The sequence below is a fragment of the Acomys minous genome, assembly GCF_964271855.1.
Source record: "Acomys minous genome assembly, contig: scaffold_26, whole genome shotgun sequence".
Lineage (NCBI taxonomy): Eukaryota > Metazoa > Chordata > Mammalia > Rodentia > Muridae > Acomys > Acomys minous.
In genome coordinates, this window is record NW_028182179.1 from 3,029,706 (window position 1) to 3,101,504 (window position 71,799).

Genomic DNA, 71,799 nt, shown 5'->3' on the forward strand with positions numbered 1-71,799 from the left:
GTTCAGCAAATACATGTGTTGAAGCACAGTGCTAGCAGAAACGAACGTTTCTCGACGTTTTCTAACTCAGGGAACAAGTTGCACACTTCTGTGATGCATTTGGGCAACTTTGTCAGAAATGAGTTTTTTGCCTACAGAGTACATGCCTATTTGCGCAGTAGTACAGATTCTGAGTATGTAACTGGGCTTGATGAAATCAGCATTTCTCTTGATTCCCTGTGCGTAGGGAAGCCCAGTTTTAGTCACAGTAGCTCCCACAAGTGTCTCCTCAGTGTGTTCCCATTTCCTTAGAAACAGTGTATTTGCTGGGAGAAAAGTGCATTACTGTGCGCTTTCACCGTTCAACAAATACATGTGTAGAAGAACAGCGTTAGAAGATATGACCGTTTCTCGACGTTTTCTAACTCAGGGAACAAGTTGCACACTTCTGAGATGCATTTGGGCAACTTTGTCAGAAATTAGTTTTTTGCCTACAGAGACATGCCTATTTGCGCAGTAGTACAGATTCTGAGTATGTAACTGGGCTTGATGAAATCAGCATTTCTCTTGCTTCCCTGTGCGTAGGGAAGCTCAGTTTTAGTCACGGTAGCTCCCACAAGTGTCTCCTCAGTGTGTTCCCATTTCCTTAGAAACAGTGTATTTGCTGGGAGAAAAGTGCATTACTGTCCGCTTTCACCGTTCAGCAAATACATGTGTAGAAGCACAGCGCTAGCAGAAACGAACGTTTCTCGACGTTTTCTAACTCAGGGAACAAGTTGCACACTTCTGAGATGCATTTTGGCAACTTTCTCAGAAATGAGTTTTTTGCCTACAGATTCATGCCTATTTGCGCAGTAGTACAGATTCTGAGTATGTAACTGGGCTTGATGAAATCAGCATTTGTCTTGCTTCCTTGTGCGTAGGGAAGCTCAGTTTTAGTCACAGTAGCTCCCACAAGTGTCTCCTCAGTGTGTTCCCATTTCCTTAGAAACAGTGTATTTGCTGGGAGAAAAGTGCATTACGGTGCGCTTTCACCGTTCAGCAAAGACATGTGTAGAAGCACAGCGCTAGCAGAAACGAACGTTTCTCGACGTTTTCTAATTCAGGGAACAAGTTGCACACTTCTGAGATGCATTTGGGTAACTTTTTCAAAAATGAGTTTTTTGCCTACAGAGACTGCCTATTTGCGCAGTAGTACAGATTCTGAGTATGTAACTGGGCTTGATGAAATCAGCATTTCTCTTGCTTCCCTGTGCGTAGGGAAGCCCAGTTTTAGTCAAAGTAGCTCCCACAAGTGTCTCCTCAGTGTGTTCCCATTTCCTTAGAAACAGTGTATTTGCTGGGAGAAAAGTGCATTACTGTGCGCTTTCACCGTTCAGCAAATTCATGTGTAGAAGCACAGCGCTAGCAGAAACGAACGTTTCTCGACGTTTTCTAACTCAGGGAACAAGTTGCACACTTCTGAGATGCATTTGGGCAACTTTGTCAGAAATGAGTTTTTTGCCTACAGAGTACATGCCTATTTGCGCAGTAGTACAGATTCTGAGTATGTAACTGGGCTTGATGAAATCAGCATTTCTCTTGATTCCCTGTGCGTAGGGAAGCCCAGTTTTAGTCACAGTAGCTCCCACAAGTGTCTCCTCAGTGTGTTCCCATTTCCTTAGAAACAGTGTATTTGCTGGGAGAAAAGTGCATTACTGTGCGCTTTCACCGTTCAGCAAATACATGTGTAGAAGAACAGCGTTAGCAGATATGACCCTTTCTCGACGTTTTCTAACTCAGGGAACAAGTTGCACACTTCTGAGATGCATTTGGGCAACTTTGTCAGAAATGAGTTTTTTGCCTACAGAGACATGCCTATTTGCGCAGTAGTACAGATTCTGAGTATGTAACTGGGCTTGATGAAATCAGCATTTCTCTTGCTTCCCTGTGCGTAGGGAAGCTCAGTTTTAGTCACGGTAGCTCCCACAAGTGTCTCCTCAGTGTGTTCCCATTTCCTTAGAAACAGTGTATTTGCTGGGAGAAAAGTGCATTACTGTGGCTTTCACCGTTCAGCAAATACATGTGTAGAAGCACAGCGCTAGCAGAAACGAACGTTTCTCGACGTTTTCTAACTCAGGGAACAAGTTGCACACTTCTGAGATGCATTTGGGCAACTTTGTCAGAAATGAGTTTTTTGCCTACAGATTCATGCCTATTTGCGCAGTAGTACAGATGCTGAGTATGTAACTGGGCTTGATGAAATCAGCATTTCTCTTGCTTCCTTGTGCGTAGGGAAGCTCAGTTTTAGTCACAGTAGCTCCCACAAGTGTCTCCTCAGTGTGTTCCCATTTCCTTAGAAACAGTGTATTTGCTGGGAGAAAAGTGCATTACTGTGCGCTTTCACCGTTCAGCAAATACATGTGTAGAAGCACAGCGCTAGCAGAAACGAATGTTTCTCGACGTTTTCTAACTCAGGGAACAAGTTGCACACTTCTGAGATGCATTTGGGCAACTTTGTCAGAAATGAGTTTTTTGCCTACAGAGACATGCCTATTTGCGCAGTAGTACAGATTCTAAGTATGTAACTGGGCTTGATGAAATCAGCATTTCTCTTGCTTCCCTGTGCGTAGGGAAGCCCAGTTTTAGTCACAGTAGCTCCCACAAGTGTCTCCTCAGTGTGTTCCCATTTCCTTAGAAACAGTGTATTTGCTGGGAGAAAAGTGCATTACTGTGCGCTTTCACCGTTCAGCAAATACATGTGTAGAAGCACAGCGTTAGCAGACATGACGGTTTCTCGACGTTTTCTAACACAGGGAACAAGTTCCACACTTCTGAGATGCATTTGGGCAACTTTATCAGAAATGAGTTTTTTGCCTACAGAGACATGCCTATTTGCGCAGTAGTACAGATTCTGAGTATGTAACTGGGCTGGATGAAATCAGCATTTCTCTTGCTTCCCTGTGCGTAGGGAAGCTCAGTTTTAGTCACAGTAGCTCCCACAAGTGTCTCCTCAGTGTGTTCCCATTTCCTTAGAAACTGTATTTGCTGGGAGAGAAGTGCATTACTGTCCGCTTTCACCGTTCAGCAAATACATGTTTAGAAGCACAGCGCTAGCAGAAACGAACGTTTCTCGACATTTTCTAACTCAGGGAACAAGTTGCACACTTCTGAGATGCATTTGGGCAACTTTGTTGGAAATGAGTTTTTTGCCTACAGAGACATGCCTATTTGCGCAACAGGACAGATTCTGAGTATGTAACTGGGAGTGATGAAATCAGCATTTCTCTTGCTTCTCTGTGCGTAGCGAAGCTCAGTTTTAGTCACGGTAGCTCCCACAAGTGTCTCCTCAGTGTGTTCCCATTTCCTTAGAAACAGTGTATTTGCTGGGAGAAAATTGCATTACTGTGCGCTTTCACCGTTTAGCAAATACATGTGTAGAAGCACAGCGCTAGCAGAAACGAACGTTTCTCGACGTTTTCTAACTCAGGGAACAAGTTACACACTTCTGAGATGCATTTGGGCAACTTTGTCAGAAATGAGTTTTTTGCCTACAGATTCATGCCTATTTGCGCAGTAGTACAGATTCTGAGTATGTAACTGGGCTTGATGAAATCAGCATTTCTCTTGCTTCCTTGTGCGTAGGGAAGCTCAGTTTTAGTCACAGTAGCTCCCACAAGTGTCTCCTCAGTGTGTTCCCATTTCCTTAGAAACAGTGTATTTGCTGGGAGAAAAGTGCATTACTGTGCGCTTTCACCGTTCAGCAAGTACATGTGCAGAAGCACAGCGCTAGCAGAAACGAACGTTTCTCGACGTTTTCTAACTCAGGGAACAAGTTGCACACTTCTGAGATGCATTTGGGCAACTTTGTCAGAAATGAGTTTTTTGCCTAAAGAGACATGCCTATTTGCGCAGTAGTACAGATTCTGAGTATGTAACTGGGCTTGATGAAATCAGCATTTCTCTTGCTTCCCTGTGCGTAGGGAAGCCCAGTTTTAGTCACAGTAGCTCCCACAAGTGTCTCCTCAGTGTGTTCCCATTTCCTTAGAAACAGTGTATTTGCTGGGAGAAAAGTGCATTAATGTGCGCTTTCACCGTTCAGCAAATACATGTGTAGAAGCACAGCATTAGCAGATATGACCGTTTCTCGACATTTTCTAACTCAGGGAACAAGTTGCACACTTCTGAGAAGCATTTGGGCAACTTTGTCGGAAATGAGTTTTCTGCCTACAGATTCATGCCTATTTGCGCAACAGGACAGATTCTGAGTATGTAACTGGGCTGGATGAAATCAGCATTTCTCTTGCTTCCCTGTGCGTAGCGAAGCTCAGTTTTAGTCACAATAGCTCCCACAAGTGTCTCCTCAGTGTGTTCCCATTTCCTTAGAAACAGTGTATTTGCTGGGAGAAAAGTGCATTACTGTGCGCTTTCACCGTTCAGCAAATACATGTGTAGAAGCACAGCGTTAGCAGATATAACCGTTTCTCGACGTTTTCTAACTCAGGGAACAAGTTGCACACTTCTGAGATGCATTTGGGCAACTTTGTCAGAAATGAGTTTTTTGCCTACAGAGACATGCCTATTTGCGCAGTAGTACAGATTCTGAGTATGTAACTGGGCTTGATGAAATCAGCATTTCTCTTGCTTCCCTGTGCGTAGGGAAGCTCAGTTTTAGTCACAGTAGCTCCCACAAGTGTCTCCTCAGTGTGTTCCCATTTCCTTAGACACAGTGTATTTGCTGGGAGAAAAGTGCATTACTGTGCGCTTTCACCATTCAGCAAATACATGTGTAGAAGCACAGCGCTAGCAGAAACGAACGTTTCTCGACGTTTTCTAATTCAGGGATAAAGTTGCACACTTCTGAGATGCATTTGGGCAACTTTGTCAGAAATGTGTTTTTTGCCTACAGAGACATGCCTATTTGCGCAGTAGTACAGATTCTGAGTATGTAACTGGGCTGGATGAAATCAGCATTTCTCTTGCTTCCCTGTGCGTAGGGAAGCTCAGTTTTAGTCACGGTAGCTCCCACAAGTGTCTCCTCAGTGTGTTCCCATTTCCTTAGACACAGTGTATTTGCTGGGAGAAAAGTGCATTACTGTGCGTTTTCACCGTTCAGCAAATACATGTGTAGAAGCACAGCGCTAGCAGAAACGACCGTTTCTCAACGTTTTCTAACTCAGGGAACAAGTTGCACACTTCTGAGATGCATTTGGGCAACTTTGTCGGAAATGAGTTTTTTGCCTACAGATTCATGCCTATTTACGCAACAGGACAGATTCTGAGTATGTAACTGGGCTTGATGAAATCAGCATTTCTCTTGCTTCCCTGTTCGTAGGGAAGCTCAGTTTTAGTCACGGTAGCTCCCACAAGTGTCTCCTCAGTGTGTTCCCATTTCCTTAGAAACAGTGTATTTGCTGGGAGAAAAGTGCATTACTGTGCGCTTTCACCGTTCAGCAAATACATGTGTAGAAGCACAGCGCTAGCAGAAACGACCGTTACTCGACGTTTTCTAACTCAGGGAACAAGTTGCACACTTCTGAGATGCATTTGGGCAACTTTGTCAGAAATGAGTTTTTTGCCTACAGAGACATGCCTATTTGCGCAGTAGTACAGATTCTGAGTATGTAACTGGGCTTGATGAAATCAGCATTTCTCTTGCTTCCCTGTGCGTAGGGAAGCTCAGTTTTAGTCACTGTAGCTCCACAAGTGTCTCCTCAGTGTGTTCCCAATTCCTTAGAAACAGTGTATTTGCTGGGAGAAAAGTGCATTACTGTGCGCTTTCACCGTTCAGCAAATACATGTGTAGAAGCACAGCGCTAGCAGAAACGAACGTTTCTCGACGTTTTCTAACTCAGGGAACAAGTTGCACACTTCCGAGATGCATTTGGTCAACTTTGTCAGAAATGAGTTTTTTGCCTACAGAGAAATGCCTATTTGCGCAGTAGTACAGATTCTGAGTATGTAACTGGGCTTGATGAAATCAGCATTTCTCTTGCTTCCCTGTGCGTAGGGAAGCTCAGTTTTAGTCACAGTAGCTCCCACAAGTGTCTCCTCAGTGTGTTCCCATTTCCTTAGAAACAGTGTATTTGCTGGGAGAAAAGTGCATTACTGTGCGCTTTCACCGTTCAGCAAATACATGTGTAGAAGCACAGCGCTAGCAGAAACGACCGTTTCTCGACGTTTTCTAACTCAGGGAACAAGTTGCACACTTCTGAGATGCATTTGGGCAACTTTGTCAGAAATGAGTTTTTTGCCTACAGAGACATGCCTATTTGCGCAGTAGTACAGATTCTGAGTATGTAACTGGGCTTGATGAAATCAGCATTTCTCTTGCTTCCCTGTGCGTAGGGAAGCTCAGTTTTAGTCACAGTAGCTTCCACAAGTGTCTCCTCAGTGTGTTCCCATTTCCTTAGAAACAGTGTATTTGCTGGGAGAAAAGTGCATTACTGTGCGCTTTCACCGTTCAGCAAATACATGTGTAGAAGCACAGTGCTAGCAGAAACGAACGTTTCTCGACGTTTTCTAACTCAGGGAACAAGTTGCACACTTCTGAGATGCATTTGGGCATCTTTGTCAGAAATGAGTTTTTTGCCTACAGATTCATGCCTATTTGCGCAGTAGTACAGATTCTGAGTATGTAACTGGGCTTGATGAAATCAGCATTTCTCTTGCTTCCCTGTTCGTAGGGAAGCTCAGTTTTAGTCACAGTAGCTCCCACAAGTGTCTCCTCAGTGTGTTCCCATTTCCTTAGAAACAGTGTATTTGCTGGGAGAAAAGTGCATTACTGTGCGCTTTCACCGTTCAGCAAATACATGTGTAGAAGCACAGCGTTAGCAGATATGACCGTTTCTCGACGTTTTCTAACTCAGGGAACAAGTTGCACACTTCTGAGATGCATTTGGGCAACTTTGTCAGAAATGAGTTTTTTGCCTTCAGAGACATGCCTATTTGCGCAGTAGTACAGATTCTGAGTATGTAACTCGGCTTGATGAAATCAGCATTTCTCTTGCTTCCCTGTGCGTAGAGAAGCTCAGTTTTAGTCACAGTAGCTCCCACAAGTGTCTCCTCTGTGTGTTCCCATTTCCTTAGAAACAGTGTATTTGCTGGGAGAAAAGTGCATTACTGTGTGCTTTCACCGTTCAGCAAGTACATGTGTAGAAGCACAGCGCTAGCAGAAACGAACGTTTCTCGACGTTTTCTAACTCAGGGAACAAGTTGCACACTTCTGAGATGCATTTGGGCAACTTTGTCAGAAATGAGTTTTTTGCCTAAAGAGACATGCCTATTTGTGCAGTAGTACAGATTCTGAGTATGTAATTGTGCTTGATGAAATCAGCATTTCTCTTGCTTCCCTGTGCGTAGGGAAGCTCAGTTTTAGTCACAGTAGCTCCCACAAGTGTCTCCTCAGTGTGTTCCCATTTCCTTAGAAACAGTGTATTTGCTGGGAGAAAAGTGCATTACTGTGCGCTTTCACCGTTCAGCAAATACATATGTAGAAGCACAGCGCTAGCAGAAACGACCGTTTCTCGACGTTTTCTAACTCAGGGAACAAGTTGCACACTTCTGAGAGGCATTTGGGCAACTTTGTCAAAAATTTGTTTTTTGCCTACAGAGACATGCCTATTTGCGCAGTAGTACAGATTCTGAGTATGTAACTGGGCTGGATGAAATCAGCATTTCTCTTGCTTCCCTGTGCGTAGGGAAGCTCAGTTTTAGTCACAGTAGCTCCCACAAGTGTCTCCTCAGTGTGTTCCCATTTCCTTAGAAACAGTGTATTTGCTGGGAGAAAAGTGCATTACTGTGCGCTTTCACCGTTCAGCAAATACATGTGTAGAAGCACAGCGCTAGCAGAAACGACTGTTTCTCGACGTTTTCTAACTCAGGGAACAAGTTGCACACTTCTGAGATGCATTTGGGCAACTTTGTCAGAAATGAGTTTTTTGCCTACAGAGACATGCCTATTTGCGCAGTAGTACAGATTCTGATTATGTAACTGGGCTTGATGAAATCAGCATTTCTCTTGCTTCCCTGTGCGTAGGGAAGCTCAGTTTTAGTCATAGTAGCTCCCACAAGTATCTCCTCAGTGTGTTCCCATTTCCTTAGAAACAGTGTATTTGCTGGGAGAAAAGTGCATTACTGTGCGCTTTCACCGTTCAGCTAATACATGTGTAGAAGCACAGCGTTAGCAGATATGACCGTTACTCGACGTTTTCTAACTCAGGGAACAAGTTGCACACTTCTGAGATGCATTTGGGCAACTTTGTCAGAAATGAGTTTTTTGCCTACAGAGACATGCCTATTTGCGCAGTAGTACAGATTCTGAGTATGTAACTTGGCTTGATGAAATCAGCATTTCTCTTGCTACCCTGTGCGTAGGGAAGCTCAGTTTTAGTCACAGTAGCTCCCACAAGTGTCTCCTCAGTGTGTTCCCAGTTCCTTAGAAACAGTGTATTTGCTGGGAGAAAGGTGCATTACTGTGCGCTTTCACCGTTCAGCAAATACATGTGTAGAAGCACAGCGCTAGCAGAAACGAACGTTTCTCGACGTTTTCTAACTCAGGGAACAAGTTGCACACTTCTGAGATGCATTTGGGCAACTTTGTCAGAAATGAGTTTTTTGCCTACAGAGATATGCCTATTTGCGCAGTAGTACAGATTCTGAGTATGTAACTGGGCTTGATGAAATCAGCATTTCTCTTGCTTCCCTGTGCGTAGGGAAGCCCAGTTTTAGTCACAGTAGCTCCCACAAGTGTCTCCTCAGTGTGTTCCCATTTCCTTAGAAACAGTGTATTTGCTGGGAGAAAAGTGCATTACTGTGCGCTTTCACCGTTCAGCAAATACATGTGTAGAAGCACAGCGTTAGCAGACATGACCGTTTCTCGACGTTTTCTAACACAGGGAACAAGTTGCACACTTCTGAGATGCATTTGGGCAACTTTATCAGAAATGAATTTTTTGCCTACAGAGTACATGCCTATTTGCGCAGTAGTACAGATTCTGAGTATGTAACTGGGCTTGATGAAATCAGCATTTCTCTTGCTTCCCTGTGCGTAGGGAAGCCCAGTTTTAGTCACAGTAGCTCCCACAAGTGTCTCCTCAGTGTGTTCCCATTTCCTTAGAAACAGTGTATTTGCTGGGAGAAAAGTGCATTACTGTGCGCTTTCCCCGTTCAGCAAATACATGTGTAGAAGAACAGCGTTAGCAGATATGACCGTTTCTCGACGTTTTCTAACTCAGGGAACAAGTTGCACACTTCTGAGATGCATTTGGGCAACTTTGTCAGAAATGAGTTTTTTGCCTACAGAGACATGCCTATTTGCGCAGTAGTACAGATTCTGAGTATGTAACTGGGCTTGATGAAATCAGCATTTCTCTTGCTTCCCTGTGCGTAGGGAAGCTCAGTTTTAGTCACGGTAGCCCCCACAAGTGTCTCCTCAGTGTGTTCCCATTTCCTTAGAAACAGTGTATTTGCTGGGAGAAAAGTGCATTACTGTGGCTTTCACCGTTCAGCAAATACATGTGTAGAAGCACAGCGCTAGCAGAAACGAACGTTTCTCGACGTTTTCTAACTCAGGGAACAAGTTGCACACTTCTGAGATGCATTTGGGCAACTTTGTCAGAAATGAGTTTTTTGCCTACAGGGACATGCCTATTTGCGCAGTAGTACAGATTCTGAGTATGTAACTGGGCTTGATGAAATCAGCATTTCTCTTGCTTCCCTGTGCGTAGGGAAGCTCAGTTTTAGTCACAGTAGCTCCCACAAGTGTCTCCTCAGTGTGTTCCCATTTCCTTAGAAACAGTGTATTTGCGGGGAGAAAAGTGCATTACTGTGCGCTTTCACCGTTCAGCAAATACATGTGTAGAAGCACAGCGCTAGCAGAAACGAACGTTTCTCGACGTTTTCTAACTCAGGGAACAAGTTGCACACTTCTGAGATGCATTTGTGCAACTTTGTCAGAAATGAGTTTTTTGCCTACAGAGACATGCCTATTTGCCAGTAGTACAGATTCTGAGTATGTAACTGGGCTGGATGAAATCAGCATTTCTCTTGCTTCCCTGTGCGTAGGGAAGCTCAGTTTTAGTCACAGTAGCTCCCACAAGTGTCTCCTCAGTGTGTTCCCATTTCCTTAGAAACTGTATTTGCTGGGAGAAAAGTGCATTACTGTGCGCTTTCACCGTTCAGCAAATACATGTGTAGAAGCACAGCGCTAGCAGAAACGAACGTTTCTCGACATTTTCTAACTCAGGGAACAAGTTGCACACTTCTGAGATGCATTTGGGCAACTTTGTTGGAAATGAGTTTTTTGCCTACAGAGACATGCCTATTTGCGCAACAGGACAGATTCTGAGTATGTAACTGGGAGTGATGAAATCAGCATTTCTCTTGCTTCTCTGTGCGTAGCGAAGCTCAGTTTTAGTCACGGTAGCTCCCACAAGTGTCTCCTCAGTGTGTTCCCATTTCCTTAGAAACAGTGTATTTGCTGACAGAAAATTGCATTACTGTGCGCTTTCACCGTTCAGCAAATACATGTGTAGAAGCACAGCGCTAGCAGAAACGAACGTTTCTCGACGTTTTCTAACTCAGGGAACAAGTTACACACTTCTGAGATGCATTTGGGCAACTTTGTCAGAAATGAGTTTTTTGCCTACAGATTCATGCCTATTTGCGCAGTAGTACAGATTCTGAGTATGTAACTGGGCTGGATGAAATCAGCATTTCTCTTGCTTCCCTGTGCGTAGGGAAGCTCAGTTTTAGTCACAGTAGCTCCCACAAGTGTCTCCTCAGTGTGTTCCCATTTCCTTAGAAACTGTATTTGCTGGGAGAAAAGTGCATTACTGTGCGCTTTCACCGTTCAGCAAATACATGTGTAGAAGCACAGCGCTAGCAGAAACGAACGTTTCTCGACATTTTCTAACTCAGGGAACAAGTTGCACACTTCTGAGATGCATTTGGGCAACTTTGTTGGAAATGAGTTTTTTGCCTACAGAGACATGCCTATTTGCGCAACAGGACAGATTCTGAGTATGTAACTGGGAGTGATGAAATCAGCATTTCTCTTGCTTCTCTGTGCGTAGCGAAGCTCAGTTTTAGTCACGGTAGCTCCCACAAGTGTCTCCACAGTGTGTTCCCATTTCCTTAGAAACAGTGTATTTGCTGACAGAAAATTGCATTACTGTGCGCTTTCACCGTTCAGCAAATACATGTGTAGAAGCACAGCGCTAGCAGAAACGAACGTTTCTCGACGTTTTCTAACTCAGGGAACAAGTTACACACTTCTGAGATGCATTTGGGCAACTTTGTCAGAAATGAGTTTTTTGCCTACAGATTCATGCCTATTTGCGCAGTAGTACAGATTCTGAGTATGTAACTGGGCTTGATGAAATCAGCATTTCTCTTGCTTCCTTGTGCGTAGGGAAGCTCAGTTTTAGTCACAGTAGCTCCCACAAGTGTCTCCTCAGTGTGTTCCCATTTCCTTAGAAACAGTGTATTTGCTGGGAGAAAAGTGCATTACTGTGCGCTTTCACCGTTCAGCAAATACATGTGTAGAAGCACAGCGCTAGCAGAAACGACCGTTTCTCGACGTTTTCTAACTCAGGGAACAAGTTGCACACTTCTGAGATGCATTTGGGCAACTTTGTCAGAAATGAGTTTTTTGCCTAAAGAGACATGCCTATTTGCGCAGTAGTACAGATTCTGAGTATGTAACTGGGCTTGATGAAATCAGCATTTCTCTTGCTTCCCTGTGCGTAGGGAAGCCCAGTTTTAGTCACAGTAGCTCCCACAAGTGTCTCCTCAGTGTGTTCCCATTTCCTTAGAAACAGTGTATTTGCTGGGAGAAAAGTGCATTAATGTGCGCTTTCACCGTTCAGCAAATACATGTGTAGAAGCACAGCATTAGTAGATATGACCGTTTCTCGACATTTTCTAACTCAGGGAACAAGTGGCACACTTCTGAGATGCATTTGGGCAACTTTATCAGAAATGAGTTTTTTGCCTACAGAGACATGCCTATTTGCGCAGTAGTACAGATTCTGAGTATGTAACTGGGCTTGATGAAATCAGCATTTCTCTTGCTTCCCTGTGCGTAGGGAAGCTCAGTTTTAGTCACAGTAGCTCCCACAAGTGTCTCCTCAGTGTGTTCCCAGTTCCTTAGAAACAGTGTATTTGCTGGGAGAAAAGTGCATTACTGTGCGCTTTCACCGTTCAGCAAAGACATGTGTAGAAGCACAGCGCTAGCAGAAACGAACGTTTCTCGACGTTTTCTAATTCAGGGATAAAGTTGCACACTTCTGAGATGCATTTGGGCAACTTTGTCAGAAATGTGTTTTTTGCCTACAGAGACATGCCTATTTGCGCAGTAGTACAGATTCTGAGTATGTAACTGGGCTGGATGAAATCAGCATTTCTCTTGCTTCCCTGTGCGTAGGGAAGCTCAGTTTTAGTCACGGTAGCCCCCGCAAGTGTCTCCTCAGTGTGTTCCCATTTCCTTAGAAACAGTGTATTTGCTGGGAGAAAAGTGCATTACTGTGGCTTTCACCGTTCAGCAAATACATGTGTAGAAGCACAGCGCTAGCAGAAACGAACGTTTCTCGACGTTTTCTAACTCAGGGAACAAGTTGCACACTTCTGAGATGCATTTGGGCAACTTTGTCAGAAATGAGTTTTTTGCCTACAGGGACATGCCTATTTGCGCAGTAGTACAGATTCTGAGTATGTAACTGGGCTTGATGAAATCAGCATTTCTCTTGCTTCCCTGTGCGTAGGGAAGCTCAGTTTTAGTCACAGTAGCTCCCACAAGTGTCTCCTCAGTGTGTTCCCATTTCCTTAGAAACAGTGTATTTGCGGGGAGAAAAGTGCATTACTGTGCGCTTTCACCGTTCAGCAAATACATGTGTAGAAGCACAGCGCTAGCAGAAACGAACGTTTCTCGACGTTTTCTAACTCAGGGAACAAGTTGCACACTTCTGAGATGCATTTGTGCAACTTTGTCAGAAATGAGTTTTTTGCCTACAGAGACATGCCTATTTGCCAGTAGTACAGATTCTGAGTATGTAACTGGGCTGGATGAAATCAGCATTTCTCTTGCTTCCCTGTGCGTAGGGAAGCTCAGTTTTAGTCACAGTAGCTCCCACAAGTGTCTCCTCAGTGTGTTCCCATTTCCTTAGAAACTGTATTTGCTGGGAGAAAAGTGCATTACTGTGCGCTTTCACCGTTCAGCAAATACATGTGTAGAAGCACAGCGCTAGCAGAAACGAACGTTTCTCGACATTTTCTAACTCAGGGAACAAGTTGCACACTTCTGAGATGCATTTGGGCAACTTTGTTGGAAATGAGTTTTTTGCCTACAGAGACATGCCTATTTGCGCAACAGGACAGATTCTGAGTATGTAACTGGGAGTGATGAAATCAGCATTTCTCTTGCTTCTCTGTGCGTAGCGAAGCTCAGTTTTAGTCACGGTAGCTCCCACAAGTGTCTCCTCAGTGTGTTCCCATTTCCTTAGAAACAGTGTATTTGCTGACAGAAAATTGCATTACTGTGCGCTTTCACCGTTCAGCAAATACATGTGTAGAAGCACAGCGCTAGCAGAAACGAACGTTTCTCGACGTTTTCTAACTCAGGGAACAAGTTACACACTTCTGAGATGCATTTGGGCAACTTTGTCAGAAATGAGTTTTTTGCCTACAGATTCATGCCTATTTGCGCAGTAGTACAGATTCTGAGTATGTAACTGGGCTGGATGAAATCAGCATTTCTCTTGCTTCCCTGTGCGTAGGGAAGCTCAGTTTTAGTCACAGTAGCTCCCACAAGTGTCTCCTCAGTGTGTTCCCATTTCCTTAGAAACTGTATTTGCTGGGAGAAAAGTGCATTACTGTGCGCTTTCACCGTTCAGCAAATACATGTGTAGAAGCACAGCGCTAGCAGAAACGAACGTTTCTCGACATTTTCTAACTCAGGGAACAAGTTGCACACTTCTGAGATGCATTTGGGCAACTTTGTTGGAAATGAGTTTTTTGCCTACAGAGACATGCCTATTTGCGCAACAGGACAGATTCTGAGTATGTAACTGGGAGTGATGAAATCAGCATTTCTCTTGCTTCTCTGTGCGTAGCGAAGCTCAGTTTTAGTCACGGTAGCTCCCACAAGTGTCTCCACAGTGTGTTCCCATTTCCTTAGAAACAGTGTATTTGCTGACAGAAAATTGCATTACTGTGCGCTTTCACCGTTCAGCAAATACATGTGTAGAAGCACAGCGCTAGCAGAAACGAACGTTTCTCGACGTTTTCTAACTCAGGGAACAAGTTACACACTTCTGAGATGCATTTGGGCAACTTTGTCAGAAATGAGTTTTTTGCCTACAGATTCATGCCTATTTGCGCAGTAGTACAGATTCTGAGTATGTAACTGGGCTTGATGAAATCAGCATTTCTCTTGCTTCCTTGTGCGTAGGGAAGCTCAGTTTTAGTCACAGTAGCTCCCACAAGTGTCTCCTCAGTGTGTTCCCATTTCCTTAGAAACAGTGTATTTGCTGGGAGAAAAGTGCATTACTGTGCGCTTTCACCGTTCAGCAAATACATGTGTAGAAGCACAGCGCTAGCAGAAACGACCGTTTCTCGACGTTTTCTAACTCAGGGAACAAGTTGCACACTTCTGAGATGCATTTGGGCAACTTTGTCAGAAATGAGTTTTTTGCCTAAAGAGACATGCCTATTTGCGCAGTAGTACAGATTCTGAGTATGTAACTGGGCTTGATGAAATCAGCATTTCTCTTGCTTCCCTGTGCGTAGGGAAGCCCAGTTTTAGTCACAGTAGCTCCCACAAGTGTCTCCTCAGTGTGTTCCCATTTCCTTAGAAACAGTGTATTTGCTGGGAGAAAAGTGCATTAATGTGCGCTTTCACCGTTCAGCAAATACATGTGTAGAAGCACAGCATTAGTAGATATGACCGTTTCTCGACATTTTCTAACTCAGGGAACAAGTGGCACACTTCTGAGATGCATTTGGGCAACTTTATCAGAAATGAGTTTTTTGCCTACAGAGACATGCCTATTTGCGCAGTAGTACAGATTCTGAGTATGTAACTGGGCTTGATGAAATCAGCATTTCTCTTGCTTCCCTGTGCGTAGGGAAGCTCAGTTTTAGTCACAGTAGCTCCCACAAGTGTCTCCTCAGTGTGTTCCCAGTTCCTTAGAAACAGTGTATTTGCTGGGAGAAAAGTGCATTACTGTGCGCTTTCACCGTTCAGCAAAGACATGTGTAGAAGCACAGCGCTAGCAGAAACGAACGTTTCTCGACGTTTTCTAATTCAGGGATAAAGTTGCACACTTCTGAGATGCATTTGGGCAACTTTGTCAGAAATGTGTTTTTTGCCTACAGAGACATGCCTATTTGCGCAGTAGTACAGATTCTGAGTATGTAACTGGGCTGGATGAAATCAGCATTTCTCTTGCTTCCCTGTGCGTAGGGAAGCTCAGTTTTAGTCACGGTAGCCCCCGCAAGTGTCTCCTCAGTGTGTTCCCATTTCCTTAGAAACAGTGTATTTGCTGGGAGAAAAGTGCATTACTGTGGCTTTCACCGTTCAGCAAATACATGTGTAGAAGCACAGCGCTAGCAGAAACGAACGTTTCTCGACGTTTTCTAACTCAGGGAACAAGTTGCACACTTCTGAGATGCATTTGGGCAACTTTGTCAGAAATGAGTTTTTTGCCTACAGGGACATGCCTATTTGCGCAGTAGTACAGATTCTGAGTATGTAACTGGGCTTGATGAAATCAGCATTTCTCTTGCTTCCCTGTGCGTAGGGAAGCTCAGTTTTAGTCACAGTAGCTCCCACAAGTGTCTCCTCAGTGTGTTCCCATTTCCTTAGAAACAGTGTATTTGCGGGGAGAAAAGTGCATTACTGTGCGCTTTCACCGTTCAGCAAATACATGTGTAGAAGCACAGCGCTAGCAGAAACGAACGTTTCTCGACGTTTTCTAACTCAGGGAACAAGTTGCACACTTCTGAGATGCATTTGTGCAACTTTGTCAGAAATGAGTTTTTTGCCTACAGAGACATGCCTATTTGCCAGTAGTACAGATTCTGAGTATGTAACTGGGCTGGATGAAATCAGCATTTCTCTTGCTTCCCTGTGCGTAGGGAAGCTCAGTTTTAGTCACAGTAGCTCCCACAAGTGTCTCCTCAGTGTGTTCCCATTTCCTTAGAAACTGTATTTGCTGGGAGAAAAGTGCATTACTGTGCGCTTTCACCGTTCAGCAAATACATGTGTAGAAGCACAGCGCTAGCAGAAACGAACGTTTCTCGACATTTTCTAACTCAGGGAACAAGTTGCACACTTCTGAGATGCATTTGGGCAACTTTGTTGGAAATGAGTTTTTTGCCTACAGAGACATGCCTATTTGCGCAACAGGACAGATTCTGAGTATGTAACTGGGAGTGATGAAATCAGCATTTCTCTTGCTTCTCTGTGCGTAGCGAAGCTCAGTTTTAGTCACGGTAGCTCCCACAAGTGTCTCCTCAGTGTGTTCCCATTTCCTTAGAAACAGTGTATTTGCTGACAGAAAATTGCATTACTGTGCGCTTTCACCGTTCAGCAAATACATGTGTAGAAGCACAGCGCTAGCAGAAACGAACGTTTCTCGACGTTTTCTAACTCAGGGAACAAGTTACACACTTCTGAGATGCATTTGGGCAACTTTGTCAGAAATGAGTTTTTTGCCTACAGATTCATGCCTATTTGCGCAGTAGTACAGATTCTGAGTATGTAACTGGGCTTGATGAAATCAGCATTTCTCTTGCTTCCTTGTGCGTAGGGAAGCTCAGTTTTAGTCACAGTAGCTCCCACAAGTGTCTCCTCAGTGTGTTCCCATTTCCTTAGAAACAGTGTATTTGCTGGGAGAAAAGTGCATTACTGTGCGCTTTCACCGTTCAGCAAATACATGTGTAGAAGCACAGCGCTAGCAGAAACGACCGTTTCTCGACGTTTTCTAACTCAGGGAACAAGTTGCACACTTCTGAGATGCATTTGGGCAACTTTGTCAGAAATGAGTTTTTTGCCTAAAGAGACATGCCTATTTGCGCAGTAGTACAGATTCTGAGTATGTAACTGGGCTTGATGAAATCAGCATTTCTCTTGCTTCCCTGTGCATAGGGAAGCCCAGTTTTAGTCACAGTAGCTCCCACAAGTGTCTCCTCAGTGTGTTCCCATTTCCTTAGAAACAGTGTATTTGCTGGGAGAAAAGTGCATTAATGTGCGCTTTCACCGTTCAGCAAATACATGTGTAGAAGCACAGCATTAGCAGATATGACCGTTTCTCGACATTTTCTAACTCAGGGAACAAGTGGCACACTTCTGAGATGCATTTGGGCAACTTTATCAGAAATGAGTTTTTTGCCTACAGAGACATGCCTATTTGCGCAGTAGTACAGATTCTGAGTATGTAACTGGGCTTGATGAAATCAGCATTTCTCTTGCTTCCCTGTGCGTAGGGAAGCTCAGTTTTAGTCACAGTAGCTCCCACAAGTGTCTCCTCAGTGTGTTCCCATTTCCTTAGAAACAGTGTATTTGCTGACAGAAAATTGCATTACTGTGCGCTTTCACCGTTCAGCAAATACATGTGTAGAAGCACAGCGCTAGCAGAAACGAACGTTTCTCGACGTTTTCTAACTCAGGGAACAAGTTACACACTTCTGAGATGCATTTGGGCAACTTTGTCAGAAATGAGTTTTTTGCCTACAGATTCATGCCTATTTGCGCAGTAGTACAGATTCTGAGTATGTAACTGGGCTGGATGAAATCAGCATTTCTCTTGCTTCCCTGTGCGTAGGGAAGCTCAGTTTTAGTCACGGTAGCCCCCGCAAGTGTCTCCTCAGTGTGTTCCCATTTCCTTAGAAACAGTGTATTTGCTGGGAGAAAAGTGCATTACTGTGGCTTTCACCGTTCAGCAAATACATGTGTAGAAGCACAGCGCTAGCAGAAACGAACGTTTCTCGACGTTTTCTAACTCAGGGAACAAGTTGCACACTTCTGAGATGCATTTGGGCAACTTTGTCAGAAATGAGTTTTTTGCCTACAGGGACATGCCTATTTGCGCAGTAGTACAGATTCTGAGTATGTAACTGGGCTTGATGAAATCAGCATTTCTCTTGCTTCCCTGTGCGTAGGGAAGCTCAGTTTTAGTCACAGTAGCTCCCACAAGTGTCTCCTCAGTGTGTTCCCATTTCCTTAGAAACAGTGTATTTGCGGGGAGAAAAGTGCATTACTGTGCGCTTTCACCGTTCAGCAAATACATGTGTAGAAGCACAGCGCTAGCAGAAACGAACGTTTCTCGACGTTTTCTAACTCAGGGAACAAGTTGCACACTTCTGAGATGCATTTGTGCAACTTTGTCAGAAATGAGTTTTTTGCCTACAGAGACATGCCTATTTGCCAGTAGTACAGATTCTGAGTATGTAACTGGGCTGGATGAAATCAGCATTTCTCTTGCTTCCCTGTGCGTAGGGAAGCTCAGTTTTAGTCACAGTAGCTCCCACAAGTGTCTCCTCAGTGTGTTCCCATTTCCTTAGAAACTGTATTTGCTGGGAGAAAAGTGCATTACTGTGCGCTTTCACCGTTCAGCAAATACATGTGTAGAAGCACAGCGCTAGCAGAAACGAACGTTTCTCGACATTTTCTAACTCAGGGAACAAGTTGCACACTTCTGAGATGCATTTGGGCAACTTTGTTGGAAATGAGTTTTTTGCCTACAGAGACATGCCTATTTGCGCAACAGGACAGATTCTGAGTATGTAACTGGGAGTGATGAAATCAGCATTTCTCTTGCTTCTCTGTGCGTAGCGAAGCTCAGTTTTAGTCACGGTAGCTCCCACAAGTGTCTCCTCAGTGTGTTCCCATTTCCTTAGAAACAGTGTATTTGCTGACAGAAAATTGCATTACTGTGCGCTTTCACCGTTCAGCAAATACATGTGTAGAAGCACAGCGCTAGCAGAAACGAACGTTTCTCGACGTTTTCTAACTCAGGGAACAAGTTACACACTTCTGAGATGCATTTGGGCAACTTTGTCAGAAATGAGTTTTTTGCCTACAGATTCATGCCTATTTGCGCAGTAGTACAGATTCTGAGTATGTAACTGGGCTTGATGAAATCAGCATTTCTCTTGCTTCCTTGTGCGTAGGGAAGCTCAGTTTTAGTCACAGTAGCTCCCACAAGTGTCTCCTCAGTGTGTTCCCATTTCCTTAGAAACAGTGTATTTGCTGGGAGAAAAGTGCATTACTGTGCGCTTTCACCGTTCAGCAAATACATGTGTAGAAGCACAGCGCTAGCAGAAACGACCGTTTCTCGACGTTTTCTAACTCAGGGAACAAGTTGCACACTTCTGAGATGCATTTGGGCAACTTTGTCAGAAATGAGTTTTTTGCCTAAAGAGACATGCCTATTTGCGCAGTAGTACAGATTCTGAGTATGTAACTGGGCTTGATGAAATCAGCATTTCTCTTGCTTCCCTGTGCATAGGGAAGCCCAGTTTTAGTCACAGTAGCTCCCACAAGTGTCTCCTCAGTGTGTTCCCATTTCCTTAGAAACAGTGTATTTGCTGGGAGAAAAGTGCATTAATGTGCGCTTTCACCGTTCAGCAAATACATGTGTAGAAGCACAGCATTAGCAGATATGACCGTTTCTCGACATTTTCTAACTCAGGGAACAAGTGGCACACTTCTGAGATGCATTTGGGCAACTTTATCAGAAATGAGTTTTTTGCCTACAGAGACATGCCTATTTGCGCAGTAGTACAGATTCTGAGTATGTAACTGGGCTTGATGAAATCAGCATTTCTCTTGCTTCCCTGTGCGTAGGGAAGCTCAGTTTTAGTCACAGTAGCTCCCACAAGTGTCTCCTCAGTGTGTTCCCATTTCCTTAGAAACAGTGTATTTGCTGACAGAAAATTGCATTACTGTGCGCTTTCACCGTTCAGCAAATACATGTGTAGAAGCACAGCGCTAGCAGAAACGAACGTTTCTCGACGTTTTCTAACTCAGGGAACAAGTTACACACTTCTGAGATGCATTTGGGCAACTTTGTCAGAAATGAGTTTTTTGCCTACAGATTCATGCCTATTTGCGCAGTAGTACAGATTCTGAGTATGTAACTGGGCTTGATGAAATCAGCATTTCTCTTGCTTCCTTGTGCGTAGGGAAGCTCAGTTTTAGTCACAGTAGCTCCCACAAGTGTCTCCTCAGTGTGTTCCCATTTCCTTAGAAACAGTGTATTTGCTGGGAGAAAAGTGCATTACTGTGCGCTTTCACCGTTCAGCAAATACATGTGTAGAAGCACAGCGCTAGCAGAAACGACCGTTTCTCGACGTTTTCTAACTCAGGGAACAAGTTGCACACTTCTGAGATGCATTTGGGCAACTTTGTCAGAAATGAGTTTTTTGCCTAAAGAGACATGCCTATTTGCGCAGTAGTACAGATTCTGAGTATGTAACTGGGCTTGATGAAATCAGCATTTCTCTTGCTTCCCTGTGCATAGGGAAGCCCAGTTTTAGTCACAGTAGCTCCCACAAGTGTCTCCTCAGTGTGTTCCCATTTCCTTAGAAACAGTGTATTTGCTGGGAGAAAAGTGCATTAATGTGCGCTTTCACCGTTCAGCAAATACATGTGTAGAAGCACAGCATTAGCAGATATGACCGTTTCTCGACATTTTCTAACTCAGGGAACAAGTGGCACACTTCTGAGATGCATTTGGGCAACTTTATCAGAAATGAGTTTTTTGCCTACAGAGACATGCCTATTTGCGCAGTAGTACAGATTCTGAGTATGTAACTGGGCTTGATGAAATCAGCATTTCTCTTGCTTCCCTGTGCGTAGGGAAGCTCAGTTTTAGTCACAGTAGCTCCCACAAGTGTCTCCTCAGTGTGTTCCCATTTCCTTAGAAAGAGTGTATTTGCTGGGAGAAAAGTGCATTACTGTGCGCTTTCACCGTTCAGCAAAGACATGTGTAGAAGCACAGCGTTAGCAGAAACGAACGTTTCTCGACGTTTTCTAACTCAGGGAACAAGTTGCACACTTCTGAGATGCATTTGGGTAACTTTTTCAGAAATGAGTTTTTTGCCTACAGAGACATGCCTATTTGCGCAGTAGTACAGATTCTGAGTATGTAACTGGGCTTGATGAAATCAGCATTTCTCTTGCTTCCCTGTGCGTAGGGAAGCTCAGTTTTAGTCACAGTAGCTCCCACAAGTGTCTCCTCAGTGTGTTCCCATTTCCTTAGAAACAGTGTATTTGCTGGGAGAAAAGTGCATTACTGTGCGCTTTCACCGTTCAGCAAATACATGTGTAGAAGCACAGCGCTAGCAGAAACGAACGTTTTTCGACGTTTTCTAACTCAGGGAACAAGTTGCACACTTCTGAGATGCATTTGGGCAACTTTGTCAGAAATGAGTTTTTTGCCTACAGAGACATGCCTATTTGCGCAGTAGTACAGATTCTGAGTATGTAACTGGGCTTGATGAAATCAGCATTTCTCTTGCTTCCCTGTGCGTAGGGAAGCTCAGTTTTAGTCACAGTAGCTCCCACAAGTGTCTCCTCAGTGTGTTCCCATTTCCTTAGAAACAGTGTATTTGCTGGGAGAAAAGTGCATTACTGTGCGCTTTCACCGTTCAGCAAATACATGTGTAGAAGCACAGCGCTAGCAGAAACGAACGTTTCTCGACGTTTTCTAACGCAGGGAAAAAGTTGCACACTTCTGAGATGCATTTGGGCAACTTTGTCAGAAATGAGTTTTTTGCCTACAGAGACATGCCTATTTGCCAGTAGTACAGATTCTGAGTATGTAACTGGGCTGGATGAAATCAGCATTTCTCTTGCTTCCCTGTGCGTAGGGAAGCTCAGTTTTAGTCACAGTAGCTCCCACAAGTGTCTCCTCAGTGTGTTCCCATTTCCTTAGAAACAGTGTATTTGCTGGGAGAAAAGTGCATTACTGTGCGCTTTCACCGTTCAGCAAATACATGTGTAGAAGCACAGCGCTAGCAGAAACGACCGTTTCTCGACGTTTTCTAACTCAGGGAACAAGTTGCACACTTCTGAGATGCATTTGGGCAACTTTGTCAGAAATGAGTTTTTTGCCTACAGAGACATGCCTATTTGCGCAGTAGTACAGATTCTGAGTATGTAACTGGGCTTGATGAAATCAGCATTTCTCTTGCTTCCCTGTGCGTAGGGAAGCTCAGTTTTAGTCACAGTAGCTCCCACAAGTGTCTCCTCAGTGTGTTCCCAGTTCCTTAGAAACAGTGTATTTGCTGGGAGAAAAGTGCATTACTGTGCGCTTTCACCGTTCAGCAAAGACATGTGTAGAAGCACAGCGTTAGCAGAAACGAACGTTTCTCGACGTTTTCTAACTCAGGGAACAAATTGCACACTTCTGAGATGCATTTGGGTAACTTTTTCAAAAATGAGTTTTTTGCCTACAGAGACATGCCTATTTGCGCAGTAGTACAGATTATGAGTATGTAACTGGGCTTGATGAAATCAGCATTTCTCTTGCTTCCCTGTGCGTAGGGAAGCTCAGTTTTAGTCACAGTAGCTCCCACAAGTGTCTCCTCAGTGTGTTCCCATTTTCTTAGAAAGAGTGTATTTGCTGGGAGAAAAGTGCATTACTGTGCGCTTTCACCGTTCAGCAAATACATGTGTAGAAGCACAGCGCTAGCAGAAACGAACGTTTCTCGACGTTTTCTAACTCAGGGAACAAGTTGCACACTTCTGAGATGCATTTGGGCAACTTTGTCAGAAATGAGTTTTTTGCCTACAGAGACATGCCTATTTGCGCAGTAGTACAGATTCTGAGTATGTAACTGGGCTTGATGAAATCAGCATTTCTCTTGCTTCCCTGTGCGTAGGGAAGCTCAGTTTTAGTCACAGTAGCTCCCACAAGTGTCTCCTCAGTGTGTTCCCATTTCCTTAGAAACAGTGTATTTGCTGGGAGAAAAGTGCATTACTGTGCGCTTTCACCGTTCAGCAAATACATGTGTAGAAGCACAGCGCTAGCAGAAACGAACGTTTCTCGACGTTTTCTAACGCAGGGAAAAAGTTGCACACTTCTGAGATGCATTTGGGCAACTTTGTCAGAAATGAGTTTTTTGCCTACAGAGACATGCCTATTTGCCAGTAGTACAGATTCTGAGTATGTAACTGGGCTGGATGAAATCAGCATTTCTCTTGCTTCCCTGTGCGTAGGGAAGCTCAGTTTTAGTCACAGTAGCTCCCACAAGTGTCTCCTCAGTGTGTTCCCATTTCCTTAGAAACTGTATTTGCTGGGAGAAAAGTGCATTACTGTGCGCTTTCACCGTTCAGCAAATACATGTGTAGAAGCACAGCGCTAGCAGAAACGAACGTTTCTCGACGTTTTCTAACTCAGGGAACAAGTTGCACACTTCTGAGATGCATTTGGGCAACTTTGTCAGAAATGAGTTTTTTGCCTACAGAGACATGCCTATTTGCGCAGTAGTACAGATTCTGAGTATGTAACTGGGCTTGATGAAATCAGCATTTCTCTTGCTTCCCTGTGCGTAGGGAAGCTCAGTTTTAGTCACAGTAGCTCCCACAAGTGTCTCCTCAGTGTGTTCCCATTTCCTTAGAAACAGTGTATTTGCTGGGAGAAAAGTGCATTACTGTGCGCTTTCACCGTTCAGCAAATACATGTGTAGAAGCACAGCGCTAGCAGAAACGAACGTTTCTCGACGTTTTCTAACGCAGGGAAAAAGTTGCACACTTCTGAGATGCATTTGGGCAACTTTGTCAGAAATGAGTTTTTTGCCTACAGAGACATGCCTATTTGCCAGTAGTACAGATTCTGAGTATGTAACTGGGCTGGATGAAATCAGCATTTCTCTTGCTTCCCTGTGCGTAGGGAAGCTCAGTTTTAGTCACAGTAGCTCCCACAAGTGTCTCCTCAGTGTGTTCCCATTTCCTTAGAAACAGTGTATTTGCTGGGAGAAAAGTGCATTACTGTGCGCTTTCACCGTTCAGCAAATACATGTGTAGAAGCACAGCGCTAGCAGAAACCACCGTTTCTCGACGTTTTCTAACTCAGGGAACAAGTTGCACACTTCTGAGATGCATTTGGGCAACTTTGTCAGAAATGAGTTTTTTGCCTACAGAGACATGCCTATTTGCGCAGTAGTACAGATTCTGAGTATGTAACTGGGCTTGATGAAATCAGCATTTCTCTTGCTTCCCTGTGCGTAGGGAAGCTCAGTTTTAGTCACAGTAGCTCCCACAAGTGTCTCCTCAGTGTGTTCCCAGTTCCTTAGAAACAGTGTATTTGCTGGGAGAAAAGTGCATTACTGTGCGCTTTCACCGTTCAGCAAAGACATGTGTAGAAGCACAGCGTTAGCAGAAACGAACGTTTCTCGACGTTTTCTAACTCAGGGAACAAATTGCACACTTCTGAGATGCATTTGGGTAACTTTTTCAAAAATGAGTTTTTTGCCTACAGAGACATGCCTATTTGCGCAGTAGTACAGATTATGAGTATGTAACTGGGCTTGATGAAATCAGCATTTCTCTTGCTTCCCTGTGCGTAGGGAAGCTCAGTTTTAGTCACAGTAGCTCCCACAAGTGTCTCCTCAGTGTGTTCCCATTTTCTTAGAAAGAGTGTATTTGCTGGGAGAAAAGTGCATTACTGTGCGCTTTCACCGTTCAGCAAATACATGTGTAGAAGCACAGCGCTAGCAGAAACGAACGTTTCTCGACGTTTTCTAACTCAGGGAACAAGTTGCACACTTCTGAGATGCATTTGGGCAACTTTGTCAGAAATGAGTTTTTTGCCTACAGAGACATGCCTATTTGCGCAGTAGTACAGATTCTGAGTATGTAACTGGGCTTGATGAAATCAGCATTTCTCTTGCTTCCCTGTGCGTAGGGAAGCTCAGTTTTAGTCACAGTAGCTCCCACAAGTGTCTCCTCAGTGTGTTCCCATTTCCTTAGAAACAGTGTATTTGCTGGGAGAAAAGTGCATTACTGTGCGCTTTCACCGTTCAGCAAATACATGTGTAGAAGCACAGCGCTAGCAGAAACGAACGTTTCTCGACGTTTTCTAACGCAGGGAAAAAGTTGCACACTTCTGAGATGCATTTGGGCAACTTTGTCAGAAATGAGTTTTTTGCCTACAGAGACATGCCTATTTGCCAGTAGTACAGATTCTGAGTATGTAACTGGGCTGGATGAAATCAGCATTTCTCTTGCTTCCCTGTGCGTAGGGAAGCTCAGTTTTAGTCACAGTAGCTCCCACAAGTGTCTCCTCAGTGTGTTCCCATTTCCTTAGAAACTGTATTTGCTGGGAGAAAAGTGCATTACTGTCCGCTTTCACCGTTCAGCAAATACATGTGTAGAAGCACAGCGCTAGCAGAAACGAACGTTTCTCGGCGTTTTCTAACTCAGGGAACAAGTTGCACACTTCTGAGATGCATTTGGGCAACTTTGTCGGAAATGAGTTTTCTGCCTACAGATTCATGCCTATTTGCGCAACAGGACAGATTCTGAGTATGTAACTGGGCTTGATGAAATCAGCATTTCTCTTGCTTCCCTGTGCGTAGCGAAGCTCAGTTTTAGTCACAGTAGCTCCCACAAGTGTCTCCTCAGTGTGTTCCCATTTCCTTAGAAACAGTGTATTTGCTGGGAGAAAAGTGCATTACTGTGCGCTTTCACCGTTCAGCAAATACATGTGTAGAAGCACAGCGTTAGCAGATATAACCGTTTCTCGACGTTTTCTAACTCAGGGAACAAGTTGCACACTTCTGAGATGCATTTGGGCAACTTTGTCAGAAATGAGTTTTTTGCCTACAGAGACATGCCTATTTGCGCAGTAGTACAGATTCTGAGTATGTAACTGGGCTTGATGAAATCAGCATTTCTCTTGCTTCCCTGTGCGTAGGGAAGCTCAGTTTTAGTCACAGTAGCTCCCACAAGTGTATCCTCAGTGTGTTCCCATTTCCTTAGAAACAGTGTATTTGCTGGGAGAAAAGTGCATTACTGTGCGCTTTCACCATTCAGCAAATACATGTGTAGAAGCACAGCGCTAGCAGAAACGAACGTTTCTCGACGTTTTCTAATTCAGGGATAAAGTTGCACACTTCTGAGATGCATTTGGGCAACTTTGTCAGAAATGTGTTTTTTGCCTACAGAGACATGCCTATTTGCGCAGTAGTACAGATTCTGAGTATGTAACTGGGCTGGATGAAATCAGCATTTCTCTTGCTTCCCTGTGCGTAGGGAAGCTCAGTTTTAGTCACGGTAGCTCCCACAAGTGTCTCCTCAGTGTGTTCCCATTTCCTTAGAAAGAGTGTATTTGCTGGGAGAAAAGTGCATTACTGTGCGCTTTCACCGTTCAGCAAATACATGTGTAGAAGCACAGCGCTAGCAGAAATGACCGTTTCTCGACGTTTTCTAACTCAGGGAACAAGTTGCACACTTCTGAGATGCATTTGGGCAACTTTGTCAGAAATGAGTTTTTTGCCTAGAGAGACATGCCTATTTGCGCAGTAGTACAGATTCTGAGTGTGTAACTGGGCTTGATGAAATCAGCATTTCTCTTGCTTCCCTGTGCGTAGGGAAGCTCAGTTTTAGTCACAGTAGCTCCCACAAGTGTCTCCTCAGTGTGTTCCCATTTCCTTAGAAACAGTGTATTTGCTGGGAGAAAAGTGCATTACTGTGCGCTTTCACCGTTCAGCAAATACATGTGTAGAAGCACAGCGCTAGCAGAAACGAACGTTTCTCGACGTTTTCTAACTCAGGGAACAAGTTGCACACTTCTGAGATGCATTTGGGCAACTTTGTCAGAAATGAGTTTTTTGCCTAAAGAGACATGCCTATTTGCCAGTAGTACAGATTCTGAGTATGTAACTGGGCTGGATGAAATCAGCATTTCTCTTGCTTCCCTGTGCGTAGGGAAGCTCAGTTTTAGTCACAGTAGCTCCCACAAGTGTCTCCTCAGTGTGTTCCCATTTCCTTAGAAACAGTGTATTTGCTGGGAGAAAAGTGCATTACTGTGTGCTTTCACCGTTCAGCAAATACATGTGTAGAAGCACAGCGCTAGCAGAAACGACCGTTTCTCGACGTTTTCTAACTCAGGGAACAAGTTGCACACTTCTGAGATGCATTTGGGCAACTTTGTCAGAAATGAGTTTTTTGCCTAAAGAGACATGCCTATTTGCGCAGTAGTACAGATTCTGAGTATGTAACTGGGCTTGATGAAATCAGCATTTCTCTTGCTTCCCTGTGCGTAGGGAAGCCCAGTTTTAGTCACAGTAGCTCCCACAAGTGTCTCCTCAGTGTGTTCCCATTTCCTTAGAAACAGTGTATTTGCTGGGAGAAAAGTGCATTAATGTGCGCTTTCACCGTTCAGCAAATACATGTGTAGAAGCACAGCATTAGCAGATATGACCGTTTCTCGACATTTTCTAACTCAGGGAACAAGTGGCACACTTCTGAGATGCATTTGGGCAACTTTATCAGAAATGAGTTTTTTGCCTACAGAGACATGCCTATTTGCGCAGTAGTACAGATTCTGAGTATGTAACTGGGCTTGATGAAATCAGCATTTCTCTTGCTTCCCTGTGCGTAGGGAAGCTCAGTTTTAGTCACAGTAGCTCCCACAAGTGTCTCCTCAGTGTGTTCCCAGTTCCTTAGAAACAGTGTATTTGCTGGGAGAAAAGTGCATTACTGTGCGCTTTCACCGTTCAGCAAAGACATGTGTAGAAGCACAGCGTTAGCAGAAACGAACGTTTCTCGACGTTTTCTAACTCAGGGAACAAATTGCACACTTCTGAGATGCATTTGGGTAACTTTTTCAAAAATGAGTTTTTTGCCTACAGAGACATGCCTATTTGCGCAGTAGTACAGATTCTGAGTATGTAACTGGGCTTGATGAAATCAGCATTTCTCTTGCTTCCCTGTGCGTAGGGAAGCTCAGTTTTAGTCACAGTAGCTCCCACAAGTGTCTCCTCAGTGTGTTCCCAGTTCCTTAGAAAGAGTGTATTTGCTGGGAGAAAAGTGCATTACTGTGCGCTTTCACCGTTCAGCAAATACATGTGTAGAAGCACAGCGCTAGCAGAAACGAACGTTTCTCGACGTTTTCTAACTCAGGGAACAAGTTGCACACTTCTGAGATGCATTTGGGCAACTTTGTCAGAAATGAGTTTTTTGCCTCCAGAGACATGCCTATTTGCGCAGTAGTACAGATTCTGAGTATGTAACTGGGCTTGATGAAATCAGCATTTCTCTTGCTTCCCTGTGCGTAGGGAAGCTCAGTTTTAGTCACAGTAGCTCCCACAAGTGTCTCCTCAGTGTGTTCCCATTTCCTTAGAAACAGTGTATTTGCTGGGAGAAAAGTGCATTACTGTGCGCTTTCACCGTTCAGCAAATACATGTGTAGAAGCACAGCGCTAGCAGAAACGAACGTTTCTCGACGTTTTCTAACGCAGGGAAAAAGTTGCACACTTCTGAGATGCATTTGGGCAACTTTGTCAGAAATGAGTTTTTTGCCTACAGAGACATGCCTATTTGCCAGTAGTACAGATTCTGAGTATGTAACTGGGCTGGATGAAATCAGCATTTCTCTTGCTTCCCTGTGCGTAGGGAAGCTCAGTTTTAGTCACAGTAGCTCCCACAAGTGTCTCCTCAGTGTTTCCCATTTCCTTAGAAACTGTATTTGCTGGGAGAAAAGTGCATTACTGTCCGCTTTCACCGTTCAGCAAATACATGTGTAGAAGCACAGCGCTAGCAGAAACGAACGTTTCTCGACGTTTTCTAACTCAGGGAACAAGTTGCACACTTCTGAGATGCATTTGGGCAACTTTGTCGGAAATGAGTTTTCTGCCTACAGATTCATGCCTATTTGCGCAACAGGACAGATTCTGAGTATGTAACTGGGCTTGATGAAATCAGCATTTCTCTTGCTTCCCTGTGCGTAGCGAAGCTCAGTTTTAGTCACAGTAGCTCCCACAAGTGTCTCCTCAGTGTGTTCCCATTTCCTTAGAAACAGTGTATTTGCTGGGAGAAAAGTGCATTACTGTGCGCTTTCACCGTTCAGCAAATACATGTGTAGAAGCACAGCGTTAGCAGATATAACCGTTTCTCGACGTTTTCTAACTCAGGGAACAAGTTGCACACTTCTGAGATGCATTTGGGCAACTTTGTCAGAAATGAGTTTTTTGCCTAGAGAGACATGCCTATTTGCGCAGTAGTACAGATTCTGAGTATGTAACTGGGCTTGATGAAATCAGCATTTCTCTTGCTTCCCTGTGCGTAGGGAAGCTCAGTTTTAGTCACAGTAGCTCCCACAAGTGTCTCCTCAGTGTGTTCCCATTTCCTTAGAACAGTGTATTTGCTGGAAGAAAAGTGCATTACTGTGCGCTTTCACCGTTCAGCAAATACATGTGTAGAAGCACAGCGCTAGCAGAAACGAACGTTTCTCGACGTTTTCTAACTCAGGGAACAAGTTGCACACTTCTGAGATGCATTTGGTCAACTTTGTCAGAAATGAGTTTTTTGCCTACAGAGAAATGCCTATTTGCACAGTAGTACAGATTCTGAGTATGTAACTGGGCTTGATGAAATCAGCATTTCTCTTGCTTCCCTGTGCGTAGGGAAGCTCAGTTTTAGTCACAGTAGCTCCCACAAGTGTCTCCTCAGTGTGTTCCCATTTCCTTAGACACAGTGTATTTGCTGGGAGAAAAGTGCATTACTGTGCGCTTTCACCGTTCAGCAAATACATGTGTAGAAGCACAGCACTAGCAGAAACGACCGTTTCTCGACGTTTTCTAACTCAGGGAACAAGGTGCACACTTCTGAGATGCATTTGGGCAACTTTGTCGGAAATGAGTTTTTTTGCCTACAGATTCATGCCTATTTACGCAACAGGACAGATTCTGAGTATGTAACTGGGTTTGATGAAATCAGCATTTCTCTTGCTTCCCTGTTCGTAGGGAAGCTCAGTTTTAGTCACGGTAGCTCCCACAAGTGTCTCCTCAGTGTGTTCCCATTTCCTTAGAAACAGTGTATTTGCTGGGAGAAAAGTGCATTACTGTGCGCTTTCACCGTTCAGCAAATACATGTGTAGAAGCACAGCGCTAGCAGAAACGACCGTTACTCGACGTTTTCTAACTCAGGGAACAAGTTGCACACTTCTGAAATGCATTTGGGCAACTTTGTCAGAAATGAGTTTTTTGCCTACAGAGACATGCCTTTTTGCGCAGTAGTACAGATTCTGAGTATGTAACTGGGCTTGATGAAATCAGCATTTCTCTTGCTTCCCTGTGCGTAGGGAAGCTCAGTTTTAGTCACTGTAGCTCCACAAGTGTCTCCTCAGTGTGTTCCCAATTCCTTAGAAACAGTGTATTTGCTGGGAGAAAAGTGCATTACTGTGCGCTTTCACCGTTCAGCAAATACATGTGTAGAAGCACAGCGCTAGCAGAAACGAACGTTTCTCGGCGTTTTCTAACTCAGGGAACAAGTTGCACACTTCCGAGATGCATTTGGTCAACTTTGTCAGAAATGAGTTTTTTGCCTACAGAGAAATGCCTATTTGCGCAGTAGTACAGATTCTGAGTATGTAACTGGGCTTGATGAAATCAGCATTTCTCTTGCTTCCCTGTGCGTAGGGAAGCGCACTTTTAGTCACAGTAGCTCCCACAAGTGTCTCCTCAGTGTGTTCCCATTTCCTTAGAAACAGTGTATTTGCTGGGAGAAAAGTGCATTACTGTGCGCTTTCACCGTTCAGCAAATACATGTGTAGAAGCACAGCGCTAGCAGAAACGACCGTTTCTCGACGTTTTCTAACTCAGGGAACAAGTTGCACACTTCTGAGATGCATTTGGGCAACTTTGTCAGAAATGAGTTTTTTGCCTACAGAGACATGCCTATTTGCGCAGTAGTACAGATTCTGAGTATGTAACTGGGCTTGATGAAATCAGCATTTCTCTTGCTTCCCTGTGCGTAGGGAAGCTCAGTTTTAGTCACAGTAGCTTCCACAAGTGTCTCCTCAGTGTGTTCCCATTTCCTTAGAAACAGTGTATTTGCTGGGAGAAAAGTGCATTACTGTGCGCTTTCACCGTTCAGCAAATACATGTGTAGAAGCACAATGCTAGCAGAAACGAACGTTTCTCGACGTTTTCTAACTCAGGGAACAAGTTGCACACTTCTGAGATGCATTTGGGCATCTTTGTCAGAAATGAGTTTTTTGCCTACAGATTCATGCCTATTTGCGCAGTAGTACAGATTCTGAGTATGTAACTGGGCTTGATGAAATCAGCATTTCTCTTGCTTCCCTGTTCGTAGGGAAGCTCAGTTTTAGTCACAGTAGCTCCCACAAGTGTCTCCTCAGTGTGTTCCCATTTCCTTAGAAACAGTGTATTTGCTGGGAGAAAAGTGCATTACTGTGCGCTTTCACCGTTCAGCAAATACATGTGTAGAAGCACAGCGTTAGCAGATATGACCGTTTCTCGACGTTTTCTAACTCAGGGAACAAGTTGCACACTTCTGAGATGCATTTGGTCAACTTTGTCAGAAATGAGTTTTTTGCCTTCAGAGACATGCCTATTTGCGCAGTAGTACAGATTCTGAGTATGTAACTCGGCTTGATGAAATCAGCATTTCTCTTGCTTCCCTGTGCGTAGGGAAGCTCAGTTTTAGTCACAGTAGCTCCCACAAGTGTCTCCTCAGTGTGTTCCCATTTCCTTAGAAACAGTGTATTTGCTGGGAGAAAAGTGCATTACTGTGCGCTTTCACCGTTCAGCAAATACATATGTAGAAGCACAGCGCTAGCAGAAACGACCGTTTCTCGACGTTTTCTAACTCAGGGAACAAGTTGCACACTTCTGAGAGGCATTTGGGCAACTTTGTCAAAAATGTGTTTTTTGCCTACAGAGACATGCCTATTTGCGCAGTAGTACAGATTCTGAGTATGTAACTGGGCTGGATGAAATCAGCATTTCTCTTGCTTCCCTGTGCGTAGGGAAGCTCAGTTTTAGTCACAGTAGCTCCCACAAGTGTCTCCTCAGTGTGTTCCCATTTCCTTAGAAACAGTGTATTTGCTGGGAGAAAAGTGCATTACTGTGCGCTTTCACCGTTCAGCAAATACATGTGTAGAAGCACAGCGCTAGCAGAAACGACTGTTTCTCGACGTTTTCTAACTCAGGGAACAAGTTGCACACTTCTGAGATGCATTTGGGCAACTTTGTCAGAAATGAGTTTTTTGCCTACAGAGACATGCCTATTTGCGCAGTAGTACAGATTCTGAGTATGTAACTGGGCTTGATGAAATCAGCATTTCTCTTGCTTCCCTGTGCGTAGGGAAGCTCAGTTTTAGTCATAGTAGCTCCCACAAGTATCTCCTCAGTGTGTTCCCATTTCCTTAGAAACAGTGTATTTGCTGAGAGAAAAGTGCATTACTGTGCGCTTTCACCGTTCAGCTAATACATGTGTAGAAGCACAGCGTTAGCAGATATGACCGTTACTCGACGTTTTCTAACTCAGGGAACAAGTTGCACACTTCTGAGATGCATTTGGGCAACTTTGTCAGAAATGAGTTTTTTGCCTACAGAGACATGCCTATTTGCGCAGTAGTACAGATTCTGAGTATGTAACTTGGCTTGATGAAATCAGCATTTCTCTTGCTACCCTGTGCGTAGGGAAGCTCAGTTTTAGTCACAGTAGCTCCCACAAGTGTCTCCTCAGTGTGTTCCCAGTTCCTTAGAAACAGTGTATTTGCTGGGAGAAAGGTGCATTACTGTGCGCTTTCACCGTTCAGCAAGTACATGTGCAGAAGCACAGCGCTAGCAGAAACGACCGTTTCTCGACGTTTTCTAACTCAGGGAACAAGTTGCACACTTCTGAGATGCATTAGGGCAACTTTGTCAAAAATGTGTTTTTTGCCTACAGAGACATGCCTATTTGCGCAGTAGTACAGATTCTGAGTATGTAACTGGGCTGGATGAAATCAGCATTTCTCTTGCTTCCCTGTGCGTAGGGAAGCTCAGTTTTAGTCACGGTAGCTCCCACAAGTGTCTCCTCAATGTGTTCCCATTTCCTTAGAAACAGTGTATTTGCTGGGAGAAAAGTGCATTACTGTGCGCTTTCACCGTTCAGCAAATACATGTGTAGAAGCACAGCGCTAGCAGAAACGAACGTTTCTCGACGTTTTCTAACTCAGGGAACAAGTTGCACACTTCTGAGATGCATTTGGGCAACTTTGTCAGAAATGAGTTTTTTACCTACAGAGACATGGCTATTTGCGCAGTAGTACAGATTCTGAGTATGTAACTGGGCTGGATGAAATCAGCATTTCTCTTGCTTCCCTGTGCGTAGGGAAACTTAGTTTTAGTCACAGTAGCTCCCACAAGTGTCTCCTCAGTGTGTTCCCATTTCCTTAGAAACAGTGTATTTGCTGGGAGAAAAGTGCATTACTGTGCGCTTTCACCGTTCAGCAAATACATGTGTAGAAGCACAGTGCTAGCAGAAACGAACGTTTCTCGACGTTTTCTAACTCAGGGAACAAGTTGCACACTTCTGAGATGCATTTGGGCATCTTTGTCAGAAATGAGTTTTTTGCCTACAGATTCATGCCTATTTGCGCAGTAGTACAGATTCTGAGTATGTAACTGGGCTTGATGAAATCAGCATTTCTCTTGCTTCCCTGTGCGTAGGGAAGCTCAGTTTTAGTCACAGTAGCTCCCACAAGTGTCTCCTCAGTGTGTTCCCATTTCCTTAGAAACAGTGTATTTGCTGGGAGAAAAGTGCATTACTGTGCGCTTTCACCGTTCAGCAAATACATATGTAGAAGCACAGCGCTAGCAGAAACGACCGTTTCTCGAAGTTTTCTAACTCAGGGAACAAGTTGCACACTTCTGAGATGCATTTGGGCAACTTTGTCAAAAATGTGTTTTTTGCCTACAGAGACATGCCTATTTGCGCAGTAGTACAGATTCTGAGTATGTAACAGGGCTGGATGAAATCAGCATTTCTCTTGCTTCCCTGTGCGTAGGGAAGCTCAGTTTTAGTCACGGTAGCTCCCACAAGTGTCTCCTCAGTGTGTTCCCATTTCCTTAGAAACAGTGTATTTGCTGGGAGAAAAGTGCGTTACTGTGCGCTTTCACCGTTCAGCAAATACATGTGTAGAAGCACAGCGCTAGCAGAAACGACCGTTTCTCGACGTTTTCTAACTCAGAGAACAAGTTGCACACTTCTGAGATGCATTTGGGCAACTTTGTCAGAAATGAGTTTTTTGCCTACAGAGACATGCCTATTTGCGCAGTAGTACAGATTCTGAGTATGTAACTGGGCTTGATGAAATCAGCATTTCTCTTGCTTCCCTGTGCGTAGGGAAGCTCAGTTTTAGTCACAGTAGCTCCCACAAGTGTCTCCTCAGTGTGTTCCCATTTCCTTAGAAACAGTGTATTTGCTGGGAGAAAAGTGCATTACTGTGCGCTTTCATTGTTCAGCAAATACATGTGTAGAAGCACAGTGCTAGCAGAAACGAATGTTTCTCCACGTTTTCTAATTCAGGGAACAAGTTGCACACTTCTGAGATGCATTTGGGCATCTTTGTCAGAAATGAGTTTTTTGCCTACAGAGACATGCCTATTTGCGCAGTAGTACAGATTCTGAGTATGTAACTGGGCTTGATGAAATCAGCATTTCTCTTGCTTCCCTGTGCATAGGGAAGCTCAGTTTTAGTCCCAGTAGCTCCCACAAGTGTCTCCTCAGTGTGTTCCCATTTCCTTAGAAACAGTGTATTTGCTGGGAGAAAAGTGCATTACTGTGCGCTTTCACCGGTCAGCAAATACATGTGTAGAAGCACAGCGCTAGCAGATACGACCGTTTCTCGACGTTTTCTAACTCAGGGAACAAGTTGCATACTTCTGAGATGCATTTGGGCAACTTTGTCAGAAATGAGTTTTTTGCCTACAGATTCATGCCTATTTGCCCAGTAGTACAGATTCTGAGTATGTAACTGGGCTTGATGAAATCAGCATTTCTCTTGCTTCCCTGTGCGTAGGGAAGCTCAGTTTTAGTCACAGTAGCTCCCACAAGTGTCTCCTCAGTGTGTTCCCATTTCCTTAGAAACAGTGTATTTGCTGGGAGAAAAGTGCGTTACTGTGCGCTTTCACCGTTCAGCAAATACATGTGTAGAAGCACAGCGCTAGCAGAAACGACCGTTTCTCGACGTTTTCTAACTCAGAGAACAAGTTGCACACTTCTGAGATGCATTTGGGCAACTTTGTCAGAAATGAGTTTTTTGCCTACAGAGACATGCCTATTTGCGCAGTAGTACAGATTCTGAGTATGTAACTGGGCTTGATGAAATCAGCATTTCTCTTGCTTCCCTGTGCGTAGGGAAGCTCAGTTTTAGTCACAGAGCTCCCACAAGTGTCTCCTCAGTGTGTTCCCATTTCCTTAGAAACAGTGTATTTGCTGGGAGAAAAGTGCATTACTGTGCGCTTTCACCGTTCAGCAAATACATGTGTAGAAGCACAGTTCTAGCAGAAACGAACGTTTCTCGACGTTTTCTAACTCAGGGAACAAGTTGCACACTTCTGAGATGCATTTGGGCAACTTTGTCAGAAATGAGTTTTTTGCCTAAAGAGACATGCCTATTTGCGCAGTAGTACAGATTCTGAGTATGTAACTGGGCTTGATAAAATCAGCATTTCTCTTGCTTCCCTGTGCGTAGGGAAGCTCAGCTTTAGTCACAGTAGCTCCCACAAGTGTCTCCTCAGTGTGTTCCCATTTCCTTAGAAACAGTGTATTTGCTAGGAGAAAAGTGCATTACTGTGCGCTTTCACCGTTCAGCAAATACATATGTAGAAGCACAGCGCTAGCAGAATCGAACGTTTCTCGACGTTTTCTAACTCAGGGAACAAGTTGCACACTTCTGAGGTGCATTTGGGCAACTTTGTCAGAAATGAGTTTTTTGCCTACAGAGACATGCCTATTTGCGCAGTAGTACAGATTCTGAGTATGTAACTTGGCTTGATGAAATCAGCATTTCTCTTGCTTCCCTGTGCGTAGGGAAGCTCAGTTTTAGTCCCAGTAGCTCCCACAAGTGTCTCCTCAGTGTGTTCCCATTTCCTTAGAAACAGTGTATTTGCTGGGAGAAAAGTGCATTACTGTGCGCTTTCACCGTTCAGCAAATACATGTGTAGAAGCACAGCGCTAGCAGATACGACCGTTTCTCGACGTTTTCTAACTCAGGGAACAAGTTGCACACTTCTGAGATGCATTTGGGCAACTTTGTCAGAAATGAGTTTTTTGCCTACAGATTCATGCCTATTTGCGCAGTAGTACAGATTCTGAGTATGTAACAGGGGTGGATTAAATCAGCATTTCTCTTGCTTCCCTGTGCGTAGGGAAGCTCAGTTTTAGTCACAGTAGCTCCCACAAGTGTCTCCTCAGTGTGTTCCCATTTCCTTAGAAACAGTGTATTTGCTGTGAGAAAAGTGCATTACTGTGCGCTTTCACCGTTCAGCAAATACATGTGTAGAAGAACAGCGCTAGCAGAATCGAACGTTTCTCGACGTTTTCTAACTCAGGGAACAAGTTGCACACTTCTGAGATGCATTTGGCAACTTTGTCAGAAATGAGTTTTTTGCCTACAGAGACATGCCTATTTGTGCAGTAGTACAGATTCTGAGTATGTAACTGGGCTGGATGAAATCAGCATTTCTCTTGCTTCCCTGTGGGTAGGGAAGCTCACTTTTAGTCACAGTAGCTCCCACAAGTGTCTCCTCAGTGTGTTCCCATTTCCTTAGAAACAGTGTATTTGCTGGGAGAAAAGTGCATTACTGTGCGCTTTGACCGTTCAGCAAATACATGTGTAGAAGCACAGTGCTAGCAGAAACGAACGTTTCTCGACGTTTTCTACATCAGGGAACAAGTTGCACATTTCTGAGATGCATTTGGGCATCTTTGTCAGAAATGAGTTTTTTGCCTACAGAGACATGCCTATTTGCGCAGTAGTACAGATTCTGAGTATGTAACTGGGCTTGATGAAATCAGCATTTCTCTTGCTTCCCTGTGCGTAGGGAAGCTCAGTTTTAGTCACAGTAGCTCCCACAAGTGTCTCCTCAGTGTGTTCCCATTTCCTTAGAAACAGTGTATTTGCTGGGAGAAAAGTGCATTACTGTGCGCTTTCACCGTTCAGCAAATACATGTGTGGAGCACAGTGCTAGCAGAAACGAACGTTTCTCGACGTTTTCTAACTCAGGGAACAAGTTGCACACTTCTGAGATGCATTTGGGCATCTTTGTCAGAAATGAGTTTTTTGCCTACAGAGACATGCCTATTTGCGCAGTAGTACAGATTCTGAGTATGTAACTGGGCTTGATGAAGTCAGCATTTCTCTTGCTTCCCTGTGCGTAGGGAAGCTCAGTTTTAGTCCCAGTAGCTCCCACAAGTGTCTCCTCAGTGTGTTCCCATTTCCTTAGAAACAGTGTATTTGCTGGGAGAAAAGTGCATTACTGTGCGCTTTCACCGTTCAGCAAATACATGTGTAGAAGCACAGCGTTAGCAGATATGACCGTTTCTCGACGTTTTCTAACTCAGGGAACAAGTTGTACACTTCTGAGATGCATTTGGGCAACTTTGTCAGAAATGAGTTTTTTGCCTACAGAGACATGCCTATTTGCGCAGTAGTACAGATTCTGAGTATGTAACTGGGCTTGATGAAATCAGCATTTCTCTTGCTTCCCTGTGCGTAGGGAAGCTCAGATTTAGTCACAGTAGCTCCCACAAGTGTCTCCTCTGTGTGTTCCCATTTCCTTAGAAACAGTGTATTTGCTGGGAGAAAAGTGCATTACTGTGCGCTTTCACCGTTCAGCAAGTACATGTGTAGAAGCACAGCACTAGCAGAAACAAACGTTTCTCGACGTGTTCTAACTCATGGAACAAGTTGCACACTTCTGAGATGCATTTGGGCAACTTTGTCAGAAATGAGTTTTTTGCCTAAAGAGACATGCCTATTTCTGCAGTAGTACAGATTCTGAGTATGTAACTGGGCTTGATGAAATCAGCATTTCTCTTGCTTCCCTGTGCATAGGGAAGCTCAGTTTTAGTCACAGTAGCTCCCACAAGTGTCTCCTCAGTGTGTTCCCATTTCCTTAGAAACAGTGTATTTGCTGGGAGAAAAGTGCATTACTGTGTGCTTTCACCGTTCAGAAATACATATGTAGAAGCAAAGCGCTAGCAGAAACGACCGTTTCTCGACGTTTTCTAACTCAGGGAACAAGTTGCACACTTCTGAGATGCATTTGGGCAACTTTGTCAGAAATGTGTTTTTTGCCTACAGAGACATGCCTATTTGCGCAGTAGTACAGATTCTGAGTATGTAACTGGGCTTGATGAAATCAGCATTTCTCTTGCTTCCCTGTGCGTAGGGAAGCTCAGTTTTAGTCACAGTAGCTCCCACAAGTGTCTCCTCAGTGTGTTCCCATTTCCTTAGAAACAGTGTATTTGCTGGGAGAAAAGTGCATTACTGTGCTCTTTCACCGTTCAGCAAATACATGTGTAGAAGCACAGCGCTAGCAGAAACGAACGTTTCTCGACATTTTCTAACTCAGGGAACAAGTTGCACACTTCTGAGATGCATTTGCGCAACTTTGTCAGAAATGAGTTTTTTGCCTACAGAGACATGCCTATTTGCGCAGTAGTCCAGATTCTGAGTATGTAACTGGGCTTGATGAAATCAGCATTTCTCTTGCTTCCCTGTGCGTAGGGAAGCTCAGTTTTAGTCTCAGTAGCTCCCACAAGTGTCTCCTCAGTGTGTTCCCATTTCCTTAGAAACAGTGTATTTGCTGTGAGAAAAGTGCATTACTGTGCGCTTTCACCGTTCAGCAAATACATGTGTAGAAGCACAGTGCTAGCAGAAACGACCGTTTCTCGACGTTTTCTAACTCAGGGAACAAGTTGCACACTACTGAGATGCATTTGGGCATCTTTGTCAGAAATGAGTTTTTTGCCTACAGAGACATGCCTATTTGCGCAGTAGTACAGATTCTGAGTATGTAACTGGGCTGGATGAAATCAGCATTTCTCTTGCTTCCCTGTGCGTAGGGAAGCTCAGTTTTAGTCACAGTAGCTCCCACAAGTGTCTCCTCAGTGTGTTACCATTTCCTTAGAAACAGTGTATTTGCTGGGAGAAAAGTGCATTACTGTGCGCTTTCACCGTTCAGCAACTACATGTGTAGAAGAACAGAGCTAGCAGAATCGAACGTTTCTCGACGTTTTCTAACTCAGGGAACAAGTTGCACACTTCTGAGATGCATTTGGCAACTTTGTCAGAAATGAGTTTTTTGCCTACAGAGACATGCCTATTTGTGCAGTAGTACAGATTCTGAGTATGTAACTGGGCTGGATGAAATCAGCATTTCTCTTGCTTCCCTGTGCGTAGGGAAGCTCAGTTTTAGTCACAGTAGCTCCCACAAGTGTCTCCTCTGTGTGTTCCCATTTCCTTAGAAACAGTGTATTTGCTGGGAGAAAAGTGCATTACTGTGTGCTTTCACCGTTCAGCAAATACATGTGTAGAAGCACAGAGCTAGCAGAAAAGACCGTTTCTCGACATTTTCTAACTCAGGAAACAAGTTGCACACTTCTGAGATGCATTTGGGCAACTTTGTCAGAAATGAGTTTTTTGCCTAAAGAGACATGCCTATTTGTGCAGTAGTACAGATTCTGAGTATGTAACTGGGCTTGATGAAATCAGCATTTCTCTTGCTTCCCTGTGCGTAGGGAAGCTCAGTTTTAGTCACAGTAGCTCCCACAAGTGTCTCCTCAGTGTGTTCCCATTTCCTTAGAAACAGTGTATTTGCTGGGAGAAAAGTGCATTACTGTGCGCTTTCACCGTTCAGCAAATACATGTGTAGAAGCACAGCGCTAGCAGAAACCACCGTTTCTCGACGTTTTCTAACTCAGGGAACAAGTTGCACACTTCTGAGATGCATTTGGGCAGCTTTGTCAGAAACGAGTTTTTTGCCTACAGAGACGTGCCTATTTGCGCAGTAGTACAGATTCTGAGTATGTAACTGGGCTGGATGAAATCAGCATTTCTCTTGCTTCCCTGTGCGTAGGGAAGCTCAGTTTTAGTCACAGTAGCTCCCACAAGTGTCTCCTCAGTGTGTTCCCATTTCCTTAGAAACAGTGTATTTGCTGGGAGAAAAGTGCATTACTGTGCGCTTTCACCGTTCAGCAAATACATGTGTAGAAGCACAGAGCTAGCAGAAAAGACCGTTTCTCGACGTTTTCTAACTCAGGGAACAAGTTGCACACTTCTGAGATGCATTTGGGCAACTTTGTCAGAAATGAGTTTTTTGCCTAAAGAGACATGCCTATTTGTGCAGTAGTACAGATTCTGAGTATGTAACTGGGCTTGATGAAATCAGCATTTCTCTTGCTTCCCTGTGCGTAGGGAAGCTCAGTTTTAGTCACAGTAGCTCCCACAAGTGTCTCCTCAGTGTGTTCCCATTTCCTTAGAAACAGTGTATTTGCTGGGAGAAAAGTGCATTACTGTGCGCTTTCACCGTTCAGCAAATACATGTGTAGAAGCACAGCGCTAGCAGAAACGACCGTTTCTCGACGTTTTCTAACTCAGGGAACAAGTTGCACACTTCTGAGATGCATTTGGGCAACTTTGTCAGAAATGGGTTTTTTGCCTACAGAGACATGCCTATTTGCGCAGTAGTACAGATTCTGAGTATGTAACTGGGCTTGATGAAATCACCATTTCTCTTGCTTCCCTGTGCGTAGGGAAGCTCAGTTTTAGTCCCAGTAGCTCCCACAAGTGTCTCCTCAGTGTGTTCCCATTTCCTTAGAAACAGTGTATTTGCTGGGAAAAATGTGCATTACTGTGCGCTTTCACCGTTCAGCAAATACATGTGTAGAAGCACAGCGTTAGCAGATATGACCGTTTCTCGACGTTTTCTAACTCAGGGAACAAGTGGCACACTTCTGAGATGCATTTGGGCAACTTTGTCAGAAATGAGTTTTTTGCCTACAGAGACATGCCTATTTGCGCAGTAGTATAGATTCTGAGTATGTAACTGGCCTTGATGAAATCAGCATTTCTCTTGCTTCCCTGTGCGTAGGGAAGCTCAGTTTTAGTCACAGTAGCTCCCACAAGTGTCTCCTCTGTGTGTTCCCATTTCCTTAGAAACAGTGTATTTGCTGGGAGAAAAGTGTATTACTGTGCGCTTTCACCGTTCAGCAAGTACATGTGTAGAAGCACAGCGCTAGCAGAAACGACCGTTTCTCGACGTTTTCTAACTCAGGGAACAAGTTGCACACTTCTGAGATGCATTTGGGCAACTTTGTCAGAAATGAGTTTTTTGCCTAAAGAGACATGCCTATTTGTGCAGTAGTACAGATTCTGAGTATGTAACTGGGCTTGATGAAATCACCATTTCTCTTGCTTCCCTGTGCGTAGGGAAGCTCAGTTTTAGTCCCAGTAGCTCCCACAAGTGTCTCCTCAGTGTGTTCCCATTTCCTTAGAAACAGTGTATTTGCTGGGAGAAAAGTGCATTACTGTGCGCTTTCACCGTTCAGCAAATACATGTGTAGAAGCACAGTGCTAGCAGAAACGAACGTTTCTCGACGTTTTCTAACTCAGGGAACAAGTTGCACACTTCTGAGATGCATTTGGGCATCTTTGTCCGAAATGAGTTTTTTGCCTACAGAGACATGCCTATTTGCGCAGTAGTACAGATTCTGAGTATGTAACTGGGCTTGATGAAATCAGCATTTCTCTTGCTTCCCTGTGCGTAGGGAAGCTCAGTTTTAGTCCCAGTAGCTCCCACAAGTGTCTCCTCAGTGTGTTCCCATTTCCTTAGAAACAGTGTATTTGCTGGGAGAAAAGTGCATTACTGTGCGCTTTCACCGTTCAGCAAATACATGTGTAGAAGCACAGCGTTAGCAGATATGACCGTTTCTCGACGTTTTCTAACTCAGGGAACAAGTTGTACACTTCTGAGATGCATTTGGGCAACTTTGTCAGAAATGAGTTTTTTGCCTACAGAGACATGCCTATTTGCGCAGTAGTACAGATTCTGAGTATGTAACTGGGCTTGATGAAATCAGCATTTCTCTTGCTTCCCTGTGCGTAGGGAAGCTCAGATTTAGTCACAGTAGCTCCCACAAGTGTCTCCTCTGTGTGTTCCCATTTCCTTAGAAACAGTGTATTTGCTGGGAGAAAAGTGCATTACTGTGCGCTTTCACCGTTCAGCAAGTACATGTGTAGAAGCACAGCACTAGCAGAAACAAACGTTTCTCGACGTGTTCTAACTCATGGAACAAGTTGCACACTTCTGAGATGCATTTGGGCAACTTTGTCAGAAATGAGTTTTTTGCCTAAAGAGACATGCCTATTTCTGCAGTAGTACAGATTCTGAGTATGTAACTGGGCTTGATGAAATCAGCATTTCTCTTGCTTCCCTGTGCGTAGGGAAGCTCAGTTTTAGTCACAGTAGCTCCCACAAGTGTCTCCTCAGTGTGTTCCCATTTCCTTAGAAACAGTGTATTTGCTGGGAGAAAAGTGCATTACTGTGTGCTTTCACCGTTCAGAAATACATATGTAGAAGCAAAGCGCTAGCAGAAACGACCGTTTCTCGACGTTTTCTAACTCAGGGAACAAGTTGCACACTTCTGAGATGCATTTGGGCAACTTTGTCAGAAATGTGTTTTTTGCCTACAGAGACATGCCTATTTGCGCAGTAGTACAGATTCTGAGTATGTAACTGGGCTTGATGAAATCAGCATTTCTCTTGCTTCCCTGTGCGTAGGGAAGCTCAGTTTTAGTCACAGTAGCTCCCACAAGTGTCTCCTCAGTGTGTTCCCATTTCCTTAGAAACAGTGTATTTGCTGGGAGAAAAGTGCATTACTGTGCTCTTTCACCGTTCAGCAAATACATGTGTAGAAGCACAGCGCTAGCAGAAACGAACGTTTCTCGACATTTTCTAACTCAGGGAACAAGTTGCACACTTCTGAGATGCATTTGCGCAACTTTGTCGGAAATGAGTTTTTTGCCTACAGAGACATGCCTATTTGCGCAGTAGTCCAGATTCTGAGTATGTAACTGGGCTTGATGAAATCAGCATTTCTCTTGCTTCCCTGTGCGTAGGGAAGCTCAGTTTTAGTCTCAGTAGCTCCCACAAGTGTCTCCTCAGTGTGTTCCCATTTCCTTAGAAACAGTGTATTTGCTGTGAGAAAAGTGCATTACTGTGCGCTTTCACCGTTCAGCAAATACATGTGTAGAAGCACAGTGCTAGCAGAAACGACCGTTTCTCGACGTTTTCTAACTCAGGGAACAAGTTGCACACTACTGAGATGCATTTGGGCATCTTTGTCAGAAATGAGTTTTTTGCCTACAGAGACATGCCTATTTGCGCAGTAGTACAGATTCTGAGTATGTAACTGGGCTGGATGAAATCAGCATTTCTCTTGCTTCCCTGTGCGTAGGGAAGCTCAGTTTTAGTCACAGTAGCTCCCACAAGTGTCTCCTCAGTGTGTTACCATTTCCTTAGAAACAGTGTATTTGCTGGGAGAAAAGTGCATTACTGTGCGCTTTCACCGTTCAGCAACTACATGTGTAGAAGAACAGAGCTAGCAGAATCGAACGTTTCTCGACGTTTTCTAACTCAGGGAACAAGTTGCACACTTCTGAGATGCATTTGGCAACTTTGTCAGAAATGAGTTTTTTGCCTACAGAGACATGCCTATTTGTGCAGTAGTACAGATTCTGAGTATGTAACTGGGCTGGATGAAATCAGCATTTCTCTTGCTTCCCTGTGCGTAGGGAAGCTCAGTTTTAGTCACAGTAGCTCCCACAAGTGTCTCCTCTGTGTGTTCCCATTTCCTAAGAAACAGTGTATTTGCTGGGAGAAAAGTGCATTACTGTGTGCTTTCACCGTTCAGCAAATACATGTGTAGAAGCACAGAGCTAGCAGAAAAGACCGTTTCTCGACATTTTCTAACTCAGGAAACAAGTTGCACACTTCTGAGATGCATTTGGGCAACTTTGTCAGAAATGAGTTTTTTGCCTAAAGAGACATGCCTATTTGTGCAGTAGTACAGATTCTGAGTATGTAACTGGGCTTGATGAAATCAGCATTTCTCTTGCTTCCCTGTGCGTAGGGAAGCTCAGTTTTAGTCACAGTAGCTCCCACAAGTGTCTCCTCAGTGTGTTCCCATTTCCTTAGAAACAGTGTATTTGCTGGGAGAAAAGTGCATTACTGTGCGCTTTCACCGTTCAGCAAATACATGTGTAGAAGCACAGCGCTAGCAGAAACCACCGTTTCTCGACGTTTTCTAACTCAGGGAACAAGTTGCACACTTCTGAGATGCATTTGGGCAGCTTTGTCAGAAACGAGTTTTTTGCCTACAGAGACGTGCCTATTTGCGCAGTAGTACAGATTCTGAGTATGTAACTGGGCTGGATGAAATCAGCATTTCTCTTGCTTCCCTGTGCGTAGGGAAGCTCAGTTTTAGTCACAGTAGCTCCCACAAGTGTCTCCTCAGTGTGTTCCCATTTCCTTAGAAACAGTGTATTTGCTGGGAGAAAAGTGCATTACTGTGCGCTTTCACCGTTCAGCAAATACATGTGTAGAAGCACAGAGCTAGCAGAAAAGACCGTTTCTCGACGTTTTCTAACTCAGGGAACAAGTTGCACACTTCTGAGATGCATTTGGGCAACTTTGTCAGAAATGAGTTTTTTGCCTAAAGAGACATGCCTATTTGTGCAGTAGTACAGATTCTGAGTATGTAACTGGGCTTGATGAAATCAGCATTTCTCTTGCTTCCCTGTGCGTAGGGAAGCTCAGTTTTAGTCACAGTAGCTCCCACAAGTGTCTCCTCAGTGTGTTCCCATTTCCTTAGAAACAGTGTATTTGCTGGGAGAAAAGTGCATTACTGTGCGCTTTCACCGTTCAGCAAATACATGTGTAGAAGCACAGCGCTAGCAGAAACGACCGTTTCTCGACGTTTTCTAACTCAGGGAACAAGTTGCACACTTCTGAGATGCATTTGGGCAACTTTGTCAGAAATGGGTTTTTTGCCTACAGAGACATGCCTATTTGCGCAGTAGTACAGATTCTGAGTATGTAACTGGGCTTGATGAAATCACCATTTCTCTTGCTTCCCTGTGCGTAGGGAAGCTCAGTTTTAGTCCCAGTAGCTCCCACAAGTGTCTCCTCAGTGTGTTCCCATTTCCTTAGAAACAGTGTATTTGCTGGGAAAAATGTGCATTACTGTGCGCTTTCACCGTTCAGCAAATACATGTGTAGAAGCACAGCGTTAGCAGATATGACCGTTTCTCGACGTTTTCTAACTCAGGGAACAAGTGGCACACTTCTGAGATGCATTTGGGCAACTTTGTCAGAAATGAGTTTTTTGCCTACAGAGACATGCCTATTTGCGCAGTAGTATAGATTCTGAGTATGTAACTGGCCTTGATGAAATCAGCATTTCTCTTGCTTCCCTGTGCGTAGGGAAGCTCAGTTTTAGTCACAGTAGCTCCCACAAGTGTCTCCTCTGTGTGTTCCCATTTCCTTAGAAACAGTGTATTTGCTGGGAGAAAAGTGTATTACTGTGCGCTTTCACCGTTCAGCAAGTACATGTGTAGAAGCACAGCGCTAGCAGAAACGACCGTTTCTCGACGTTTTCTAACTCAGGGAACAAGTTGCACACTTCTGAGATGCATTTGGGCAACTTTGTCAGAAATGAGTTTTTTGCCTAAAGAGACATGCCTATTTGTGCAGTAGTACAGATTCTGAGTATGTAACTGGGCTTGATGAAATCACCATTTCTCTTGCTTCCCTGTGCGTAGGGAAGCTCAGTTTTAGTCCCAGTAGCTCCCACAAGTGTCTCCTCAGTGTGTTCCCATTTCCTTAGAAACAGTGTATTTGCTGGGAGAAAAGTGCATTACTGTGCGCTTTCACCGTTCAGCAAATACATGTGTAGAAGCACAGTGCTAGCAGAAACGAACGTTTCTCGACGTTTTCTAACTCAGGGAACAAGTTGCACACTTCTGAGATGCATTTGGGCATCTTTGTCCGAAATGAGTTTTTTGCCTACAGAGACATGCCTATTTGCGCAGTAGTACAGATTCTGAGTATGTAACTGGGCTTGATGAAATCAGCATTTCTCTTGCTTCCCTGTGCGTAGGGAAGCTCAGTTTTATTCCCAGTAGCTCCCACAAGTGTCTCCTCAGTGTGTTCCCATTTCCTTAGAAACAGTGTATTTGCTGGGAGAAAAGTGCATTACTGTGCGCTTTCACCGTTCAGCAAATACATGTGTAGAAGCACAGCGCTAGCAGAATCGAACGTTTCTCGATGTTTTCTAACTCAGGGAACAAGTTGCACACTTCTGAGATGCATTTGGGCAACTTTGTCAGAAATGAGTTTTTTGCCTACAGATTCATGCCTATTTGCGCAGTAGTACAGATTCTGAGTATGTAACTGGGCTGGATGAAATCAGCATTTCTCTTGCTTCCCTGTGCGTAGGGAAGCTCAGTTTTAGTCACAGTAGCTCCCACAAGTGTCTCCTCAGTGTGTTCCCATTTCATTAGAAACAGTGTATTTGCTGGGAGAAAAGTGCATTACTGTGCGCTTTCACCGTTCAGCAAATACATGTGTAGAAGCACAGCGTTAGCAGATATGACCGTTTCTCTACGTTTTCTTACTCAGGGAACAAGTTGCACACTTCTGAGATGCATTTGGGCAACTTTGTCAGAAATGAGTTTTTTGCCTACAGAGACATGCCTATTTGCGCAGTAGTACAGATTCTGAGTATGTAACTGGGCTTGATGAAATCAGCATTTCTCTTGCTTCCCTGTGCGTAGGGAAGCTCAGATTTAGTCACAGTAGCTCCCACAAGTGTCTCCTCTGTGTGTTCCCATTTCCTTAGAAACAGTGTATTTGCTGGGAGAAAAGTGCATTACTGTGCGCTTTCACCGTTCAGCAAGTACATGTGTAGAAGCACAGCACTAGCAGAAACAAACGTCCCTCGACGTTTTCTAACTCATGGAACAAGTTGCACACTTCTGAGATGCATTTGGGCAACTTTGTCAGAAATGAGTTTTTTGCCTAAAGAGACATGCCTATTTGTGCAGTAGTACAGATTCTGAGTATGTAACTGGGCTTGATGAAATCAGCATTTCTCTTGCTTCCCTGTGCGTAGGGAAGCTCAGTTTTAGTCACAGTAGCTCCCACAAGTGTCTCCTCAGTGTGTTCCCATTTCCTTAGAAACAGTGTATTTGCTGGGAGAAAAGTGCATTACTGTGCGCTTTCACCGTTCAGCAAATACATGTGTAGAAGCACAGCGCTAGCAGAAACCACCGTTTCTCGACGTTTTCTAACTCAGGGAACAAGTTGCACACTTCTGAGATGCATTTGGGCAGCTTTGTCAGAAACGAGTTTTTTGCCTACAGAGACATGCCTATTTGCGCAGTAGTACAGATTCTGAGTATGTAACTGGGCTGGATGAAATCAGCATTTCTCTTGCTTCCCTGTGCGTAGGGAAGCTCAGTTTTAGTCACAGTAGCTCCCACAAGTGTCTCCTCAGTGTGTTCCCATTTCCTTAGAAACAGTGTATTTGCTGGGAGAAAAGTGCATTACTGTGCGCTTTCACCGTTCAGCAAATACATGTGTAGAAGCACAGAGCTAGCAGAAAAGACCGTTTCTCGACGTTTTCTAACTCAGGGAACAAGTTGCACACTTCTGAGATGCATTTGGGCAACTTTGTCAGAAATGAGTTTTTTGCCTAAAGAGACATGCCTATTTGTGCAGTAGTACAGATTCTGAGTATGTAACTGGGCTTGATGAAATCAGCATTTCTCTTGCTTCCCTGTGCGTAGGGAAGCTCAGTTTTAGTCACAGTAGCTCCCACAAGTGTCTCCTCAGTGTGTTCCCATTTCCTTAGAAACAGTGTATTTGCTGAGATAAATGTGCATTACTGTGCGCTTTCACCGTTCAGCAAATACATGTGTAGAAGCACAGCGCTAGCAGAAACGACCGTTTCTCGACGTTTTCTAACTCAGGGAACAAGTTGCACACTTCTGAGATGCATTTGGGCAACTTTGTCAGAAATGGGTTTTTTGCCTACAGAGACATGCCTATTTGCGCAGTAGTACAGATTCTGAGTATGTAACTGGGCTTGATGAAATCACCATTTCTCTTGCTTCCCTGTGCGTAGGGAAGCTCAGTTTTAGTCCCAGTAGCTCCCACAAGTGTCTCCTCAGTGTGTTCCCATTTCCTTAGAAACAGTGTATTTGCTGGGAAAAATGTGCATTACTGTGCGCTTTCACCGTTCAGCAAATACATGTGTAGAAGCACAGCGTTAGCAGATATGACCGTTTCTCGACGTTTTCTAACTCAGGGAACAAGTGGCACACTTCTGAGATGCATTTGGGCAACTTTGTCAGAAATGAGTTTTTTGCCTACAGAGACATGCCTATTTGCGCAGTAGTATAGATTCTGAGTATGTAACTGGCCTTGATGAAATCAGCATTTCTCTTGCTTCCCTGAGCGTAGGGAAGCTCAGTTTTAGTCACAGTAGCTCCCACAAGTGTCTCCTCTGTGTGTTCCCATTTCCTTAGAAACAGTGTATTTGCTGGGAGAAAAGTGTATTACTGTGCGCTTTCACCGTTCAGCAAGTACATGTGTAGAAGCACAGCGCTAGCAGAAACGACCGTTTCTCGACGTTTTCTAACTCAGGGAACAAGTTGCACACTTCTGAGATGCATTTGGGCAACTTTGTCAGAAATGAGTTTTTTGCCTAAAGAGACATGCCTATTTGTGCAGTAGTACAGATTCTGAGTATGTAACTGGGCTTGATGAAATCAGCATTTCTCTTGCTTCCCTGTGCGTAGGGAAGCTCAGTTTTAGTCACAGTAGCTCCGACAAGTGTCTCCTCAGTGTGTTCCCATTTCCTTAGAAACAGTGTATTTGCTGGGAGAAAAGTACATTACTGTGCGCTTTCACCGTTCAGCAAATACATGTGTAGAAGCACAGTGCTAGCAGAAACGAACGTTTCTCGACGTTTTCTAACTCAGGGAACAAGTTGCACACTTCTGAGATGCATTTGGGCATCTTTGTCAGAAATGAGTTTTTTGCCTACAGAGACATGCCTATTTGCGCAGTAGTACAGATTCTGAGTATGTAACTGGGCTTGATGAAATCACCATTTCTCTTGCTTCCCTGTGCGTAGGGAAGCTCAGTTTCAGTCCCAGTAGCTCCCACAAGTGTCTCCTCAGTGTGTTCCCATTTCCTTAGAAACAGTGTATTTGCTGGGAGAAAAGTGCATTACTGTGCGCTTTCACCGTTCAGCAAATACATGTGTAGAAGCACAGTGCTAGCAGAAACGAACGTTTCTCGACGTTTTCTAACTCAGGGAACAAGTTGCACACTTCTGAGATGCATTTGGGCATCTTTGTCCGAAATGAGTTTTTTGCCTACAGAGACATGCCTATTTGCGCAGTAGTACAGATTCTGAGTATGTAACTGGGCTTGATGAAATCAGCATTTCTCTTGCTTCCCTGTGCGTAGGGAAGCTCAGTTTTAGTCCCAGTAGCTCCCACAAGTGTCTCTTCAGTGTGTTCCCATTTCCTTAGAAACAGTGTATTTGCTGGGAGAAAAGTGCATTACTGTGCGCTTTCACCGTTCAGCAAATACATGTGTAGAAGCACAGCGCTAGCAGAATCGAACGTTTCTCGATGTTTTCTAACTCAGGGAACAAGTTGCACACTTCTGAGATGCATTTGGGCAACTTTGTCAGAAATGAGTTTTTTGCCTACCGATTCATGCCTATTTGCGCAGTAGTACAGATTCTGAGTATGTAACTGGGCTGGATGAAATCAGCATTTCTCTTGCTTCCCTGTGCGTAGGGAAGCTCAGTTTTAGTCACAGTAGCTCCCACAAGTGTCTCCTCAGTGTGTTCCCATTTCCTTAGAAACATTGTATTTGCTGGGAGAAAAGTGCATTACTGTGCGCTTTCACCGTTCAGCAAATACATGTGTAGAAGCACAGCGCTAGCAGAAACGAACGTTTCTCGACGTTTTCTAACTCAGGGAACAAGTTGCACACTTCTGAGATGCATTTGGGCAGCTTTGTCAGAAACGAGTTTTTTGCCTAAAGAGACATGCCTATTTGCGCAGTAGTACAGATTCTGAGTATGTAACTGGGATTGATGAAATCAGCATTTCTCTTGCTTCCCTGTGCGTAGGGAAGCTCAGTTTTAGTCACAGTAGCTCCCACAAGTGTCTCCTCAGTGTGTTCCCATTTCCTTAGAAACAGTGTATTTGCTGGGAGAAAAGTGCATTACTGTGCGCTTTCACCGTTCAGCAAATACATGTGTAGAAGCACAGCGCTAGCAGAAACGAACGTTTCTCGACGTTTTCTAACTCAGGGAACAAGTGGCACACTTCTGAGATGCATTTGGGCAACTTTGTCAGAAATGGGTTTTTTGCCTACAGAGACATGCCTATTTGCGCAGTAGTACAGATTGTGAGTATGTAACTGGGCTTGATGAAATCACCATTTCTCTTGCTTCCCTGTGCGTAGGGAAGCTCAGTTTTAGTCCCAGTAGCTCCCACAAGTGTCTCCTCAGTGTGTTCCCATTTCCTTAGATACAGTGTATTTGCTGAAAGAAAAGTGCATTACTGTGCGCTTTCACCGTTCAGCAAATACATGTGTAGAAGCACAGCGTTAGCAGATATGACCGTTTCTCGACGTTTTCTAACTCAGGGAACAAGTGGCACACTTCTGAGATGCATTTAGGCAACTTTGTCAGAAATGAGTTTTTTGCCTACAGAGACATGCCTATTTGCGCAGTAGTATAGATTCTGAGTATGTAACTGGCCTTGATGAAATCAGCATTTCTCTTGCTTCCCTGTGCGTAGGGAAGCTCAGTTTTAGTCACAGTAGCTCCCACAAATGTCTCCTCTGTGTGTTCCCATTTCCTTAGAAACAGTGTATTTGCTGGGAGAAAAGTGCATTACTGTGCGCTTTCACCGTTCAGCAAGTACATGTGTAGAAGCACAGCGCTAGCAGAAACGAACGTTTCTCGACGTTTTCTAACTCAGGGAACAAGTTGCACACTTCTGAGATGCATTTGGGCAACTTTGTCAGAAATGAGTTTTTTGCCTACAGAGACATGCCTATTTGCGCAGTAGTACAGATTCTGAGTATGTAACTGGGCTTGATGAAATCAGCATTTCTCTTGCTTCCCTGTGCGTAGGGAAGCTCAGTTTTAGTCTCAGTAGCTCCCACAAATGTCTCCTCAGTGTGTTCCCAGTTCCTTAGAAACAGTGTATTTGCTGGGAGAAAAGTGCATTACTGTGCGCTTTCACCGTCAGCAAATACATGTGTAGAAGCACAGCGCTAGCAGAAACGACCGTTTCTCGACGTTTTCTAACTCAGGGAACAAGTTGCACACTTCTGAGATGCATTTGGGCAACTTTGTCAGAAATGAGTTTTTTGCCTACAGAGACATGCCTATTTGCGCAGTAGTACAGATTCTGAGTATGTAACTGGGCTGGATGAAATCAGCATTTCTCTTGCTTCCCTGTGTGTAGGGAAGCTCAGTTTTAGTCACAGTAGCTCCCACAAGTGTCTCCTCAGTGTGTTCCCATTTCCTTAGAAACAGTGTATTTGCTGGGAGAAAAGTGCATTACTGTGCGCTTTCACCGTTCAGCAAATACATGTGTAGAAGCACAGCGTTAGCAGATATGACCGTTTCTCGACGTTTTCTAACTCAGGGAACAAGTGGCACACTTCTGAGATGCATTTGGGCAACTTTGTCAGAAATGAGTTTTTTGCCTACAGAGACATGCCTATTTGCGCAGTAGTATAGATTCTGAGTATGTAACTGGCCTTGATGAAATCAGCATTTCTCTTGCTTCCCTGAGCGTAGGGAAGCTCAGTTTTAGTCACAGTAGCTCCCACAAGTGTCTCCTTTGTGTGTTCCCATTTCCTTAGAAACAGTGTATTTGCTGGGAGAAAAGTGTATTACTGTGCGCTTTCACCGTTCAGCAAGTACATGTGTAGAAGCACAGCGCTAGCAGAAACGACCGTTTCTCGACGTTTTCTAACTCAGGGAACAAGTTGCACACTTCTGAGATGCATTTGGGCAACTTTGTCAGAAATGAGTTTTTTGCCTAAAGAGACATGCCTATTTGTGCAGTAGTACAGATTCTGAGTATGTAACTGGGCTTGATGAAATCAGCATTTCTCTTGCTTCCCTGTGCGTAGGGAAGCTCAGTTTTAGTCACAGTAGCTCCGACAAGTGTCTCCTCAGTGTGTTCCCATTTCCTTAGAAACAGTGTATTTGCTGGGAGAATAGTACATTACTGTGCGCTTTCACCGTTCAGCAAATACATGTGTAGAAGCACAGTGCTAGCAGAAACGAACGTTTCTCGACGTTTTCTAACTCAGGGAACAAGTTGCACACTTCTGAGATGCATTTGGGCATCTTTGTCAGAAATGAGTTTTTTGCCTACAGAGACATGCCTATTTGCGCAGTAGTACAGATTCTGAGTATGTATCTGGGCTTGATGAAATCACCATTTCTCTTGCTTCCCTGTGCGTAGGGAAGCTCAGTTTCAGTCCCAGTAGCTCCCACAAGTGTCTCCTCAGTGTGTTCCCATTTCCTTAGAAACAGTGTATTTGCTGGAAGAAAAGTGCATTACTGTGCGCTTTCACCGTTCAGCAAATACATGTGTAGAAGCACAGTGCTAGCAGAAACGAACGTTTCTCGACGTTTTCTAACTCAGGGAACAAGTTGCACACTTCTGAGATGCATTTGGGCATCTTTGTCCGAAATGAGTTTTTTGCCTACAGAGACATGCCTATTTGCGCAGTAGTACAGATTCTGAGTATGTAACTGGGCTTGATGAAATCAGCATTTCTCTTGCTTCCCTGTGCGTAGGGAAGCTCAGTTTTAGTCCCAGTAGCTCCCACAAGTGTCTCTTCAGTGTGTTCCCATTTCCTTAGAAACAGTGTATTTGCTGGGAGAAAAGTGCATTACTGTGCGCTTTCACCGTTCAGCAAATACATGTGTAGAAGCACAGCGCTAGCAGAATCGAACGTTTCTCGATGTTTTCTAACTCAGGGAACAAGTTGCACACTTCTGAGATGCATTTGGGCAACTTTGTCAGAAATGAGTTTTTTGCCTACAGAGACATGCCTATTTGCGCAGTAGTACAGATTCTGAGTATGTAACTGGGCTGGATGAAATCAGCATTTCTCTTGCTTCCCTGTGCGTAGGGAAGCTCAGTTTTAGTCACAGTAGCTCCCACAAGTGTCTCCTCAGTGTGTTCCCATTTCCTTAGAAACATTGTATTTGCTGGGAGAAAAGTGCATTACTGTGCGCTTTCACCGTTCAGCAAATACATGTGTAGAAGCACAGCGCTAGCAGAAACGAACGTTTCTCGACGTTTTCTAACTCAGGGAACAAGTTGCACACTTCTGAGATGCATTTGGGCAGCTTTGTCAGAAACGAGTTTTTTGCCTAAAGAGACATGCCTATTTGCGCAGTAGTACAGATTCTGAGTATGTAACTGGGATTGATGAAATCAGCATTTCTCTTGCTTCCCTGTGCGTAGGGAAGCTCAGTTTTAGTCACAGTAGCTCCCACAAGTGTCTCCTCAGTGTGTTCCCATTTCCTTAGAAACAGTGTATTTGCTGGGAGAAAAGTGCATTACTGTGCGCTTTCACCGTTCAGCAAATACATGTGTAGAAGCACAGCGCTAGCAGAAACGAACGTTTCTCGACGTTTTCTAACTCAGGGAACAAGTTGCACACTTCTGAGATGCATTTGGGCAACTTTGTCAGAAATGGGTTTTTTGCCTACAGAGACATGCCTATTTGCGCAGTAGTACAGATTGTGAGTATGTAACTGGGCTTGATGAAATCACCATTTCTCTTGCTTCCCTGTGCGTAGGGAAGCTCAGTTTTAGTCCCAGTAGCTCCCACAAGTGTCTCCTCAGTGTGTTCCCATTTCCTTAGATACAGTGTATTTGCTGAAAGAAAAGTGCATTACTGTGCGCTTTCACCGTTCAGCAAATACATGTGTAGAAGCACAGCGTTAGCAGATATGACCGTTTCTCGACGTTTTCTAACTCAGGGAACAAGTGGCACACTTCTGAGATGCATTTGGGCAACTTTGTCAGAAATGAGTTTTTTGCCTACAGAGACATGCCTATTTGCGCAGTAGTATAGATTCTGAGTATGTAACTGGCCTTGATGAAATCAGCATTTCTCTTGCTTCCCTGTGCGTAGGGAAGCTCAGTTTTAGTCACAGTAGCTCCCACAAATGTCTCCTCTGTGTGTTCCCATTTCCTTAGAAACAGTGTATTTGCTGGGAGAAAAGTGCATTACTGTGCGCTTTCACCGTTCAGCAAGTACATGTGTAGAAGCACAGCGCTAGCAGAAACGAACGTTTCTCGACGTTTTCTAACTCAGGGAACAAGTTGCACACTTCTGAGATGCATTTGGGCAACTTTGTCAGAAATGAGTTTTTTGCCTAAAGAGACATGCCTATTTGTGCAGTAGTACAGATTCTGAGTATGTAACTGGGCTTGATGAAATCAGCATTTCTCTTGCTTCCCTGTGCGTAGGGAAGCTCAGTTTTAGTCACAGTAGCTCCCACAAGTGTCTCCTCAGTGTGTTCCCATTTCCTTAGAAACAGTGTATTTGCTGGGAGAAAAGTGCATTACTGTGCGCTTTCACCGTTCAGCAAATACATGTGTAGAAGCACAGCGCTAGCAGAAACGAACGTTTCTCGACGTTTTCTAACTCAGGGAACAAGTTGCACACTTCTGAGATGCATTTGGGCAACTTTGTCAGAAATGAGTTTTTTGCCTACAGAGACTTGCCTATTTGCGCAGTAGTACAGATTCTGAGTATGTAACTGGGCTTGATGAAATCAGCATTTCTCTTGCTTCCCTGTGCGTAGCGAAGCTCAGTTTTAGTCACAGTAGCTCCCACAAGTGTCTCCTCAGTGTGTTCCCATTTCCTTAGAAACAGTGTATTTGCTGGGAGAAAAGTGCATTACTGTGCGCTTTCACCGTTCAGCAAATACATGTGTAGAAGCACAGCGCTAGCAGAAACGAACGTTTCTCGACATTTTCTAACTCAGGGAACAAGTTGCACACTTCTGAGATGCATTTGGGCAACTTTGTCAGAAATGAGTTTTTTGCCTACAGAGACATGCCTATTTGCGCAGTAGTACAGATTCTGAGTATGTAACTGGGCTTGATGAAATCAGCATTTCTCTTGCTTCCCTGTGCGTAGGGAAGCTCAGTTTTAGTCTCAGTAGCTCCCACAAATGTCTCCTCAGTGTGTTCCCATTTCCTTAGAAACAGTGTATTTGCTGTGAGAAAAGTGCATTACTGTGCGCTTTCACCGTCAGCAAATACATGTGTAGAAGCACAGCGCTAGCAGAAACGACCGTTTCTCGACGTTTTCTAACTCAGGGAACAAGTTGCACACTTCTGAGATGCATTTGGGCAACTTTGTCAGAAATGAGTTTTTTGCCTACAGAGACATGCCTATTTGCGCAGTAGTACAGATTCTGAGTATGTAACTGGGCTGGATGAAATCAGCATTTCTCTTGCTTCCCTGTGTGTAGGGAAGCTCAGTTTTAGTCACAGTAGCTCCCACAAGTGTCTCCTCAGTGTGTTCCCATTTCCTTAGAAACAGTGTATTTGCTGGGAGAAAAGTGCATTACTGTGCGCTTTCACCGTTCAGCAACTACATGTGTAGAAGAACAGCGCTAGCAGAATCGAACGTTTCTCGACGTTTTCTAACTCAGGGAACAAGTTGCACACTTCTGAGATGCATTTGGCAACTTTGTCAGAAATGAGTTTTTTGCCTACACAGACATGCCTATTTGTGCAGTAGTACAGATTCTGAGTATGTAACTGGGCTGGATGAAATCAGCATTTCTCTTGCTTCCCTGTGCGTAGGGAAGCTCAGTTTTAGTCACAGTAGCTCCCACAAGTGTCTCCTCAGTGTGTTCCCATTTCCTTAGAAACAGTGTATTTGCTGGGAGAAAAGTGCATTACTGTGCGCTTTCACCGTTCAGCAAATACATGTGTAGAAGCACAGCGTTAGCAGATATGACCGTTTCTCGACGTTTTCTAACTCAGGGAACAAGTGGCACACTTCTAAGATGCATTTGGGCAACTTTGTCAGAAATGAGTTTTTTGCCTACAGAGACATGCCTATTTGCGCAGTAGTATAGATTCTGAGTATGTAACTGGCCTTGATGAAATCAGCATTTCTCTTGCTTCCCTGTGCGTAGGGAAGCTCAATTTTAGTCACAGTAGCTCCCACAAATGTCTCCTCTGTGTGTTCCCATTTCCTTAGAAACAGTGTATTTGCTGGGAGAAAAGTGCATTACTGTGCGCTTTCACCGTTCAGCAAGTACATGTGTAGAAGCACAGCGCTAGCAGAAACGACCGTTTCTCGACGTTTTCTAACTCAGGGAACAAGTTGCACACTTCTGAGATGCATTTGGGCAACTTTGTCAGAAATGAGTTTTTTGCCTAAAGAGACATGCCTATTTGTGCAGTAGTACAGATTCTGAGTATGTAACTGGGCTTGATGAAATCAGCATTTCTCTTGCTTCCCTGTGCGTAGGGAAGCTCAGTTTTAGTCACAGTAGCTCCCACAAGTGTCTCCTCAGTGTGTTCCCATTTCCTTAGAAACAGTGTATTTGCTGGGAGAAAAGTGCATTACTGTGCGCTTTCACCGTTCAGCAAATACATGTGTAGAAGCACAGCGCTAGCAGAAACGAACGTTTCTCGACGTTTTCTAACTCAGGGAACAAGTTGCACACTTCTGAGATGCATTTGGGCAACTTTGTCAGAAATGAGTTTTTTGCCTACAGAGACATGCCTATTTGCGCAGTAGTACAGATTCTGAGTATGTAACTGGGCTTGATGAAATCAGCATTTCTCTTGCTTCCCTGTGCGTAGGGAAGCTCAGTTTTAGTCACAGTAGCTCCCACAAGTGTCTCCTCAGTGTGTTCCCATTTCCTTAGAAACAGTGTATTTGCTGGGAGAAAAGTGCATTACTGTGCGCTTTCACCGTTCAGCAAATACATGTGTAGAAGCACAGCGCTAGCAGAAACGAACGTTTCTCGACATTTTCTAACTCAGGGAACAAGTTGCACACTTCTGAGATGCATTTGGGCAACTTTGTCAGAAATGAGTTTTTTGCCTACAGAGACATGCCTATTTGCGCAGTAGTACAGATTCTGAGTATGTAACTGGGCTGGATGAAATCAGCATTTCTCTTGCTTCCCTGTGCGTAGGGAAGCTCAGTTTTAGTCTCAGTAGCTCCCACAAATGTCTCCTCAGTGTGTTCCCATTTCCTTAGAAACAGTGTATTTGCTGTGAGAAAAGTGCATTACTGTGTGCTTTCACCGTCAGCATATACATGTGTAGAAGCACAGCGCTAGCAGAAACGACCGTTTCTCGACGTTTTCTAACTCAGGGAACAAGTTGCACACTTCTGAGATGCATTTGGGCAACTTTGTCAGAAATGAGTTTTTTGCCTACAGAGACATGCCTATTTGCGCAGTAGTACAGATTCTGAGTATGTAACTGGGCTGGATGAAATCAGCATTTCTCTTGCTTCCCTGTGTGTAGGGAAGCTCAGTTTTAGTCACAGTAGCTCCCACAAGTGTCTCCTCAGTGTGTTCCCATTTCCTTAGAAACAGTGTATTTGCTGGGAGAAAAGTGCATTACTGTGCGCTTTCACCGTTCAGCAACTACATGTGTAGAAGAACAGCGCTAGCAGAATCGAACGTTTCTCGACGTTTTCTAACTCAGGGAACAAGTTGCACACTTCTGAGATGCATTTGGCAACTTTGTCAGAAATGAGTTTTTTGCCTACACAGACATGCCTATTTGTGCAGTAGTACAGATTCTGAGTATGTAACTGGGCTGGATGAAATCAGCATTTCTCTTGCTTCCCTGTGCGTAGGGAAGCTCAGTTTTAGTCACAGTAGCTCCCACAAGTGTCTCCTCAGTGTGTTCCCATTTCCTTAGAAACAGTGTATTTACTGGGAGAAAAGTGCATTACTGTGCGCTTTCACCGTTCAGCAAATACATGTGTAGAAGCACAGCGTTAGCAGATATGACTGTTTCTCGACGTTTTCTAACTCAGGGAACAAGTGGCACACTTCTAAGATGCATTTGGGCAACTTTGTCAGAAATGAGTTTTTTGCCTACAGAGACATGCCTATTTGCGCAGTAGTATAGATTCTGAGTATGTAACTGGCCTTGATGAAATCAGCATTTCTCTTGCTTCCCTGTGCGTAGGGAAGCTCAGTTTTAGTCACAGTAGCTCCCATAAGTGTCTCCTCTGTGTGTTCCCATTTCCTTAGAAACAGTGTATTTGCTGGGAGAAAAGTGCATTACTGTGCGCTTTCACCGTTCAGCAAATACATGTGTAGAAGCACAGAGCTAGCAGAAAAGACCGTTTCTCGACGTTTTCTAACTCAGAGAACAAGTTGCACACTTCTGAGATGCATTTGGGCAACTTTGTCAGAAATGAGTTTTTTGCCTAAAGAGACATGCCTATTTGCGCAGTAGTACAGATTCTGAGTATGTAACTGGGCTGGATGAAATCAGCATTTCTCTTGCTTCCCTGTGCGTAGGGAAGCTCAGTTTTAGTCACAGTAGCTCCCACAAGTGTCTCCTCAGTGTGTTCCCATTTCCTTAGAAACAGTGTATTTGCTGGGAGAAAAGTGCATTACTGTGCGCTTTCACCGTTCAGCAAATACATGTGTAGAAGCACAGCGCTAGCAGAAACGAACGTTTCTCGACGTTTTCTAACTCAGGGAACAAGTTGCACACTTCTGAGATGCATTTGGGCAACTTTGTCAGAAATGGGTTTTTTGCCTACAGAGACATGCCTATTTGCGCAGTAGTACAGATTCTGAGTATGTAACTGGGCTTGATGAAATCAGCATTTCTCTTGCTTCCCTGTGCGTAGGGAAGCTCAGTTTTAGTCCCAGTAGCTCCCACAAGTGTCTCCTCAGTGTGTTCCCATTTCCTTAGAAACAGTGTATTTGCTGGGAGAAAAGTGCATTACTGTGCGCTTTCACCGTTCAGCAAATACATGTGTAGAAGCACAGCGTTAGCAGATATGACCGTTTCTCGACGTTTTCTAACTCAGGGAACAAGTGGCACACTTCTTAGATGCATTTGGGCAACTTTGTCAGAAATGAGTTTTTTGCCTACAGAGACATGCCTATTTGCGCAGTAGTATAGATTCTGAGTATGTAACTGGCCTTGATGAAATCAGCATTTCTCTTGCTTCCCTGTGCGTAGGGAGGCTCAGTTTTAGTCACAGTAGCTCCCACAAGTGTCTCCTCTGTGTGTTCCCATTTCCTTAGAAACAGTGTATTTGCTGGGAGAAAAGTGCATTACTGTGCACTTTCACCGTTCAGCAAGTACATGTGTAGAAGCACAGCGCTAGCAGAAACGACCGTTTCTCGACGTTTTCTAACTCAGGGAACAAGTTGCACACTTCTGAGATGCATTTGGGCAACTTTGTCAGAAATGAGTTTTTTGCCTAAAGAGACATGCCTATTTGTGCAGTAGTACAGATTCTGAGTATGTAACTGGGCTTGATGAAATCAGCATTTCTCTTGCTTCCCTGTGCGTAGGGAAGCTCAGTTTTAGTCACAGTAGCTCCCACAAGTGTCTCCTCAGTGTGTTCCCATTTCCTTAGAAACAGTGTATTTGCTGGGAGAAAAGTACATTACTGTGCGCTTTCACCGTTCAGCAAATACATGTGTAGAAGCACAGCGCTAGCAGAAACGAACGTTTCTCTACGTTTTCTAACTCAGGGAACAAGTTGCACACTTATGAGATGCATTTGGGCAACTTTGTCAGAAATGAGTTTTTTGCCTACAGAGACATGCCTATTTGCGCAGTAGTACAGATTCTGAGTATGTAACTGGGCTGGATGAAATCAGCATTTCTCTTGCTTCCCTGTGCGTAGGGAAGCTCAGTTTTAGTCACAGTAGCTCCCACAAGTGTCTCCTCAGTGTGTTCCCATTTCCTTAGAAACAGTGTATTTGCTGGGAGAAAAGTGCATTACTGTGCGCTTTCACCGTTCAGCAAATACATGTGTAGAAGCACAGCGCTAGTAGAAACGAACGTTTCTCGACGTTTTCTAACTCAGGGAACAAGTTGCACACTTCTGAGATGCATTTGGGCAACGTTGTCAGAAATGAGTTTTTTGCCTACAGAGACATGCCTATTTGCGCAGTAGTTCAGATTCTGAGTATGTAACTGGGCTGGATGAAATCAGCATTTCTCTTGCTTCCCTGTGCGTAGGGAAGCTCAGTTTTAGTCCCAGTAGCTCCCACAAGTGTCTCCTCAGTGTGTTCCCATTTCCTTAGAAACAGTGCATTTGCTGGGAGAAAAGTGCATTACTGTGCGCTTTCACCGTTCAGCAAATACATGTGTAGAAGCACAGCGCGAGCAGAAACGACCGTTTCTCGACGTTTTCTAACTCAGGGAACAAGTTGCACACTTCTGAGATGCATTTGGGCAACTTTGTCAGAAATGAGTTTTTTGCCTAAAGAGACATGCCTATTTGCGCAGTAGTACAGATTCTGAGTATGTAACTGGGATTGATGAAATCAGCATTTCTCTTGCTTCCCTGTGCGTAGGGAAGCTCAGTTTTAGTCACAGTAGCTCCCAGAAGTGTCTCCTCAGTGTGTTCCCATTTCCTTAGAATCAGTGTATTTGCTGGGAGAAAAGTGCATTACTGTGCGCTTTCACCGTTCAGCAAATACATGTGTAGAAGCACAGCGTTAGCAGATATGACTGTTTCTCGACGTTTTCTAACTCAGGGAACAAGTTGCACACTTCTGAGATGCATTTGGGCAACTTTGTCAGAAATGAGTTTTTTGCCTACAGAGACATGCCTATTTGCGCAGTAGTACAGATTCTGAGTATGTAACTGGGCTTGATGAAATCAGCATTTCTCTTGCTTCCCTGTGCGTAGGGAAGCTCAGTTTTAGTCACAGTAGCTCCCACAAGTGTCTCCTCAGTGTGTTCCCATTTCCTTAGAAACAGTGTATTTGCTGGGAGAAAAGTGCATTACTGTGCTCTTTCACCGTTCACCAAATACATGTGTAGAAGCACAGCGCTAGCAGAAACGAACGTTTCTCGACATTTTCTAACTCAGGGAACAAGTTGCACACTTCTGAGATGCATTTGGGCAACTTTGTCAGAAATGAGTTTTTTGCCTACAGAGACATGCCTATTTGCGCAGTAGTACAGATTCTGAGTATGTAACTGGGCTTGATGAAATCAGCATTTCTCTTGCTTCCCTGTGCGTAGGGAAGCTCAGTTTTAGTCACAGTAGCTCCCACAAGTGTCTCCTCAGTGTGTTCCCATTTCCTTAGAAACAGTGTATTTGCTGGGAGAAAAGTGCATTACTGTGCGCTTTCACCGTTCAGCAAATACATGTGTAGAAGCACCGCGCGAGCAGAAACGACCGTTTCTCGACGTTTTCTAACTCAGGGAACAAGTTGCACACTTCTGAGATGCATTTGGGCAACTTTGTCAGAAATGAGTTTTTTGCCTAAAGAGACATGCCTATTTGCGCAGTAGTACAGATTCTGAGTATGTAACTGGGATTGATGAAATCAGCATTTCTCTTGCTTCCCTGTGTGTAGGGAAGCTCAGTTTTAGTCACAGTAGCTCTCACAAGTGTCTCCTCAGTGTGTCCCCATTTCCTTAGAAACAGTGTATTTGCTGGGAGAAAAGTGCATTACTGTGCGCTTTCACCGTTCAGCAAATACATGTGTAGAAGCACAGCGCTAGCAGAAACGAACGTTTCTCGACGTTTTCTAACTCAGGGAACAAGTTGCACACTTCTGAGATGCATTTGGGCAACTTTGTCAGAAATGAGTTTTTTGCCTAAAGAGACATGCCTATTTGCGCAGTAGTACAGATTCTGAGTATGTAACTGGGATTGATGAAATCAGCATTTCTCTTGCTTCCCTGTGCGTAGGGAAGCTCAGTTTTAGTCCCAGTAGCTCCCACAAGTGTCTCCTCAGTGTGTTCCCATTTCCTTAGAATCAGTGTATTTGCTGGGAGAAAAGTGCATTACTGTGCGCTTTCACCGTTCAGCAAATACATGTGTAGAAGCACAGCGCTAGCAGAAACGAACGTTTCTCGACATTTTCTAACTCAGGGAACAAGTTGCACACTTCTGAGATGCATTTGGGCAAGTTTGTCAGAAATGAGTTTTTTGCCTACAGAGACATGCCTATTTGCGCAGTAGTCCAGATTCTGAGTATGTAACTGTGCTTGATGAAATCAGCATTTCTCTTGCTTCCCTGTGCGTAGGGAAGCTCAGTTTTAGTCACAGTAGCTCCCACAAGTGTCTCCTCAGTGTGTTCCCATTTCCTTAGAAACAGTGTATTTGCTGGGAGAAAAGTGCATTACTGTGCGCTTTCACCGTTCAGCAAATACATGTGTAGAAGCACAGCGCTAGCAGAAACGACCATTTCTCGATGTTTTCTAACTCAGGGAACAAGTTGCACACTTCTGAGATGCATTTGGGCAACTTTGTCAGAAATGAGTTTTTTGCCTACAGAGACATGCCTATTTGCGCAGTAGTACAGATTCTGAGTATGTAACTGGGCTTGATGAAATCAGCATTTCTCTTGCTTCCCTGTGCGTAGGGAAGCTCAGTTTTAGTCACAGTAGCTCCCACAAGTGTCTCCTCAGTGTGTTCCCATTTCCTTAGAAACAGTGTATTTGCTGGGAGAAAAGTGCATTACTGTGCGCTTTCACCGTTCAGCAAATACATGTGTAGAAGCACAGCGCTAGCAGAAACGAACGTTTCTCGACGTTTTCTAACTCAGGGAACAAGTTGCACACTTCTGAGATGCATTTGGGCAACTTTGTCAGAAATGAGTTTTTTGCCTACAGAGACATGCCTATTTGCGCAGTAGTACAGATTCTGAATATGTAACTGGGCTTGATGAAATCAGCATTTCTCTTGCTTCCCTGTGCGTAGGGAAGCTCAGTTTTAGTCACAGTAGCTCCCACAAGTGTCTCCTCAGTGTGTTCCCATTTCCTTAGAAACAGTGTATTTGCTGGGAGAAAAGTGCATTACTGTGCGCTTTCACCGTTCAGCAAATACATGTGTAGAAGCACAGCGCTAGCAGAAACGACCGTTTCTCGACGTTTTCTAACTCAGGGAACAAGTTGCACACTTCTGAGATGCATTTGGGCAACTTTGTCAGAAATGAGTTTTTTGCCTACAGAGACATGCCTATTTGCGCAGTAGTACAGATTCTGAGTATGTAACTGGGCTTGATGAAATCAGCATTTCTCTTGCTTCCCTGTGCGTAGGGAAGCTCAGTTTTAGTCACAGTAGCTCCCACAAGTGTCTCCTCAGTGTGTTCCCATTTCCTTAGAAACAGTGTATTTGCTGGGAGAAAAGTGCATTACTGTGCGCTTTCACCGTTCAGCAAATACATGTGTAGAAGCACAGCGCTAGCAGAAACGAACGTTTCTCGACGTTTTCTAACTCAGGGAACAAGTTGCACACTTCTGAGATGCATTTGGGCAACTTTGTCAGAAATGAGTTTTTTGCCTACAGAGACATGCCTATTTGCGCAGTAGTCCAGATTCTGAGTATGTAATTGGGCTTGATGAAATCAGCATTTCTCTTGCTTCCCTGTGCGTAGGGAAGCTCAGTTTTAGTCACAGTAGCTCCCACAAGTGTCTCCTCAGTGTGTTCCCATTTCCTTAGAAACAGTGTATTTGCTGGGAGAAAAGTGCATTACTGTGCGCTTTCACCGTTCATCAAATACATGTGTAGAAGCACAGCGCTAGCAGAAACGACCGTTTCTCAACGTTTTCTAACTCAGGGAACAAGTTGCACACTTCTGAGATGCATTTGGGCAACTTTGTCAGAAATGAGTTTTTTGCCTACAGAGACATGCCTATTTGCGCAGTAGTACAGATTCTGAGTATGTAACTGGGCTGGATGAAATCAGCATTTTTCTTGCTTCCCTGTGCGTAGGGAAGCTCAGTTTTAGTCACAGTAGCTCCCACAAGTGTCTCCTCAGTGTGTTCCCATTTCCTTAGAAACAGTGTATTTGCTGGGAGAAAAGTGCATTACTGTGCGCTTTCACCGTTCAGCAAATACATGTGTAGAAGCAGAGCGCTAGCAGAAACGACTGTTTCTCGACGTTTTCTAACTCAGGGAACAAGTTGCACACTTCTGAGATGCATTTGGGCAACTTTGTCAGAAATGAGTTTTTTGCCTACAGAGACATGCCTATTTGCGCAGTAGTACAGATTCTGAGTATGTAACTGGGCTTGATGAAATCAGCATTTCTCTTGCTTCCCTGTGCGTAGGGAAGCTCAGTTTTAGTCACAGTAGCTCCCACAAGTGTCTCCTCAGTGTGTTCCCAGTTCCTTAGAAACAGTGTATTTGCTGGGAGAAAAGTGCATTACTGAGCGCTTTCACCGTTCAGCAAAGACATGTGTAGAAGCACAGCGCTAGCAGAAACGACCGTTTCTCGACGTTTTCTAACTCAGGGAACAAGTGGCACACTTCTGAGATACATTTGGGCAACTTTGTCAGAAATGAGTTTTTTGCCTACAGAGACATGCCTATTTGCGCAGTAGTACAGATTCTGAGTATGTAACTGGGCTGGATGAAATCAGCATTTTTCTTGCTTCCCTGTGCGTAGGGAAGCTCAGTTTTAGTCACAGTAGCTCCCACAAGTGTCTCCTCAGTGTGTTCCCATTTCCTTAGAAACAGTGTATTTGCTGGGAGAAAAGTGCATTACTGTGCGCTTTCACCGTTCAGCAAATACATGTGTAGAAGCAGAGCGCTAGCAGAAACAACCGTTTCTCGACGTTTTCTAACTCAGGGAACAAGTTGCACACTTCTGAGATGCATTTGGGCAACTTTGTCAGAAATGAGTTTTTTGCCTAAAGAGACATGCCTATTTGCGCAGTAGTACAGATTCTGAGTATGTAACTGGGCTTGATGAAATCAGCATTTCTCTTGCTTCCCTGTGCGTAGGGAAGCTCAGTTTTAGTCACAGTAGCTCCCACAAGTGTCTCCTCAGTGTGTTCCCAGTTCCTTAGAAACAGTGTATTTGCTGGGAGAAAAGTGCATTACTGTGCGCTTTCACCGTTCAGCAAATACATGTGTAGAAGCACAGCGCTAGCAGAAACGACCGTTTCTCGACGTTTTCTAACTCAGGGAACAAGTGGCACACTTCTGAGATGCATTTGGGTAACTTTCTCAAAAATGATTTTTTTGTCTACAGAGACATGCCTATTTGCGCAGTAGTACAGATTCTGAGTATGTAACTGGGCTTGATGAAATCAGCATTTCTCTTGCTTCCTTGTGCGTAGGGAAGCTCAGTTTTAGTCACAGTAGCTCCCACAAGTGTCTCCTCAGTGTGTTCCCATTTCCGTAGAAACAGTGTATTTGCTGGGAGAAAAGTGCATTACTGTGCGCTTTCACCGTTCAGCAAAGACATGTGTAGAAGCACAGCGCTAGCAGAAACGAACGTTTCTCGACGTATTCTAACTCAGGGAACAAGTTGCACACTTCTGAGATGCATTTGGGCAACTTTGTCAGAAATGAGTTTTTTGCCTAAAGAGACATGCCTATTTGCGCAGTAGTACAGATTCTGAGTATGTAACTGGGCTTGATGAAATCAGCATTTCTCTTGCTTCCCTGTGTGTAGGGAAGCTCAGTTTTAGTCACAGTAGCTCCCACAAGTGTCTCCTCAGTGTGTTCCCATTTCCTTAGAAACAGTGTATTTGCTGGGAGAAAAGTGCATTACTGTGCGCTTTCACCGTTCAGCAAATACATGTGTAGAAGCACAGCGCTAGCAGAAACGAACGTTTCTCGACATTTTCTAACTCAGGGAACAAGTTGCACACTTCTGAGATGCATTTGGGCAACTTTGTCAGAAATGAGTTTTTTGCCTACAGAGACATGCCTATTTGCGCAGTAGTACAGATTCTGAGTATGTAACTGGGCTTGATGAAATCAGCATTTCTCTTGCTTCCCTGTGCGTAGGGAAGCTCAGTTTTAGTCTCAGTAGCTCCCACAAATGTCTCCTCAGTGTGTTCCCATTTCCTTAGAAACAGTGTATTTGCTGTGAGAAAAGTGCATTACTGTGCGCTTTCACCGTCAGCAAATACATGTGTAGAAGCACAACGCTAGCAGAAACGACCGTTTCTCGACGTTTTCTATCTCAGGGAACAAGTTGCACACTTCTGAGATGCATTTGGGCAACTTTGTCAGAAATGAGTTTTTTGCCTACAGAGACATGCCTATTTGCGCAGTAGTCCAGATTCTGAGTATGTAACTGGGCTTGATGAAATCAGCATTTCTCTTGCTTCCCTGTGCGTAGGGAAGCTCAGTTTTAGTCACAGTAGCTCCCACAAGTGTCTCCTCAGTGTGTTCCCATTTCCTTAGAAACAGTGTATTTACTGGGAGAAAAGTGCATTACTGTGCGCTTTCACCGTTCAGCAAATACATGTGTAGAAGCACAGCGTTAGCAGATATGACCGTTTCTCGACGTTTTCTAACTCAGGGAACAAGTGGCACACTTCTAAGATGCATTTGGGCAACTTTGTCAGAAATGAGTTTTTTGCCTACAGAGACATGCCTATTTGCGCAGTAGTATAGATTCTGAGTATGTAACTGGGCTTGATGAAATCAGCATTTCTCTTGCTTCCCTGTGCGTAGGGAAGCTCAGTTTTAGTCACAGTAGCTCCCACAAATGTCTCCTCTGTGTGTTCCCATTTCCTTAGAAACAGTGTATTTGCTGGGAGAAAAGTGCATTACTGTGCGCTTTCACCGTTCAGCAAGTACATGTGTAGAAGCACAGCGCTAGCAGAAACGACCGTTTCTCGACGTTTTCTAACTCAGGGAACAAGTTGCACACTTCTGAGATGCATTTGGGCAACTTTGTCAGAAATGAGTTTTTTGCCTAAAGAGACATGCCTATTTGTGCAGTAGTACAGATTCTGAGTATGTAACTGGGCTTGATGAAATCAGCATTTCTCTTGCTTCCCTGTGCGTAGGGAAGCTCAGTTTTAGTCACAGTAGCTCCCACAAGTGTCTCCTCAGTGTGTTCCCATTTCCTTAGAAACAGTGTATTTGCTGGGAGAAAAGTGCATTACTGTGCGCTTTCACCGTTCAGCAAATACATGTGTAGAAGCACAGCGCTAGCAGAAACGAACGTTTCTCGACGTTTTCTAACTCAGGGAACAAGTTGCACACTTCTGAGATGCATTTGGGCAACTTTGTCAGAAATGAGTTTTTTGCCTACAGAGACATGCCTATTTGCGCAGTAGTACAGATTCTGAGTATGTAACTGGGCTTGATGAAATCAGCATTTCTCTTGCTTCCCTGTGCGTAGGGAAGCTCAGTTTTAGTCACAGTAGCTCCCACAAGTGTCTCCTCAGTGTGTTCCCATTTCCTTAGAAACAGTGTATTTGTGGGAGAAAAGTGCATTACTGTGCGCTTTCACCGTTCAGCAAATACATGTGTAGAAGCACAGCGCTAGCAGAAACGAACGTTTCTCGACATTTTCTAACTCAGGGAACAAGTTGCACACTTCTGAGATGCATTTGGGCAACTTTGTCAGAAATGAGTTTTTTGCCTACAGAGACATGCCTATTTGCGCAGTAGTACAGATTCTGAGTATGTAACTGGGCTTGATGAAATCAGCATTTCTCTTGCTTCCCTGTGCGTAGGGAAGCTCAGTTTTAGTCTCAGTAGCTCCCACAAATGTCTCCTCAGTGTGTTCCCATTTCCTTAGAAACAGTGTATTTGCTGTGAGAAAAGTGCATTACTGTGCGCTTTCACCGTCAGCAAATACATGTGTAGAAGCACAGCGCTAGCAGAAACGACCGTTTCTCGACGTTTTCTAACTCAGGGAACAAGTTGCACACTTCTGAGATGCATTTGGGCAACTTTGTCAGAAATGAGTTTTTTGCCTACAGAGACATGCCTATTTGCGCAGTAGTACAGATTCTGAGTATGTAACTGGGCTGGATGAAATCAGCATTTCTCTTGCTTCCCTGTGTGTAGGGAAGCTCAGTTTTAGTCACAGTAGCTCCCACAAGTGTCTCCTCAGTGTGTTCCCATTTCCTTAGAAACAGTGTATTTGCTGGGAGAAAAGTGCATTACTGTGCGCTTTCACCGTTCAGCAACTACATGTGTAGAAGAACAGCGCTAGCAGAATCGAACGTTTCTCGACGTTTTCTAACTCAGGGAACAAGTTGCACACTTCTGAGATGCATTTGGCAACTTTGTCAGAAATGAGTTTTTTGCCTACACAGACATGCCTATTTGTGCAGTAGTACAGATTCTGAGTATGTAACTGGGCTGGATGAAATCAGCATTTCTCTTGCTTCCCTGTGCGTAGGGAAGCTCAGTTTTAGTCACAGTAGCTCCCACAAGTGTCTCCTCAGTGTGTTCCCATTTCCTTAGAAACAGTGTATTTACTGGGAGAAAAGTGCATTACTGTGCGCTTTCACCGTTCAGCAAATACATGTGTAGAAGCACAGCGTTAGCAGATATGACCGTTTCTCGACGTTTTCTAACTCAGGGAACAAGTGGCACACTTCTAAGATGCATTTGGGCAACTTTGTCAGAAATGAGTTTTTTGCCTACAGAGACATGCCTATTTGCGCAGTAGTATAGATTCTGAGTATGTAACTGGCCTTGATGAAATCAGCATTTCTCTTGCTTCCCTGTGCGTAGGGAAGCTCAGTTTTAGTCACAGTAGCTCCCACAAGTGTCTCCTCTGTGTGTTCCCATTTCCTTAGAAACAGTGTATTTGCTGGGAGAAAAGTGCATTACTGTGCGCTTTCACCGTTCAGCAAATACATGTGTAGAAGCACAGAGCTAGCAGAAAAGACCGTTTCTCGACGTTTTCTAACTCAGAGAACAAGTTGCACACTTCTGAGATGCATTTGGGCAACTTTGTCAGAAATGAGTTTTTTGCCTAAAGAGACATGCCTATTTGCGCAGTAGTACAGATTCTGAGTATGTAACTGGGCTGGATGAAATCAGCATTTCTCTTGCTTCCCTGTGCGTAGGGAAGCTCAGTTTTAGTCACTGTAGCTCCCACAAGTGTCTCCTCAGTGTGTTCCCATTTCCTTAGAAACAGTGTATTTGCTGGGAGAAAAGTGCATTACTGTGCGCTTTCACCGTTCAGCAAATACATGTGTAGAAGCACAGCGCTAGCAGAAACGAACGTTTCACGACTTTTTCTAACTCAGGGAACAAGTTGCACACTTCTGAGATGCATTTGGGCAACTTTGTCAGAAATGGGTTTTTTGCCTACAGAGACATGCCTATTTGCGCAGTAGTACAGTTTCTGAGTATGTAACTGGGCTTGATGAAATCACCATTTCTCTTGCTTCCCTGTGCGTAGGGAAGCTCAGTTTTAGTCCCAGTAGCTCCCACAAGTGTCTCCTCAGTGTGTTCCCTTTTCCTTAGAAACAGTGTATTTGCTGGGAGAAAAGTGCATTACTGTGCGCTTTCACCGTTCAGCAAATACATGTGTAGAAGCACAGCGTTAGCAGATATGACCGTTTCTCGACGTTTTCTAACTCAGGGAACAAGTGGCACACTTCTTAGATGCATTTGGGCAACTTTGTCAGAAATGAGTTTTTTGCCTAAGGGACATGCCTATTTGCGCAGTAGTACAGATTCTGAGTATGTAACTGGGCTTGGTGAAATCAGCATTTCTCTTGCTTCCCTGTGCGTATGGAAGCTCAGTTTTAGTCACAGTAGCTCCCACAAGTGTCTCCTCAGTGTGTTCCCATTTCCTTAGAAACAGTGTATTTGCTGGGAGAAAAGTGCGTTACTGTGGGCTTTCACCGTTCAGCAAATACATGTGTAGAAGCACAGCGCTAGCAGAAACGACCGTTTCTCGACGTTTTCTAACTCAGGGAACAAGTTGCACACTTCTGAGGTGCATTTGGGCAACTTTGTCAGAAATGAGTTTTTTGCCTACAGAGACGTGCCTATTTGCGCAGTAGTACAGATTCTGAGTATGTAACTGGGCTTGATGAAATCAGCATTTCTCTAGCTTCCCTGTGCGTAGGGAAGCTCAGTTTTAGTCACAGTAGCTCCCACAAGTGTCTCCTCAGTGTGTTCCCATTTCCTTAGAAACAGTGTATTTGCTGCGAGAAAAGTGCGTTACTGTGGGCTTTCACCGTTCAGCAAATACATGTGTAGAAGCACAGCGCTAGCAGAAACGACCGTTTCTCGACGTTTTCTAACTCAGGGAACAAGTTGCACACTTCTGAGGTGCATTTGGGCAACTTTGTCAAGAAATGAGTTTTTTGCCTACAGAGACATGCCTATTTGTGCAGTAGTACAGATTCTGAGTATGTAACTGGGCTTGATGAAATCAGCATTTCTCTTGCTTCCCTGTGCGTAGGGAAGCTCAGTTTTAGTCACAGTAGCTCCCACAAGTGTCTCCTCAGTGTGTTCCCATTTCCTTAGAAACAGTGTATTTGCTGGGAGAAAAGTGCATTACTGTGCGCTTTCACTATTCAGCAAATACATGTGTAGAAGCACAGCGCTAGCAGAAACGACCGTTTCTCGACGTTTTCTAACTCAGGGAACAAGTTGCACACTTCTGAGATGCATTTGGGCAACTTTGTCAGAAATGAGTTTTTTGCCTAAAAAGACATGTCTATTTGCGCAGTAGTACAGATTCTGAGTATGTAACTGGGCTTGATGAAATCAGCATTTCTCTTGCTTCCCAGTGCGTAGGGAAGCTCAGTTTTAGTCACAGTAGCTCCCACAAGTGTCTCCTCAGTGTGTTCCCAGTTCCTTAGAAACAGTGTATTTGCTGGGAGAAAAGTGCATTACTCTGCGCTTTCACCGTTCAGCAAATACATGTTTAGAAGCACAGCGCTAGCAGAAACGACCGTTTCTCGACGTTTTCTAACTCAGGGAACAAGTTGCACACTTCTGAGATGCATTTGGGCATCTTTGTCAGAAATGAGTTTTTTGCCTACAGAGACATGCCTATTTGCGCAGTAGTACAGATTCTGAGTATGCAACTGGGCTTGATGAAATCAGCATTTCTCTTGCTTCCCTGTGCGTAGGGAAGCTCAGTTTTAGTCACAGTAGCTCCCACAAGTGTCTCCTCAGTGTGTTCCCATTTCCTTAGAAACAGTGTATTTGCTGGGAGAAAAGTGCATTACTGTGTGCTTTCACTGTTCAGCAAGTACATGTGTAGAAGCACAGCGCTAGCAGAAATGACCATTTCTCTATGTTTTCTAACTCAGGGAACAAGTTGCACACTACTGAGATGCATTTGGGCAACTTTGTCAGAAATGAGTTTTTTGCCTACAGAGACATGCCTATTTGCGCAGTAGTACAGATTCTGAGTATGCAACTGGGCTTGATGAAATCAGCATTTCTCTTGCTTCCCTGTGCGTAGGGAAGCTCAGTTTTAGTCACAGTAGCTCCCACAAGTGTCTCCTCAGTGTGTTCCCATTTCCTTAGAAACAGTGTATTTGCTGGGAGAAAAGTGCATTACTATGTGCTTTCAATGTTCAGCAAGTACATGTGTAGAAGCACAGCGCTAGCAGAAATGACCATTTCTCTATGTTTTCTAACTCAGGGAACAAGTTGCACACTACTGAGATGCATTTGGGCAACTTTGTCAGAAATGAGTTTTTTGCCTACAGAGACATGCCTATTTGCGCAGTAGTACAGATTCTGAGTATGTAACTGGGCTTGATGAAA